Source organism: Osmerus eperlanus, chromosome 11 (genome assembly GCF_963692335.1).
Source record: "Osmerus eperlanus chromosome 11, fOsmEpe2.1, whole genome shotgun sequence".
Classification (NCBI taxonomy): Eukaryota; Metazoa; Chordata; class Actinopteri; order Osmeriformes; family Osmeridae; genus Osmerus; species Osmerus eperlanus.
Window position 1 is genome coordinate 7,423,537 of NC_085028.1, and position 60,594 is coordinate 7,484,130.

Sequence of the window (60,594 nt, forward strand, 5' to 3'; positions counted from 1 at the left end):
AGCTTGTCTTCCTCTCTCTCGATCTATCTCTCTCTCTCTCTATCTTGCTCTCTTTCAATCTCTTACTTTCGCTCCTCTCTCTTTTTCTTCCTATCACTTCCTCTCTTCCTCTCTTTCTTTATTCCTATCATTCACCCTCTCTCTCTCTCTCCCCCTCCCTCTCCCTCTCCCTCTCTCTCTCTCTCTCTCTCTCTCTCTCTCTCTCTCTCTCTCTCTCTCTCTCTCTCTCTCTCTCTCTCTCTCTCTCTCCCTCTTCTTTCTCTCTCTCTCTCTCTCTCTCTCTCTCTCTCTCTCTCTCTCTCTCTCCTCTCTCTCTCTCTCTCTCTCTCTCTCTCTCTCTCTCCTCTCTTCTCTCTCTCTCTCTCTCTCTCTCTCTCTCTCTCTCTTCTCTCTCTCTCTCTCTCTCTCTCTCTCCCTCTTCTCTTCTCTCTCTCTCTCTCTCTCCTCTCTCTCTCTCTCTCTCTCTCTCTCTCTCTCTCTCTCTCTCTCTCTCTCTCTCTCCTCTCTCTCTCTCTCTCTCTCTCTCTCTCTTCTCTCTCTCTCTCTCTCTCTCTCTCTCTCCTCTTCTCCTCTCTCTCTCTCTCTCTCTCTCCCTCTTCTCTCTCTCTCTCTCCTCTTCTCTCCTCTCTCTCTCCCTCTTTCTCTCTCTCTCTCTCTCTCTCTCTCTCTCTCTCTCTCTCCCTCCTCCCCTCCCTCCCTCCCTCCCTCCCTCCCTCCCTCCCTCCCTCCCTCCCTCCCTCCCTCCCTCCCTCCTCCCTCCCTCCTCTGCCTACTTCCTGCCTTAATTATCCACAGCTGAATGCATTGTCTGCCTGCTCCCACTTCTCATCTATTCCCTCTTCTCTTGATCTTGCTTCAAGCCTTACTCTCCTTCTCCTCCCTCCATCCAACCCAAAACACCTTCCATTGACACTGTTTTCTCTCCTCCTCTCTCTGTGTTTTCTCTCCTCCTCTCTCTGTCACTCCTCCCCCATCCTTCTTCTTTCATCCCTCTCTCCCTTCTCCCTCGGCTGGGCTCTACGGTAGTCATCGGGATGTTGTCAACGTGGGTTGTGTTGCTGTAGGTGGTAATGATAGCTGTTGGTGTCGTAGTATTCTGACTGTTTTCTCCTCCGGGAATCAGAGGAGAGCTTGAGCCTGGGACCCCTCCCCTCCCTTCATCCCTCCATCCATACATCCCTCCCTTCTCTCCGTCCATCCCTCCCTCCCCTCCCTACATCCCTCCTCTCACCAGCTGCACATACCATGACGAAGCCAAAACTCGCTCTCCCTTTCATCTCCCCGTCCTCCCTTTCTCTCTCCTCCTCTCTCTTCCGTTCACCCTCTCATCCACTCTTCCTGTCGCCTCTTCGTTTCTCCCCCTCCGACACAAGTCTGTTCTGTTCATCTCAACACTGTGGCCTTTCAGACACTGCCCTGATTGGCCAGCGAGCCAAGGAACTAGTGGCGTGTGTGTGTGTGTGTGTGAAGGCACCTGGTGAGGTTTAGACAGAGGGGTCCTTCACAGAGGAACGTTCCTGCAGACAGGAAGAGCATTTATCTGCTTGGAGACTTCGTTCTAGAGACCGGTTTGAAATGGAGATCTTTTTGGTGGTCAGAGGAGGGTTCTGACAGTTGTTGAACCCAGTTTGAAGGTCGTTGCCCCCTCTGTGAAGGTTGTGATCCAAGCCTGAACGTTGTTGACCCTAGTAGGCATGCGAAGGTCGTTGAGCAGCGCGCTCTTTTCTCTCTCTCTTCTCCTCATTCTGCTTCCTGGTTGTGTTTAGGGCTGCTCAGTGTGACTCCAGAGGAACCATGTGTCTACCCATACATTAGTGACTCAACCTCAGTGTGACTCATCACTCCTGATACTGTGCATCTGAATATTGTGAAATCTTAGACCGAATTAGAATTTGCATCTCCCTCAGAGATTGGGCGATACTAATCTCATCCTCTTCCTGCCCGCCCCTCCTCTTCCTCCCCCTCCCCTCCTTCTCCCACTCTTTCTCCTCTTCCTCTTTTACCACTCTCCCCCGCCCTTATTTGTCCTCTCCCCCGTCCCCCCCCTCCTTTCCGTCCCCCCCGTCCCCCCCAGTCCCGAGCGAGCCCCCCCAAAACGTGCGGGCCATCTCGGTGACGTCGGACGAGGCCGTCATCACGTGGGTGGAGCCTCCGCGGGTGACGCTGCATGGCGTGCTGAAGGGCTACCGCGTCGTCTTCTGGTCGCTGTTCCCCGACGGAGGTGGGTGCTGCCGGCGGTCACTACTGCTTTGACCTCTGACCTTCCTGCTTTGACCTTTGTGACGTTTCCCCTCGCATGTACTTGCATACTGACGACCTCCTACGAGAGCTGGTTAGAATAAATCACCGGGAAATAACGAAACCCTAACCTCATTCATAGCATGAATCATTCTCCCTCCCTCCCCAGAGTGGGGGGAGATGCAGAACATCACCACCAGCAGGGAGCAGGTGGAGCTGCGCGGCCTGGAGAAGTTCACCAACTACAGCGTCAGGTCCTGGCCTTCACCCAGGCTGGGGACGGGGTCCGCAGTAACGTGCTCTACATCCAGACCCGCGAAGACTGTGAGTACACACGCAGACACACACACACAGATACACAAAGTCACTTTTGGATGCTGGGGGCAGGGCAGGGCAGGGGGTGATAGGAGTGAAAATGAAGGTGGAGGAGAATGGAGGAATGTGTGCTGACTGGGTTTGGGCGGTGAGCAGTGTTGGGGTAGTTACTCAATAAAAGTAATAAATTACACATTACTAGTTCCTTTTTTTTAGTAATGCTTTACTTTACTAGATTACTCACTGCTGAAAATAACTAGTTACACAACTAGTTACATTACTTTGGATTACTCCGTAAACTCACCTGAGATGCACTTGCCAAATAACAATATATGTATATAGGGAGTCAGATGGCTGAGCGGTGAGGGAGTCGGGCTAGTAATCTGAAGGTTGCCAGTTCGATTCCCAGCTGTGCCAAATGATGTTGTGTCCTTGGGCAAGGCACTTCACCCCTACTTGCCTCGGGGGAATGTCCCTGTACTTACTGTAAGTCGCTCTGGATAAGGGCGTCTGCTAAACTAAATGTAAATATGTACCATATATATGCCCAAATCAACTCAAATTCTTATTATAATGAGGACATACACAAGATCTCTCTTTTATGCTTTTTAATACCACAAAGCTGACAAAAAAAGTTGTGAACATAAACCTTGATGATGTTCATCAAGTTGTCAAGCATAACAAGGCAACGGTACTGGCAGTAAGCAAAATGTCTCAAAATAAAATAATGCTTAAAACTTTAAATGGCAAAATGTCCTCTGTATGCTGCTACAAGCCTGTTTATCTCTGCTTTGGTAACCTGCTGTTGAAAGTCAAGTCGTGGCTGCTTGGCTGGTGTCGGCAACAATGCCAACGGCAACCTTTTATCGGCATCAGTGACACTCAGGGTCCGGGGATCTTTAGCTACTAGTCTTCAGTTAGCATGTTGCCGTTGAAGATGCTTTGACAGATAAGAGGTTGTGTTGGCGGCGGTGGAGAGGTGTTTTTGGCCTCGGCGCAATGTACATTGTACAATTAAGTTTTTGTCTTTTCGCTCGACTAATACGAAGTAATGTGCATACCTCCATCCCTCAAAAGACGTCCTAAGCGGCTCTGCCATTCTTGTTTCGTCTCTTGAACTCTGGGGCTAAGTCAAGTGACGAGTGTTACGCAAACACACGTACTGTAAAGGCAGGCTTGATTTGTAGTTTTTTCTCCTCCCGATATGCAGATTGCAGTAATGCAAGTAACACAAGACATTTTTGTATTAGTAACTGTAATGCGATTACTGAAGTTATCAACAGTAATGCGTTACATTACTGCGTTACAGACAAATGTAATCTGATTACCCCCAACACTGGCGGTGAGGCTGAGGGAGGGGTGTGGATGAAGGGAGAATGGGAGGGATGATGTAAAGACAAGGAGGGGGATGAGAATGCTAATTAAACTTCTTATGAGCCATTACCAGTTCTAATGAGCATGACAAGGCCAAAGGGTATGTGTTCAGCCACCTAAGGGTGTGTGTGTGTGTGTGGGTGTGTGTGTGTCCAACTCAGCACCCAGAGCACAAAGAGAGGGATTAATTCTTTGTGGCTTCGAGTGAATTCATTTTTTGCTAACACTGGTGGGTGTTACATACAAACCGTCGCCCCCCTCCTTCCCCCATCTCCCGGAGGCAGCAGGGCTGGGGGGCTGGTGTCTGGAGATGGAGGGGTGGAGAGGAGGAGAGGAGGGGAAGGAGAGGCTCAAATCTCAGGAGGGTTGTTATGGAGAGGGCTTTTATTCTGTCTCTCCACCTCTGTCTGCGGCCTTCCACAGGCTCTCTGAGCATGGCTGTGAGTCCCTGTGCTCTATGTGTGTGTATTTGGGTGTGGCAGTGGATGGGTGTGTGTCTGTATGGTTGTGTTTGTGTACTGTGGACTATCATCCTCTCTCTCTTTCTATCTTTCTGTCTCTCTCTTTCTGTCTCTCGTTCTCTCCCCCCCCCCCCTCTCTGCCTCTGGGACTGTCTCTAGCATATGGGGAGGTGATTGGAGTGGAATTGTGCAAACGCCTCATTCCCTCACTCTCTCTCTCTCACACACACATACACACACATACAAACACTTCAGTACCTTTATGATCTCACCCCAGGCACCCTCAATGTTGGACCTCCCATGGCCTTTGGTGCCTTTGAATATCTCTGTGTGAGTGTGTTTTTCTGAGCTTGCATGTGTGTGTGTGTTCAATGCAGTGCGTGTGTGTATGAAGTGTGTGTTTTTCATCACTATGCTTACTTGTCTCCTGCCGACATGTTTATCACCTAGCAGAATGCAATTTCAGCACACACGCACACAGACTCTCAACAACACATGTAGATGGACGAGATGGCAAATGAAATGTATGTTCCTCTCACCTTTCTCCTCTCTCTCTCTCTCTCTCTCTCTCTCTCTCTCTCTCTCTCTCTCTCTCTCTCTCTCTCTCTCTCTCTCTCTCTCTCTCTCTCTCTCTCTCTCTCTCTCTCTCTCTCTCTCTCTCCGTCTGTCTGTCTTTATCTCCCTCTCTTCCCCTCCCTCTCTCTTTCTCTTCCTCCCTTTCTCTCTCTTCCTCTCTCTCTTCCTCTCTCGTCTCAGACCCTGGACCCCCAGCTGGCATCAAAGCTGTGCCCTCCTCTGCCAGCAGTGTGGTGGTATCCTGGCTCCCCCCTCACAAGCCAAATGGTATCATCCGCAAGTACAATATCTACTGCTCCAGCCCTGGGTCGGGCCAACCGGTGAGTGACTAGGGGGGTGGGGAGTTGTGGGCAGGAAACGAGTTGGCTGAGAAGGCTTGATGGTAGAATGTTCAGGAGAATCAAGACAGCTTGTTGTTTTTGTGTGTATCTGTGTGTACTTGGTGTTGAGTTTTGTGTGGGTTTTTGTGTGGGTTGGGTGTGGTGTTGAGCGTGTGTTTATGTGTATGTGTGTATATGTGTGTCTGTGTTTGTGTGTGTGTGGTCTTCTGCAGCAGGAACAGCAGGATGTGTGTGAAATGAGCTCTGCTCATGCCGCAGTGTGTGTGCGTGCAAGCGTTCTCTCCAGCCTCATTTGCATATCTGTGTCTCATCACGTTGCCAGGACAACCTCATCTGTTCATCAACGAGAGCAGGAAACAAGCTGATAGCAAAACACACATACACGTCACATGATACAGTGCGTGTACATTAACACCAAACTAGGTAGGAAATCAGACATGTAGACCTGTTCTTCCCTCTCTCCTTCCTTCTGTCTCTCTCTCTTTTTTTCTCTCTCTCTCTTTGCTCTCTCTATCTCTCTCTCTCTTTCCTGGCCCCACACAGAGTGAGGGATGATTACTATGTAAATGAGTGCGTCTGGAGAGATGGAAGGAGGGATGAGGGGAGGGGGGGTCAGACACACCACGCGGGGGGGTACTTTTGTTCCTCTTTTCATTATCTCCTTCTATCGTTCCCCGGATCAACGCTATCTACACGCCGGAGGAATATTTTAATATCCGTAACACCATCACACTCCTTCTCCCTTCATCCCCTCTTCCTGGTTCACCGCTCATACCTGCCTCTCTCTGCAGAGGATGGGAGAGACAGAGAGAGAAAGAAAGAGAGATTGAGAAGAGAGAGAAAGATAGAGGAAAAGATAGATTTCTCCCTGGGCCTCTGTCTCTGTCTCTCTGGGCCAGATATATACCCTCCTCAGCTCTGAAGAGGGCTGCGAATCTGTGTGTGTGCATGCGTGTGTCTGCGTGCGCGTCTCTGTGTGTGTCGGTGTGTGTGTGTGTTCTAGCTCTCTCTCGGAGTGGGGACTGAGATGAGCACTCTGACAGATAGAGTAGCTTGAGGGCTGTGTTGAGTCACAGCCTCATTTGTGTGTGTGTGTCAGAGGCAGGGGGGGTAACCTCCTGTGTAAAGGGGCACCTTAGGGGTGTATGATAGGACTGACGGTAATTTGTGAGTATTTGTGAGGCGGTATAAAGACTGGAGGTGATGTTGGAGGAGTGTGTGTGCGAGTGTGTGTGTGTGTGGACAGTGATGTGGATGTGTGTTGACAGGACACACACGGCCGGGTTAAACACACCACAATTACACATCTGTCCTCAGGTCATGTCAGTGTGTGTGTGTGGGTGTGCGTGCATGTATGTGTGTGTAAAAATGTTACATTGTCTGTGTCTGTCTTATTCTGTCTCTGCTTGTCTGGATCTGTGTGTGGGTGTGTGTGCATCATTTCCTGATGCCTGCAGTAGATAGCCCTCATTAGACAGTCTAATAGTTGATGATATCTCAGACTCAGAGAGCGCGCAAGTGATTGAGGGAGGGAGGGAGGGAGGGAGGAGTGGATGGATGGAGGTGGATCGCTCCTCTATTCTTCTCCTTCTCTCAAGGGACCCCTCCCACTCTTCCAGAGAGTGTGTCTATGGTAGAACTGTATCCATCACTGTGTCTGTAGATATGATAAACACTTCTAATCAATATTCCACCTCTCGTTTTACTGACTGCACTGTGTGTGTATCGGTGTTTGTGTGTATGTGCATGCCTGCGTGTGTGGGCATCTGTGTGCGTGTGTGTGTCTGTGTGTGTATGTGTGTCTGTGTGCCTGTTTGCTCATCCCTGTGTGTGTGTGTGTGTGTGTGTGTTTGTGTGCAGGCCCCCAGTGAGTACGAAGCTAACCCAGAGTTGCTGTTCTATCGGATCACTCACCTGAACCGTGGTCAACAGTACCTCATATGGTCTGCTGCCGTGACGACCGCCGGCCGCGGCAACATAAGCGAGAAGGTCACTGTGGAGCCTGCTGGGAAGGGTGAGTCCTCCAGAGGGGAGGGGGACCAGAGGAGGAGAGAAGAGGGGGAGAGGAGGGGAGAAGAGTGGCGAAAAAGAGATGAGAAGAGAAGAGGAGAGATGGAGAGATGGATAGAGGGAGAGGATGGGAAGAAAGAGGAGAGGAGGAAGCGAGAGGAGTAGAGGAGAAGGAGGAGGAGAGGAGTGGAGGAGAAGGAGTAGGAGAGGAGTAGAGGAAAGGAGGAGAGGAGGAAAAGAGAAGGAGGAGGAGAGGAGAAGGAGGCGGAGAAGAGTAGAGAAGGAGGAGGAGAGGAGTGGAGGAGAAGGAGTAGGAGAGGAGTAGAGGAGAAGGAGGAGGAGAGGAGAAGGAGAGGAGTAGAGAAGGAGTAGGAGAGGAGTAGAGGAGAAGGAGGAGGAGAGGAGAAGGAGAGGAGTAGAGAAGGAGGAGGAGAGGAGTGGAGGAGAAGGAGTAGGAGAGGAGTAGAGGAAAGGAGGAGAGGAGTAAAGGAGAAGGAGGAGAGGAGAAGGAGGAGGAGAGGAGTAGAGGAGAAGGAGGAGGAGAGGAGTGGAAGAGAAGGAGGAGAGGAGTAGAGGATGGGAAGAGTTTAGGCAGGTGACATTCTGTGGTTGGGGTTAGAAGACGAAAGCTCTGTCTCTCTCTCTTTCCCTATTTCTCACTCTCTCCATCTTCTGGTCTCCGAGTCTGACCCTTGTCACAGACTGACAGAGGGCAGCTTGTGTTATTGAGCTGGAGATCAGAGGCCAACAGATAACCTACCACTGAGTAGAGAAGGGGAGGAGGATGGGGGCAGGAGAGGGCAGGAGAGGAGGGAGAAGGAGGGGGCAGGAGACGCAGTGAGGAGGGCAGGGACGGGGGAGAGGGGGAGCGGTTGGAGGACTGAGGGATGAGAGGATGAAGGAATGATGATGAGTACAACAGCGAGGCCGTGGAGGTAAAGAGGGACGTTCGATCAGTGAACCCTGGATTACATAGGGGGAAGGGGGGGATTGAGGAAGAGCAACCGAGGACGTTCATCCTGTTATCCGCTTTTCTTTTCTCTTTCTCTGACCTCCCGCCTCCCCCTCCCTCACCCCCCCTCCCTTCCTCCTCCACCCCCCCCCCTCTCTCTCTTTCTCTCTCTCTCTCTCTCTCTCTCTCTCTCTCTCTCTCTCTCTCTCTCTCTCTCTCTCTCTCTCTCTCTCTCTCTCTCTCTCTCTCTCTCTCTCTCTCTCTCTCTCTCTCTCTCTCTCTCTCTCCCTCTCCATCTCTCTCTGGCTACGGCCCTCTTGACGTCTTAATGCTAGAGCTCTTGTTCCCTTGTTCCCAGGCTGAATGAAGTATTGAGTGGGTCAGCCTGCGGGGAATACAGTCTTTGTTTCTGCAGACAGAGAGAGACAGGGGGAGGGGAGGGAGTGAGAGGGGGGAGGTACACCCTAGTGGCTGATGATAAGACGTCCCACACAGAGTGTGGTGTGGAAACAAATAAAACAATATGCATCCTCTAGTTCCACTCAACCATTCTTCCTTCACCTCCCCCTATCTCCTTGGCCCCTCCTCCCCCAGCCCCGGCTAAGATTCTGTCCTTTGGGGGGACCCACACCACTCCCTGGATGAAGGAGGTGCGTCTGCCCTGCAGCTCGGTGGGAGAGCCCAACCCCACCATCAAGTGGACCAAAGACAGGTGAGCCGTGTCCCGTGACCTTCTGTCCTCTCCGCCCTTCAGACGTGACCCCCGGATCTTGTTGCAGTTGGGATCTAAACCCGCAAAACCGACCCGTGAACTTTCTCTCAAGATCTGAGATGAAAACCCACCTCCAGGTTCCTTCTGCACTGACGGGATGTGAACCCACAATGTCTCCCTCTCTTTCTCTGCCTCCCTCACTCTCTTCCTTTCTCTCTCTCTGGCCTTCCCCCTCCTTCTCTCCTTTCTTCTGTCTTTCTCTCCCAACCCCCCCATTCTCTCACTCTTTTTGTCTCTCTCTCTCCCCCCTCTCATTCAGTGAGGACGCCGCCATCCCTGTCACTCTGGATGGTCAGCGTCTGATCCTAGCCAATGGGACGCTGGTCCTGCGCTCTGTGAAAGCCGAGGATTCTGGGTACTACACGTGCACGGCCACCAACACGCTGGGGTTCGACACCATCATAGTCAACCTCCTGGTGCAAGGTGAGTTCCCATCCTCCTGCCTTCACTGCAGGACATTCTGCTTCTTCTTTTTTTCAATTTAGTGGATGAATCATTTGTGAGTAGCTTTGGTGTTCAGAAACCTCTCTCTGTTTCTGCCCTGCCTCTAACGTCTCCTCCCTCTTACTTCTTCTCCCCCTCCTTCACTTCCTCCTGCTCCTCCTTCTTCCTCGTCCTCCTGTTCCAGTTCCTCCGGACCAGCCTCGTCTGACGGTGTCCACCACCTCCACTTCCTCCATCACTCTGGCCTGGATCCCTGGAGACAACGGAGGGAGCTCCATCAGAGGTGTGTGTGTGTGTGTTTGTGTGTGTGTCTTTAGTGGTGTGTGTGTGTCTGTGTTTGTAGTGATTTGTGTAAAACACTCAGTAGGATCTGCACAGGTCAACCCCAGATATAAACCTTCCTTTACCGTGCCATATGTTGGAGAGAGGGAGGGTGAGGGAGGATGAAGGGGGTTGAGGAAGGGAGAGAGAGGGAGGGAAACGGGGGAGGGAGAGGGTGGAGAGGGAGAGGGTGGGTGATGGACGGAGGGCGTCTACAGCGAGGGAGAAACCGAGTGACAGACAGAAACTGATACAGTGTGTAGTGAAAGAGAAAGAGAGACAGCGAGAGAGGGTGATAAATTGAGAGAGAGAGGGAGAAAGGGAGACACAGACAGAGGGAGATAGCTGATTATGAAAACACAGGCGCCATATTGCTGGTTCTCATTTGCATATATGCTCAGTCAGCGCCATGGCACACCCAGCTGGGGCTGCTGGGTAAATAATGAAGGGGAGGAAAGAAGATGGGAGGAGAGAAGAATAGAGGAAAGGAGAGTAGGAGGGAGGGGAGGAAGGGAGGGAGAGGAGTTACAGTTCTAGTTTAGTGACGGGCCGTATGGAGTTATACTGCCGCCTTGTGGCTCTTAGAGGAACATCCTCCCCAAATCTGACAATGATCTCCTAAAATGTCTTCAAAACACATTTATACTCAAAATTAAATCATTGTTAATGTATACTAGTTTTGAGTCGTTGAAACTCACAAAAGTGTGTGCATGTGTGTGTGTGTCCCAGGCTTCGTGCTCCAGTACTCGGTGGACAACACGGAGGAATGGCGTGACGTGTTCATCAGCTCCAGCGAGCGCTCGTTCCGCCTGGACAGTCTGCGCTGTGGCACCTGGTACAAGGTCAAGCTGGCCGCCAAGAACAGCGTGGGCGCCGGACGCATCAGTGAGATCATCGAGGCCAAGACCCACGGGCGGGGTGAGGACCAGAGGAGCAGGGGGGAGAGGTGGGGGGTGAGGACCAGAGGGGCAGGGGGGAGAGGTGGGGGGTGAGGACCAGAGGAGCAGGGGGGAGAGGTGGGGGGTGAGGAGCGGAGGGGCAGGGGGAAGTGGGGAGGGCTGGGGGGTGAGGAACGGAGGGGCAGGATGGCGAAAGGATGAAAGAGAGGAAGGAGGGCTAAGAAGTGGAGCTAAGCTGAGATGAGACATGGACATGTACACACAGACACACCCTAACTCTCTCCCACCCGGCCTGTCTCCCCAGAGCCCCAGTTCAACAAGGATCAGCCCGTTTTCACCCACATCAACTCCAGCCACGCCCGCCTCAACCTGCAGGGCTGGGCCAGCGGCGGCTGTCCAATCACATCCGTGCTCCTGGAGTTCCGGCCCAAGGGCACGTGGGCATGGCAGAGCGTCCGCACCAACGCCACGGTGGACGTGTTCCTGGCAGAGCTCCGTGAGGCCACCTGGTACGAGATGAAGATGAAGGCGTGCAACAGCGCCGGCTGTGGGAACCAGAGCTCCCAGTTCGCCACGCTCGACTACGATGGCAGTGAGTGTGTGGTTGTGCTTGGGGAACCTTGTTTCAGGGGGTTCTGTGATCGTCTTAGACGGTTCCACTACTCTTCTAATGCCTGTGCTTTTGGAGTGTGGTTCTCTCAGTCATATCTATTCTTAAATGTGTTCATACTCGCAGACACTAATTGCAAGTGTGTATTCTCTCTCTCTTTCTCTCTCTCCTCTTCCAATGAAGGTACGATCCCGCCAATCAAATCCCCTCTGGAGAAGAATGACGACGTGAAGAAGCTGTTTTCCATTGGCTGTCCCGTCATTTTGGTCACTGTGGGCGTGGCCTTGCTCTTCATCATTCGCAAGAAGCGCAAAGAGAAGAGGCTGAAGAGACTGAGAGGTGAGGAGGAGAGGAGAGAGGGGTGAGGAGGAGAGGGATGGTTTGAGTTGGATGGAGGGGAAGAGAGAGAGGGGCTCACACATTGGTGGTAACTGTTGTGCCCTGTCTTGTCCTTCAGATGCCAAGAGCCTGGCTGAAATGCTGATCAGGTAAGACCTCACACACCCACACATGTTCACCACAAACACCCACAGTATGTCTCAAACACTTCCATGATCTTCATCCTTGTTGTCATTATTATCCTTATCACCATCATCGCCTTCACCATCATCCTCACCATGTTCATCATTATCATCACGTTCACCATCATCCTTACCATCATTCTTATCATATGCATTATTGTCATAAGAGCACAGTTATTGTAAACAGTGGCTATATAGTATGTGTGTGTGTGTGCCTTGTGTCTCTGGAGCAGTAAGAACAACCGGAGCTTCGACACCCCTGTGAAGGGCCCCCCCCAGGGGCCCAGGCTGCACATAGACATCCCCAGAGTCCAACTGCTCATCGAAGACAAGGAGGGCATCAAGCAGATAGGTCGGTCTGTGTGTTTGTGTGTCTGTGTGTGTGTGAGTGACGGAGATAGAGAGTTTGGTGGAGGAAGTGTGTGTGGTGGTTAGCGAGAGACAGAAAAAGAGAGTGAAAGAGTGAGTGTCATCATTAAAAGACATTAAAACACTTTACCCCTTTCCCATCTGACAGGTGAAGACAAGGCCACAATCCCTGTGACGGACACAGAGTTTAACCAATCAGGGAACCCACAGAGCTTCTGTACGGGTGTGTCTGTGCATCACCCCGCCCTCATCCAGAACACAGGACCCTTGATTGACATGTCGGATATCAGACCAGGAACCAGTAAGATATATTTCTCATGTGGTTAGCCTACTGACACTGTGCAAACTATACTACAGAAGTATATGTAGTAGAAGTATACCACATTTCCCTTGTCCTCTACAACTCTCCTCACTCCTCTCCAGACCCTGTCTCCAGGAAGAGTGTGAAGTCGGCCCACAGCACCAGGAACCGTTACTCCAGCCAGTGGACCCTGACCAAGTGCCAGTCGTCCACGCCCGCCCGCACCCTCACGTCAGACTGGCGCACGGTGGGCAGTCAGCATGGCATCACCGTCACCGAGAGCGACAGCTACAGCGCCAGCCTGTCACAGGACACGGGTGAGGCTACACACACTCATACACAACCGCACACGCACTCATACACACGCACAGGCACACACACACACATATATACGTGCACGCACACACATTCAAATGCAAAGCATATGCTCTCACACATAAGCACACACTCCACTCCTTAGACACAGACACGCACACATACTCACACGCAAATGAACACAACATGAGCACGGTATACATCCTTGAGTTCTGTTAAATATATAAATATATATAATGAGAATAATGATAATACCAATGAGAACTAGAGAGGGGTGTGCTTGCGTCGGTTGCAGATGGGTACGTTTCCAGGCTGTGAATATCAATACAACATTCATAAATGGTTTTGTTAGTATGATACAATTATTTGGATCAAAAAATTGGCTAACGTAACTCTACCTGAAGGGAAGTTATAATCAGAATCCGGTTTATTTGCCATGTATGTTATACAAACACAGAATTGACTGTGGCAGGAAGGTACAAAACACTAAGCATATACGAATCTTAAATTAAGTAAAAATACTAAAGTTTAACTATTTCTGAGAACTAAACAATCTAAGAATAAAACAATTTAAATATAAAATATATATAAAAATAAGAATAAAGAATAAAGAATGAGCAGCATGGGTGGTCAACATAGTGCAATCAGATACTGAGATAAGGCTTATGCATAGTGTAATTTCCATTAGATGGACTTATGATAGTTAAATAGATGAATGAATGTCAGTGGGAGTCCTTGGCCTTGTTGAAGAGGCCAGTAGCAGATGGAAAGAAACTGTTCTTATGGCGTGAGGTTTTGGTCCTGATGGACTGCAGCCTTCTGCCGGAGGGGAGTAGCTGAAACAGGGAGTGGCCAGGGTGGGAGGGGTCGGCCACAATCTTCCTCGCTCGCCTCAGGGTCCTCGAGGTGTGCAGGTCCTCGAGGGTAGGCAGATTGCAGCCGATCACCTTCTCAGCAGTGCGGATGATACGCTGCAGTCTGCTCTTGTCCTTGGCAGTGGCAGCAGTGTACCAGATGGTGATGGAAGAGGTGAGGATGGGCTCAATGATGGCTGTGTAGAAGTGCACCATCATTGTCTTTGGCAGGTTGAATTTCTTCAGCTGCCGTAGGAAGTACATCCTCTGTTGTGCTTTTTTGGTGAGGGAGCTAATGTTCAGATCCCACTTGAGGTCCTGGGAGAGGATGGTGCCCAGGAAGCGGAAAGACTCCACAGTGTTGACTGGGGAGTCGCACAGGGTGATGGGGGTGAGTGGGGCTGTATTCTTCCTGAAGTTCACAACCATCTCCACTGTCTTAAGAGCATTGAGCTCTAAGTTGTTCTGGCTACACCAGGTCACCAGGTTGTCAGCTTCCCACCTATAATCAGACTCGTCCCCGTCAGAGATGAGCCCAATGAGGGTGGTGTCGTCCGCAAACTTCAGAAGTTTGACAGACGGATGACTGGAGGTGCAGCTGTTGGTGTACATGGAGAAGAGCAGAGGGGAAAGGACGCAGCCCTGAGGAGATCCGGTGCTGATGGACCGGGAGTCAGAGACTTGTGTTCCCAGCTTAACGCACTGCTTCCTGTCAGACAGGAAGTCTGTGATCCACCTGCAGGTGGAGTCGGGCACGTTCAGCTGGGAGAGCTTGTCCTGAAGCAGGGCGGGGATTATGGTGTTGAAGGCAGAGCTGAAGTCCACACACAGGATCCTACCGTAGGATGCTGGGGAGTCCAGGTGCTGTAGGGTGAAGTGGAGGGCCATGTTAACGGTGTCATCCACAGACCTGTTGGCTCTGTAGGCAAACTGCAGTGGGTCCACGAAAGGGTCTGTGATGGATTTGAGGTGTGCCAGCACAAGGCGCTCAAAAGACTTCATTACCACAGAGGTCAGGGCGACGGGTCTGTAGTCATTAAGTCCTGTTGGCCTTGGCTTTTTGGGCACAGGGATGATGGTGGAGGACTTGAGACAGGCTGGCACAAGGCATGTCTCCAGGGAGGTGTTAAAGATGTTGGTAAACACCGGAGACAGCTGGTCAGCGCAGTGCTTGAGGGTGGCAGGAGAGACAGAGTCTGGCCCCGCTGCTTTGCAGGGGTTCTGCCTCTTGAAATGTCTGTTAACTTCACCCTCCTGAATGGAGAGAGTCGTTACTGTAGAGGGGGGGTGGGGGAGGCCACATGGGTGGGAAGGGGTAGATCAGGACAGTCCAATTGTCTTTCAAATCTGCAGTAGAACTTGTTCATGTCGTTGGCCAGGCGGGAGTCGTGGAGTGGGGGGCTCTGGGCTTGTAGTTGGTAATCTGCCTGAGCCCTCTCCAGACAGAAGCAGAGTCGTTAGCAGAGAACTGGCGCTTCAGTCTCTCTGAGTACAGTCGTTTTGCCTCTCTCACCGCCTTGCTAAACCTGTTCTTCGACTCCTTGAATCTGTCTCTATCCCCACTCAATCAAATATCAATTAAAACAACATTCTAAACAAATAGAAAAGCACACATTAGAACACATCAACTACTGTCATTGAAATAGTGTCCATGAGCCATGTAGTCCTTGGGGATTGTTTTATAAATCCAGTAAAAGTTTGTTCTTAAGCTTCCCAGAATACTGGGAGCCATGTGGCCTACCTTTCTGATCCCATGCTGGGCCAGAAGCTTTGAAGCTTCTGCTGGAAGATAAGAAAATGGAAAAAAAACTTTTCTTTTGTCTGGGGTAGGAGAAAGGTGTGAATGGTACCGTGGTTTGTCTGTTGGCTCTGTGTTACAGTACCTAGCAAAAGTAGCCTAAACTTTTATCTATGGTACTAATGCTGAGGAGGGCTCGCTAATATCGCTGTCTGTCTTAGGAGAACTGCGTTGTTGCTAACGTGTGCTGACGTTGTGACGTAAGGCTAGCACTGAGGTCCCTTGGTGCACACAAGGCACTTTTTGCCACAAAAACGTAAGCTTGTAAACTGTGCAACGGAACATAAATAAAAATACAAGCAACGCAATCGCTACCAAGACGAACCTTTTGACACCGACGTTATCTATGTAGTCGAAATATTGAGGGATCCTAAGGGGTGGGAAAATAATAATATAAACTCCTCAAAAAAGGTTCGGAAACGAACGAACGAAGGAGAGAAGGGTGTAAACTGCCCTGTTATCAGGCCATCATCTGGTAAATAGGACAATAAATCATTTTGTTTCAGAACCATCCAGTCTCTTGACCCTTTACTTGCAAATGTAAATACAGAGAAGTGCGTCCATATTCTTCAACAAAGGATAAAGATCATTGCATTGGACGACAGATCATCAAATTCAAATCAAATCACCATTTTTACAAGCAATTTCACAGAGGGCTTCACATACGCCCATAGAACTGCCCCTCAACCAACCTAAACCCTCAAGGAAGACAAGGAAAATGTAAGAAACCTTGGGAGGATCAGTTCAGTGCTCCCCTCCTCCAAAGACAGTTGGTGAAAGAGAGATGCAGAACACAAGCTGTTACGTCCCTTGCCCTGTTTGCATGTGTGTTTTGTCTTGTGTTTTTGTCTAGTGTTACAGCCTTTCCCCCTAGACAAGGTTCGTAACCCTGGCTAAACAGTCTTACATCAATAAAAGTTAGACGACAAAATTGAAGAAACCATGGGAGTAGCAGTCTAACAGCAGATGATTTGGGATTTTTTAGTTGTAGGCCAGTAGTTCTTCCAGCTGTGGGTCATACAGAAGTTTTCTCAGGTGGTGACTGCTGGGACAGCTTGGCCCCAGACATCACTGCTTTGGGGTTTTTCTATTGTGGACACGCAGGTGACTCTTCAGATGGTCATTTGTTTTACCTGAATAGTCACAGAGGTTACCGCTGTAGGGCTTCTCTCCAGTGTGGATTCTGCGGTCAACTGTTAATTCCCCAGTCCGTTTAAAGGTTTGACCACAGAGGTCACAGCTGTAGGGCTTCTCTCCAGTGTGGATCCTGCAGTGAACTGTTAAACTGCTATCTTTGCTAAAGCTTTTACCACAGAGGTCATAGCTGTAGGGCTTCTCTCCAGTGTGGACGCAATCGCTACCAAGACAGACCTTTTGACACCGACGTTGCCTATATAGTCCAAATATTGAGAGATCATTAGGGGTGGGAAAATAATAATAAATAATAATAATATAAAAGTGAGAGACCAAAGGTTGTGCTCGCCGAGGGCAAGCACACCCAATAATATGCATGTAAATATGAATTACGTGAATAATATAACGTGAATAAAGAGCTGTACGTTCCTGTGTCCACAGACAAGGGTCGTAACAGCATGGTGTCGACGGAGAGCGCCTCGTCCACCTACGAGGAGCTGGCGCGGGCGTACGAGCATGCCAAGCTGGAGGAGCACCTGCAGCACGCCAAGTTCGAGATCACCGAGTGCTTCATCTCCGACAGTTCCTCCGACCACATGACCACGGGGACCAACGACAACGCCGACAGCATGACGTCCATGAGCACACCGTCGGAGCCGGGCATCTGCCGCTTCACCGCCTCGCCGCCCAAGCCCCAGGACTACGACCGCGGGAAGAACGTGGCTGTGCCCATACCACACAGAGCTAAGAGTGAGTTTTGTTTCCATTTAACTTTAATCTTTGCTTTTTGTTTTTCCTTCCCGCATCCTATCCATTTTTTTGGTTTTGTATGTTATTGGTTCATCGAATCCGTGCCAGGATTGTGTAACATGGATCACTTGAAGCAAAACACTCAAAAGATTATCTGTTAGTGTGTCTTTTTCTTTATCTACTGTATCTGTCCTCTTTCTCTCTCTTGTTTTCCCTTTATCTCTCTCTGTCTCACACACACACACACACACACACATTCTCTCCCTAACTCCTTGCTGTTCCTCTCTTCTGCACTCTCCCAGGTGATTACTGTAACCTGCCCCTTTACATGAAGTCCGACCCATTCTTCAGGAAGCAGTCGGACCACCACGAGCCGTGCCCCGTGGTTCCACCCCGGGAGACGTCCGTTCGGAGTCTGGCCCAGAGGGCCTACCACAGCCAGGGCCGGCACCAGCCCCTGGACCCGGCCAAACAGAGCCAGAACCAGCCCCAGCAGCAAGCCCTCACCCTAGGCCACGCAGGCCTGGCCAGCCTCTCCTCCTCTGGAGCCTCTGGGAGTGGTGGAGCAGCAGCAGCAGCAGGAGGAGGAGGTGCGAGTGGAGGATCTAGCACCTCCTCCTCGCTCCTCCAGAGGACTCTCACCATGCCCGGCTCCTCCTCCTCCTCGGCCCAGAATGCTGCCGCTGCAGCTGCGGCCACGGCCTCCTCCACTGCCGGCGGGGGGGCCGTGGGGGGGGGCACCCCCGGAGGGGTCTCCTCCAAGGTGGGGGGGTCCAGAGACTCTCTCATGGAGAGCAGCTCCTCAGGACTGGGCAGACTTCAGAAGGGGGGGGCCGGGGGGGCCTACTCTAAGTCCTACACTCTGGTGTAGCAGCCATGGACGTTAAGAAGATAGCTGAACACCCTCTCCTCCCCCTCTTTTCTCTCACGAGAGAGGGGACAAACAAACAGACTCCCCCATCCCCCCCAGCCTGGTAGCCTGACTGACTGGGTTGAGAGGGGTCCTTCAGCACCCCCCGGGAACGATACGGAGGGTTCAGAGCACACAGGCCTGGCCTGCCTGATTGATTTTATTCCCCGATTTGTTTCTCTCCATTTGTCTTTTTTAAGGCTTTTATTTTGTTCTGGGACTCCATTCCATCGGTTTTATGCTCTCTCTCTCTCTCTCTCTCTCTCTCTCTCTCTCTCTCTCTCTCTCTCTCTCTCTCTCTTCCACCCTTTCCTTTCTCCGTCGGACACCTGGAAGTTGCTGCTCGTGACCCGTCTGTCCCTGCGGCCCTGTTTTCCCGGGCTTAGACCAGCAGGGCCTGTGGGGGGGTCACAAGGGGGGCCAGAGGTCCGCAGGTTCTGCATGGTTGTTACTTCCTGTCACCTGACCAACGTAGACCCGGCCATTCCACACCACATTTGATCGCCACGGAGAGTTGCTTATGCATAGACCTCCCAACCCGTGTGTGTGTGCGAGTGTGTGTGTGTGCGAGTGTTAAGGCCCAGGGGGCCACTCTGCTGCGAGACTCACTGGGCGACGGTGGTCACAAACACACCATGGGGGGGCTAGACAAGGGTGGGGAGGCAAGATGGGGTGGAGGGTAGGGGGGATAGGTAGGCTGTTTTTATCCATGCAACTGATGCTGGCACAATATAGAGTGCTCCAGTAACTGACTCTTTTATAAAAACCAACTCAAAGGAGAGACATGATAAAAAAAACGAAAAAAGATTTAAATCTATCAGGAATCATCTGGGTGTGAAAGATGAATCTGAACTTTTTTTCCATGTTTGTTTTTGGGATGTTTATGTTGGTATTGGGGGATTTAAACTCATCATGTGCACTATGAAGGTCAGAATAGATCCACACCGCGTGTGTGTGTTTGTTTGTGTGTGTGTTTGTGTGTGTGTGTGTGTACATGTGTAAATATATATGTCTACATGTGTCGGGCACACACCTACAGTACATCATAGAACAGTGGACTTTTTTAATCAATATGTATGCTGTCTCCTTGGAGACGGGACATCCAACCCTCCATCCATCTCCTACTGTGGACCGTGATGATGTCACACTGGATGACATCACAATGAGACTTTGTTCTGCCTGTGTGATTGACAGCGTTGCCTAGGAGATGGGGATGGGCGGGAAGGAGAATGGGATGGGTTGAAATGAGAGTGTGACTGTCTCTCTTTCATCCTGTTCCTTTGATCCCTATCGGAGAAGGAGATAGGACTGTTTTGTTGTTGCTGTAGTTTTTTTGCTCTTGGTGCCACAAGCCCCATTATGTCAAGCTGTCCCTTATATTACCCCCACTATTGCCTAAACCATGACTCCCTTACGCCACCCACCCTTAACCCCCTAGCCCCTTATGTCCACCCACCCTTCCCAGCTATTCCCCCACACCATCATCCCTTACCCACCTTGACCCCTTGCTCCTCCCCCCCACCCTTACCCCTTACCCATCCCCCCCCCGTACCCACATTCTACCCACTTCCCTGTAACCTCACTGTGAGCCACGAGCAGACTGTCTAGGCAGACAGAAAGTGATGTTATCACACACACACAGTGATGATAGCACACTTTCACACACACAAACACTAACACAAACACACTGATAATCTGACAGATCGAGCAGAGAAACACAGATAGAGACAAGTGGAGAGAGAGAGGGAGAGGGAGAGAGAGATGGCTATTGTGTACACAGGAATAAGGAAGAGGTTGAAAGAGATGACAGTTTGTTATGAATATGTGATTATGAACCTCTGTTACCATGACAACATAGTAATCAAATGCCTTGTTCAGAGCCCTCTCCTCATCCTTCTAGAACTGATTGAAGCTTTATTCATGGTACTTCTTTACTTGGTATGTCTTTATTTTGTATTTTTTTATTCTATTCCCAAAGCTTAGCCCCATGACAAAGAACCTTCCCAAAAAGAGTTGCTCCCAAGTCCCAAAGCTTCAGGGCCGTCGCAATAGAAAAAAAAAAAGAAAAAAATATATCATGTTCGTTTTGAAAAGTATGTACATATATATTTATATCTAAATATATAGTAAATATATGAATATTGAACAAAGCAGAGAATTATAAATAGCCATTATAATTGAAACAAAATATATTAAAACGGTAATGAGACAATCGCTCAAAAAAAATCACAGGACGAAGAAAAAGAAGGGAGGAAGGAGACAATAGAGGGGGAGGAAAGACACGGGTAGCACCCAAGAACGAGCGAGCAAGGTTTAGAGGATAAAGAGAAAAAAGAAAGAGAGAGATGGAGATATTTTAGTGTTCTACCAGTAGGTTAAGTGTTCTACATGTGTGTTCCCTGATGACCTTGTGACGTCATACGTGAGTGAAGGCACTGAGGACAGTACAAGTAGGGGACATTGGTGTCCTGAATGACCAACACAAGACTCCACACATACAGTACACATGTCCCACATATATAATAGTTATAACTTCGTAGCTGTTCAAAAGTCACTCTCCCTCCTGATTGGATGGGATTCAGACCGACTGCAGAGTGAAAATCCTTATCTTTATGTTGTTATGGTTACCTGTTTTTTTTGCTCTTGCTTTCTGGGTTATGCAAATTGGTGACAGAGAAGTTAGTTTTTTCAGAAACCCAATATTGTCACAGTAAAAAAGGGCAGAAGGCCTGGTTAGACAAATGTAATAAGGGATGCCCTAGTTTTAACCAATCACAGACCAAGCTGTGAACAATGTGGGTGGAGTTTGGGATTTCTGTTCCTCCCTCCCAGTCCTCCCTTGCTCAGAAGAAGTTGCTCTGAATACCATAAGACTGATCTGAAATCGGACTCCTCCTCCTTCATCCTAACCTTTACTATTAAGAGGGGCCAGGTCCATCTGATCCCAGATCAGTTCATATGAAGACAACTTCACCTGAAGCAGCGCTCAAATCCTTCATCCTGCTTGTCCCTAACGACCTCTGACCCTACCATTTGACCAATCGGATGGCCCCTGCTCTTACCCCAATCCCGCCCTAGGTCAACTTCATATTCGCTTGGTTGACGATTACTTGTACATAGGAATAGTGTTTTTGTAAAAATGAGTACTATTTTCAACATCTCCAGGAGAAAAAAAACAGGGCACAATGTTAACTTTGAGGAAAGTTTTAACTCAAGATGAAAAATGGATTGAAAAGAAAATGTTGAGAATTAGAAGGACAAGGCTTTAACACATGTCAGAGTGGACCACGCGATGGCATTCACAACAAATTCCTTTGTTTTTTTATTTCATTTTGTTGATAATTTTTATTTACTGTTACAGATGAGTTTATTTAGATATTGTCATTTTCTTTTTCATTATTGTTTCACGTTGGGGTTTTGTTGAGGACAAAATGGCATTGCATGCTCCGACTATTTTGCTGGTTATAAATTGAAAAAATGGAAAATGAAGAATTAAAGGATGAAAAAAAGTGGGAAAAAAAATTCAAAAGCAGAAATGGGGACTTTGATCTTTTATGGAAAGTTGCTTCAATTTGCAAAATGCTTGTGTTTATCTATACCTTTTTTCTTTTCTATAAAAACAAACAAAAACAGAAAAAAGAGAAGAGTACTCCAACAACTCCTTGTGCAATAAAGCATCTTTCTATGAGTCTCTGACCCTCCTCCTTCTATGAGTCTCTGACCCTCCTCCTTCTATGAGTCTCTGACCCTCCTCCTTCTATGAGTCTCTGACCCTCCTCCTTCTATGAGTCTCTGACCCTCCTCCTTCTATGAATCTCTGACCCTCCTCTTTCCTCAGTGCTGACATGGGCTCTTCACCAAGTTTGAGTCCAAGATTAACCAGTACATTGATGACTTTTAAATGGTTTGATGGATCTGTTGCTGAAGGAATGTCACTGTTAGAAAATGTAGGTTTTTATATAAATTGTTATGAATACCAAAAATGGTATGAAGTAAATGAATTGACTAAGTTACTGTACTGTTGTGCTTCAGATGATAAATCACCAGACAGCCCACCAGGGGGCAGTAGTGACCAGTCAAAGAAATCCACAGTGAGCAGCTGTACATGGACTTTATTGGACTTAATTAGTGAATAATATGTTCATGAAAAATGTCGCAAGAACAATCAATCTATTTGATCCTAGTTATGTGATACAGATAGCAACATCAAGGCATACACACACACACACACACACACACACACATGTACACACGCACACACACACACACACACACACACACACACACACACACACACACACACACACACACACACACACACATGTACACACACACATCCAGAGAACAAAAGCATCATCACAGATAAATACATACTGTACATTAAAACAAATCACTGACTTATATTATGGATATACAATCTGCAGAGTTGGTCAGTAGTTGAAGTGTTTTATCAGTAACCTTTTATTCTGTTCAATACATAATTACACTGTAATTCAAGTTAAATGATTTGGTTGAATGTATGTGTGCGTGTGTGTGTGTGTGTGTGTGTGTGAGAGAGAGAGATAATGTGTGTGTTTCTTTCTTTACTTTCTTTTTTTTCTTGCCCACATACTGTGTCAATCCAGCTCTCCATTAATCAGCATATCCATCCTTCACCACCAACCCCCATCTCTTCCATCATTTCTTTCTCCATCCATCCATCCTTCCATCCTTTCCTCCATTCCCTCATCCTCTGTGTGTCCCCTCTCTCCCTTCCTCCTTCCCGCCATCCTTCTGTCCACACATCCATCCATCCATCAATCTGTCCATCCATCTCCCTCCAGTAGAGGGCTCCCTCCTCCTCCTCCTCCTCTTTCCCTCTACTTGGTATCTTTATGCTTCTTCTGCTGGTACTTCCTGTACTGAGTTTGGATGGTGGCGGCAGCCTTGTCGGCCTCCACGGGGCTGAGCGGGGCGGCGGCCAACGAGGCGGGGTGCCCGTTGCTGGCCGTGGAGTCTGGGCACGACAGGAGACAGGGGATTGCCAAAGAGGCAGCCATGGTGGCAGTGGAGAAGAAGTCTGTATCAATGATTGAAGTCCAAGCACATGATTGACAGGTTAGTCAGACATCGTCTGGCTGGTCTGTGTCTGGGAAACCAGCCAAGCGATTTGAATACATGTGGATTATTTATATGAATTAGTCATTTAATACTACTTTTAATGTGATTTTAATGTAAGGATGACTGTTAGAATGACATGATGTAAATGTGAATTTACATAATCTGGAATCAAAGTTGTGTTCTGCTATCAGATTATTGTATACATAGACCCTTTGGCACAGTGGGAGAGCTGTTTCTTACGGTTCCATCTGATCCTAGAAGGTTTCTACACAGAACGCTAAGAGGCTAAACAGAAGGGTATTGTATATGGATGTTTTTCTTCCATGGTTTTACAGAGAAACGTGTATCATTAATGAGAAGATATTATACTTACTCTTTCTGTAAACTCCCATGCTGTTCCTCCTCTGGCCTTCATACTGTGAAGATGGACAGAGAGTATTTTTCCACATAAAATGGATTAGCTAACATAGCTAACAGCACAGCCAGGAGTTGACACACATACTTACTCAAGTAAACACACACACCCAGACAGACATGCGCTCATGCATAAATGACATTCCTCAGAATTGTTGCACACGCCATATACCTGTTTGCAATCAGTCCATCGGTGTTGGAATGCGTGCGTGTGTATGTGTGTGTGTGCTGGTCAGATTCTTCTAATGCCAATGCAAAAACACCAATTTGTTACAGTGTGTAAGCTGGTATTCCAACACACTGGCTCTATGTTAACAAGGCAGGCACCTGATGCCTGTCACCATGGCATCCGCTGTTCTGGAACATAGCGGTGTCCATGGAAACAGCAAACGCATGCCAAGGCGGTACTGTTCAGGTATGGCTTAAGTATGGTTTAATTAAAGCTGGCGTAGATGAATTCATGCTGATTAAATAAAATGATTCACATTTTTTCCAGTAAATGTGCCACTGCAGAATGTGTGGCCAAGTGGTTCCCCTGCGAATATTACATGCACCAAAACCTGACCGCAGGCTGTCTAAATGAAGGCCAAACATGTCTTTAAATGTGGGTTACACACACACACAGAGACATTCATTCTTATAGCATGCAAAGGCTTGTTGCAAAAGAGGATGCACCATGCTAAAGTGTGCTAGTAGCCTGCTAAGGCATGTTAGCATCATGCTAGGCTACCTAGCTCCAGTCTCCTGTCCTGGGTGTCCTCTGGCTGAGCTGCTCTCCAGGCCGGCTGGTGACCTCTCTTAAGCCCTGCAGCTAGTGGGATTACCATGGCTACCAGCCAGTGCAGGTATCTCGGACCACAGAGCTTAACCTGTCTGTCTGCCTTTTTGTCTGTCTGTCTGTATGTCTGTCTTTCTTTCTGCCTATCTACATCTTTGTCTGCCTGCCTGCCTATCTTTCTGTCTGCCTGTCTTTCTGTCTGACTGTCGTCTTGGCAGAGGCAAGAACATGTGATCCAACCTCAGATTCTGAGTCACATTAGTCAGCTCTGCGGGCTCAGAGGGGACACTGTGGGATGGAGTTCAACTGTGGTAAGATTAGAACTCAATACAATATGGCAGTCAGGACTTATCTGCAGTGTGCGCGCATGTATATGTGTGTGCATGTGTATGTGTGGTTGTGTGTGTGAATGTGTGTGTGGGTATGTGTGTGAGTGTATGTGTGTGAATGTGTGCATATGTGTGCAAGTACGTGTGTGTGTCTGAGTGTGTGTGTATGTGAGTGTGTGTGTCTGAGTGTGTGTGTGTGTGTCTGAGTGTGTGTGTGTACTCACCTCCTCTGTTCTGCTGCTCCTCCTGCTGTGTGATACTGAGTGGACCTGCCAGGGGAGAGGCTGGGACACCATGAAGGGCAGTGGATCAGGCTGGCGGGCAAAACGCATCCCTAACTGGGAAGGAAACACCGGATTAGTGGAGTGTGTGTGTAGATGACTGTGTGTTTGAACAACCATTAGCTTGTGTGTGTTTGTGTTTGTGTTTATGTTTGTGTGTGTCTGTGTGTGTGTGTGTGTGTGTGTGTGTGTGTGTGTATGTGTGTTAGAAAGCATTAACCTCAGGTTAACCCACAGGTCACATCCATGTTCTGTATCATTCTCACATGTGAGTCTCTCTTTGAGGTATCTGTCTCTATGATCCTTTAACACAACACCCTGAAATAAACCCATGATCTTTAACATCGACAATCGCCATCCCATTAGGTTAACAGGAAAACAGTTGTCATGGCATCATTGGCTCAGTCACTGGTAAGCTCCTTGCTCGGTCACTGTCAATGTCATTTTTGTATGTCCAGTAGCTTAAGGACATCAAAGGACACTCAAATAGACACTGGCCTCTGACTTACAGTGAGGGAAAAAATGATTTGAGCCCCTGCTGATTTTGTATGTTTGCCCACTGACAAAGATATGATCAGTCTATAATTTTAATGGAAGGTTTATTCGAACATCAAGAGAGAGAATAACAAAATGTTGTCCCACTCCTCTTTGCAGATCTTCTCCAAGTCATCAAGGTTTCGAGGCTGAAGTTTGGCAACTCAAACCTACAGCTCCCTAAACAGATTTCCTATGGGATTAATGTCTGGAGACTGGCCACTCCAAGACCTTAATGTGCTTCTTCTTGAGCCACTCCTTTGTTGCCTTGGCCGTGTGTTTTGGGTGATTGTCATGCTGGAAGACCCATACAGGAAGGAGGTTCTCACCCAGAGAGTTGATGGTCATGGCCCCGCCCAGCGTCCCTTGATGCAGTGAAGTTGTCCTGTCCCCTTAGCATAAAAACACTCCCAAAGCATAATGTTTCCACCTCCGTGTTTGACGGTGGGGATGGTGTTCTTGGGGTCAAAGGCAGCATTCTTCCTCCTCCAAACACGGCGAGTTGAGTTGATGCCAAAGAGTTTGATCTTGGTGTCACCTGACCACAACACTTTCACCCAGTTCTCCTCTGAATCATTCATATTTTCATTGGCAAACTTCAGACGGGCCTGTGCATGTGCTTTCTTGAGCAGGGGGACCTTGCGGGCACTGCAGGATTTCAGTCCTTCACGGCGTAGTGTGTTGCCAATTGTTTTCTTGGTGATCATGGTCCCAGCTACCTTGAGATCATTGACAAGATCCTCCTGTGTAGTTATGGGCTGATTCCTCACCGTTGTCATGATCATTGCGACTCCACAAGGTGAGATCTTGCATGGAGCCCCAGACAGAGGGATATCGACAGTTATTTTGTGTTTCTTCCATTTGCGAATAATCACACCAACTGTTGTCACCTTCTCACCAAGCTGCTTGGTGATGGTCTTGTAACCCATTTCAGCCTTGTGTAGGTCTACAATCTTGTCCCTGACATCATTGGACAGCTCTTTGGTCTTGGCCATGGAGAGTTTGGAATCTGATTGATTGATTGCAAATTGAGATTAGGAGCACTCCCTTTAAGAGTGTGCTCCTAATCTCAGCCTGTTGCCTGTATAAAAGACACCTGGGAGCCAGAAATATTTCTGATTGAGAGGAGGCCAAATACTTATTTCACTCATTAAAATGCAATTCAATTTATAACAATTTTGACATGCGTTTTTCTGGATTTTTTGGTTGTTATTCTGTCTCTCACTGTTCAAATAACCCTACCATTAAAATTATAGACTGATCATTTATTTGTCAGTGGGCAAACGTACAAAATCAGCAGGGGATCAAAAAATGTTTTCCCTTTATGTAACTGAACTACATTTACAGACCAAGCATCTAAAGGACCCAAGTTTGACAATGATCTACTTGTACATATGACACCCATAGGAGCATGGTGATGATGTCATTCACCCAGTACACACACACACGCTGTAAACACACACTCTTGTAAAAGTACCAAGAAGCACTTCAATACATACTTTCATATACACACACGTGTATCTACACACACATCCTGACCTTACCGATTCAGCTACCCGGACCATCATGTACATGGCTGTCAGCATGGTGACCAGCATCTTGATGGCTGTTTATCCCCGAGGTTCAGGACCCTGCAACCCTGCCTTTTCTCTCCTGGGGCTGGAGCTGACAGTGCTTTCAGAAGTCCTGCTTCCTGCTCAGCCACGCGCCAAGGACAGAGAGAGAGAGAGCGGGAGAGAGAGAGACAGAGTCCTCAAAATGTTCACCAGGACAGACGACAGGAACGATCAAGGGATCCAACAGGAACTGGAGACTACGGGAGGTGGATCTGGAAAAAGACACACACACGTGCACAAACACACACACACGTGCACAAACACACACACACATGCACACACCTCAGTCATCCACTCCCTGACACGACAGGCTAAGATCAATTAAAGAGCTTTGCGGTACAGAAATAGAGAGGCACTAATCTTTTCCTTTGCGCACAAACACTTATCCCTTAGGTGTGTGTCTACTTCACTGGCCGAAAGGCTTCCCCTGCACAGACACACACACACACACACAGAAGGAGAGTCATATTTCCGGCATTTTCATCTTCCAAATCATACAGTAGGATATTGGTCTTAAACAACCTAAGACCTTGGTAATAAGTAGGCTTCAGTTTCTAGTTTAGGTTACTCAAACCAATCATTTTGTATTGTACATGTGTCAGACAGGTGATGAAACGTGACATGACAAGTCCAGGGCAGCAGAGTCTAATCCAGAGTAATGATGGTGGTGATGAGGATAGTGATGATGAAGATCATGAATTATAATCTAATCCAGACTGCTCCATTAATACTTGACGTCACATGTCACTTCCCTTCATCCCTGAGGACTAGTGTCAACAGTAAAGTTAGAGAGAATGTTCGATGTCAGCTAGAGTAAAGTTTGACATATAATCATTCATCCAATCTTACAATTTATTTCAGCTAACCTCCCAGATCTGAAGTAACAATCCTCCTTTGATGTATTATTTGATCTCATTGGTTCTTCTGATATCTTATATGATCTATTTGGCTGGTCTGATATCTTTGACCTCAGTGGTTCCTCTAATGTCTTCTGTGTGCTAATTGGCTTGTTTTCTGTGCTGGAGTGATCCCAATCTGTCTGACGATGATGGGGATGACGAGGGAGATGGTGAAACCGACACACAGACAGGTTTGCTACAGCTCATTAACACACCTGTGAGACTGTCAGTCACGCAAGTGTGTTGACTGTGGCCTTCTAGGGAAAGAACGCAGATACACACTGTATGATGTCACCAATAGGGGAACTATGAAAACACTGTTTCTAACAATCTGATGTAGGCTTATCTGCCAGACATCACTCACTACCTCACACCTAACTGCGTCACACACACACACGTCACACAGATCATGTTTCCAGTCACAGTCTACCTGACCCCTTTCAATCTGACCTTCTCTAATCCTTTGTGTGTGTGGGTCTGCTTATGCATGTTTATGTGTGTGTTTGTACTGTATATACTGTATTTAAATATGTATACATATGTATAGGTATATATACTGCAAATGTTTACTCCTCGACAGGTCTGCAAACGCCTTTGTAAACCGAGATTTGTTAAAACGTTTGTTAACCGAGACCGTAAACAAATCGTTTTAACAAATCGAGGCGACAAAGCCGTTTGCTGACCTGTCGAGGAGTAAACATTCGAGTAAACAGATTTATTAACTTTTGAGAACGTCTTCTGGACCAATAGGAACAGCGTATTGGTCCAATTATTACACTAGTATATAAGAAATATATATGTGTGTGTGTGTGTGTCTAATCCCAGTCTCTATTTTTATGTCCTTGTGCTAGGTGTTAGCAGGTTAAGTTAAAGGTCAACCACTTTTGGAAATTACATGTCCACCTTTTTTTTTTTATATATGTGACTTAAGCACTCAGATGAACGTGCCAGTCCATAGATCTTCAACCCTGATGATGTGGTGCATGTTTCTGACGTACGTGTGTGTGTGTGCATGTTTGTGTGTGTATATGTGCTCACATCTCATTGTGGTACATGACAATATTAGCAGGAATGCCTCTTATCATTCTCTGCACCTCCTGCACATACAGACACCTCCCACACCACACACACATACAGAGCCTGACAGACCGACAACTAAGAGACCAGACAGAACCACTTGTTTGTGGCTGGAACCACTGGTTCATATGAATGGTCAGAGAAGTTCCTGTTCCAAGATCTGACCAAGGACGGATAGACCACAGGTAAGGACGTTTGCTCAGATTACAGGCATGTTTGGTGAACACTGTTCTGTACCAATGGTGTAACAGGAGACAGATAATTCACACCTCATTGAACAGATCTGCTGACTTTGTACACTGGAAAAAGTTGATTGACCCACTCTGAGCTTTCCTTTTTTCCTCTTTTTTTCATGTTTCAATGTTTTTGAAAAGCATTTTTATAAAATAAAATGTGTCAGTATACAGAAGTTCAGTAGACCGTCATGTCTACAGAAGAGTAACAGATATATTGTCATGTGATAGTGAGACCTAAATAGGGCATCGCAGGTTTAGAGGTTATGGTGGTCATTTACATTTCTTTATTGGCTTTTCACAGTGTTATACATTTATTATTGATGTCATAAATTAGAGTTGCCAAAGTCAAAATCTACACATGCTGTGTATTTCTATAGGAGATATTCTGTACAGTATTTCTTATGAGAGGGAGGCATACAGGGAGTGTACACACCAGAGATATGTTCTGCCTTGGTCTCTTCACACCTGTTATTGTGTGAGGTCTGACACCTGTCAAAGTGTTTAGTGCAACGTCTGCTGAGCAGTGATGGGTGAGAGAAATGATGCCTCTGTATCGAGCTGTCTGTCTGGCAGCTGGTCTCAATGTCAAAGTCCCGGACCCTGGACTGCGGGTGGGGGGTGAGGGGGTTACCTTAATAACTCTGAATGCCTGTAGTCTGTTTGCCCCCCCACACACACACACATACACACTGATACACACGCACAAGCACACAGGTCACGCAGACACGCACACCCATGCAGACACACACAACTCAGTTTAAACACAAATGTGTTACGCTTGTCAGGCGGATTTACCGCTGAGGACAGTGAGATACTTCAGGTGAGATAGGTGCAGAGAGTCTGGTTCCAACGAAGCGCTCCGCAAAGAGATAAAGACTGTGGGCACATGAGATATGGAGACAAGACAGGCTTATCTCACCTAGTAGAGCCTCCAGTCACGTCTGTTCTCCTGTCACTGCTCTGTGCCTGGATAAAAAGATTTGAATAATGAGCCTGTTCTACTTCTGGTTTTTATGAAGTGTCTTCTTTTACCCTGCCCTAATGATTAAAAGGTCACCTTGAAGGTGTTTTGATGGATGAGAACACAAAATGTGTGTTTTTATTGGGTGTGCTCAAGCCTTCGGCGAGAGCACAACCTTTGTTCTCTCACATATATATTATTATTTATTATTGTTTATTTTCGCCCCCCTAAAACTCAGTCAATATTTGGCCTACATACACAACGGCGGTGTCAAAAGGTTCGTCTCGGTAGCGATTGCGTTGCTTCTATTGGAATTTACGTTCCGTTGCATGGTTTGGGCTTAAGTTAAGTTTTTGTGGCGAAAAGTGAAGCTAACGGTGGCTAATTTTACTAACGTCACTACGTCACTAACGTCACGAAAACACGCGTGACTACCTGTAGCAGAACATTCGTTTCGCATCTGTTAACTTGGGGGATAGCTAGGCTAACTATAGCTTTACTGCAAGGCAGCTGCAGGAACGCCACAAGCAAAGAGGCCAGGGTGATAACTATTTACTCATTTTACTTTGTGATATGACACACAATTGTGATGTGTAATGTACAATATAAGTTTATATTATTAAGGAAGTACATCTACTTTCGGAAACAGTAGTCTACTATTTCACTGAAATATTAGCATCATGACATTAGCCTGTGTTGCCCGGGCAACACATACTACAGTGGTCTATGATGTATCTGTTTTCAATCGTTAAAATAAACATTCCTCACATATACATTTTCGTTGTAGGATTTATTATGACATTAGATTACAAGTAAACGATTTGTGGGTGAAATTATCATTACCTGTGGTTTCAATCCAGTGTATCACTGCAACGCTGTAGCCTACGCGAGACACTACAAAAACATTTACACAGCTGTAGGAAGTCAAACGGCGACAGAACATGTTCGGCACTCCCCTTACTTAAATCAAAAGTCTATCTAACTACTAACCTGAACTTCATTGCCACAGCCTAAACTTTGTCAATCTGTTCATGAAAATAATTAATTTCAGCCTAAACCGTACAACGGAACGTTAAATCCAATTCAACCAACGCAATCGCTACCAAGACGAACACAGCAGTAGTCTAGTCTGTACTACTACTGTACCGTAGTAGTACAATTTACCGGGGCAGCTTCTCCACACAGGGCTATATCGCATTTTGCGTTGTTACTGACAATGATCGCTACCAGTGAGCTTTTTATGAATGAGCGATTTTCCACTAAATAAATGTCAAGCTTATTTACGTTTTGGGGGGCATATTTTCAGTTAGCAGATGGTACTGTTTGAATCGCGATTCCATCTTCTACTGCCGGGTAACGTTGTAGAATAATCTTCAAAGGGGGTTCTTTATTAATGAATGAATGCAATGAGTAGGCTAAATGCATGAAAATATCACGAGAAGGGAAAAAGGACGTTTAAATCATAGAGATTAGGTCAATTTGTACACCGGTCTGCCAAATGTATTCGTTTTGATTCAACGATGAGGCTGCCTCTTGCCTTTTGGGGAAATGAGAAGACATCCATTTCATTCTACACTTCACTCGTATTTTCAGTTGTAAATGAGCAGCAAAAAAAAATGTCATCTTTATAAATAATAAGTATGCATTTTTATATAAAATACAGAAAAATCAGTTTTAAAAATGTCATTAAAAAACGGACCCCTGTCCAACCGACGCAAGCAAGCACACCCTACAATTTCCCCAGAAATTGTACCCTCTCTAGTTTTTTATAATATTGTGCTAAGAGTTCCCGTCTTTCTCACTGGAAAACATCTCCCATTGGACGACAATGTGTCTAGGTTCAAATAATTAAATTCTCACAATATACTGTACTTTTCTTTTCAAAGAGCACCAGCAATCAGAAATACATCCCAGAATAAAAGAGGGTATCTGTTGGTGAGAAGAGATACTATAGCAACCCTGCCTACCTACCTGGCAGACATAAAGACACGCCCACGTTCAACATGTCTGTGAACCGCAAGACCCTGTCTATCAAAAGCTACAGCAGCAAGAAGAAGAGTAAGTAAACTTAACCATCAATAAACACAATTGATTCATTGACTGACCACATCAGAGAATACAGTTGAAAACGCATTAACTCTTTGCACATAATTGCGGTATGCAATAAATGGTTCTGAATGCTAAGTCCGAGCATGATCAGTACCAGAATTTATTGGAATAACTGACTTTCGCTTTCAAGAGACACCGGTAAAAAATAGACTATGTACGTATGCAAAGGCACAGGTTTAAGGTGTGTGAAATCACTGACTGTGATGCATACGAAACAAATACATAAAAAATTTGATTATCAACTTATGTTCCAGAGTTGCCAGTGGACAAGGCCCAAGAGGTTCTATTGAGGCTGGGCCTGCAGACCTTCTGGACCGCCCCTTTGGATCTGTCAGACATGTTGGACATCAGCACCTGGAGCCTGGAGAACCAGCCCCCTCTAGAGGCCAAACACCTGCCCCGCACCTTCCTCCAGGGACTCTGGCTGCTCAACCATCAAGCGCGTAGCCCATATTTCCTGGGTTGCTCTGATGCCCCCACAGACACCCCAGAAGGAGAGACCCTCCAAGGGCTAAGCAAAGCTGAGAGCACCTCTGTCAACCCCCTGGATCTGGTGATGGCTGTCTACATGTCAGCCAGCAGCTTACTGCAGCAGGAGATGACTGTGCGGATGGTGCAGTGCCACTTTGCATTTCCCCTGGTTCTACCTGTCATGGGCCCGGCTCGGTACCCAAAGCCTTGCTTCCTCCTCTGGCCCCTGAGGGCCGTGGTGGGGCAGTGGAAGTCCTACGTCTCCCTGGGGGAAAAGAAGCTCCAGGAGGGGGACCTGGCAAGCACAGAGATGCCCCTGGTCTCCTGTATCAAGCTGGGCCACTGCAGAGCCTCCAAGTCCCTGGTGCTGAGTCATCTTGTGCGGGGGCCCCGGGGACAGAGCGAGGTGTTCCTCCACCGGGGAATGGAGGGTGGCCTGCAGCCTAGGAGGCTGGCCAACGGGCTGGTGGAGCTGGACTGGGTCCTCCCATCTGGAGACCCATCACTGGATGTCTTCCCCGAGCCTCTGGCGGTAGCCAACCTTCGTGGGGATGCAGCCATTCACGAGATGCAGCTCACATTTCTGTGTCGTGTCTCCTCCGCTGTGGTGGTGTTCTGTGGAAACCTCGGCTTGAAGGAGAGACAGCTGCTCGCTTCCTGGAAGGGTTTGGCCAGCCAGCTCATCCTCATCAACATGGCGGACTCTGTGGAAGTTGAGGGGGACACGGTAGCTGACGTGGGATTGGCTGGTGAGAAGGTGATGGAGGGGCTAGGTCTACCTGAGGGGGCGGTGCTTTCAGGATGGGGAGTCACTGAGTCGGAGCTTGCTGACAAGTTAAGAGAGGCCCTGAATAACCTGTTGCGTGATAGGCTAAAATGCACAACCTTAGAAGCAGTGGGGCGTGTGGCAGAGGACCTGGGTATGTGTGTGGATGAGGGGGTGGTGTGTAGGAAGGCCTCGGCCCTGGCGGAAGAGGTCCTGAAAGGACTGGAGGAAGAGGGGTTAGCCCTGTATAGACAGAAGCAGCTACCTTTGCAGGGCCCTCTCTGGAAGAAGCTAGCAGGGCTGGAGAAGGAGGAGAGCAGGCAGAAGGGGGCAGGAGAGGGGATTAGTCAGCAGCTGCTGATGGAGAAGCAGGATCTTCGGAATAATCTGGGTAGCTATAAAATGACTGAAGCCATGCGGGTTTTCACTGATAGCCTGTCCACTGCTGATCAGCTTGAGAGAGCCTACTTCTTGAGCTGGATGAAACTGAGACTTGTGGCTAAGCAGAGGGGACAGCATCCTAATCTCCGCCACGTAAGCAAGCTAGAAAATCGACCAATCAGGAGGGAGGAGGGGCTTTACGAGGAAATAATGATGGGAATTAATCAAGAGTTATATAATGATGATGATGAAGATCATTTGAAGACGTACTCATCTGAGAAGAAGGTGAAACAGGAGGAGAAGATGCAGATTGAAGAAGGCCTCTCTAATGGCCAGGTCGACAAGGGGGTGTCGGAGAATGGAAGTGTAGAGGTCTCAGAGAAAATGGACAACTCAGGGAACAGACATGAAACTGAACTGAATGAAAGACGCAAAATGGATTCCTCTGAGGATGAGAATATGGACACGATACCAGAAGCCTTTCCATTCACCCTGGGCCTGGAGCATTTCCTGAGAGAGATGGGTCTGATCTTTGAACTGACCCACAGTAGTCCAAGCAGTGGGACCCACAATGTGTTGCGGCTCCCCAGCGTGGCAGCAGATCTCCTCCTCCAAGGAGTGCCCTTGGAGATCCTGGACGGAGATGCCTCCAACGTGCCTTGCCAATGGCTCAGCAGTGTTCTTGACGAGCTCAATCGCCGCCTCTCTAAAGATGGAGTACGCGTCCGAGCCTTGACCAGTCTTGGCGTCCAGGAACCCAGGAACGCAGAGGTTTTCTCTGCTGTTTTCGGAGTGAACTTTCCCCAACGACCTAAAGAGCTCCAGTGCCCCAGAGGTGTGTATCTACTGGGCCTGCGTCTCCCTGACAACCTCAGAAAGGACATGGAGTGTGACTTATTATTAATGATGGACGTGCAGGGACTGTGTGCTCCAGGATTGGCTGATGATGGTGAAAGGCTGGTCCATTACAATGAGATGGCCACATTTGTGACAGGTTTGAGTGATGTCATCCTACTCAACCTGCCCCCTGACAAGGTCGAAGGAAAGAATCCCAGCCTACTAGTAATGGTGAATGCCCTCCTCCTTAGCAAGCGCTCCGGCACCATGCCTGTATCCCAGGTCCTCACCCAGGGTGTGGGCACAGACACCAAGCAGCAGAGCCTGCAGCTGAGCCAGGTGATCCAGATCCTGGAGACGGAAGCCGAGGAGAACGGAACCTTGCCTGTGCCTGAGAAAAACGTAGAGAAGGAAAACAACAACGATACTAAACACCAGAACAAAAAGATGAACGGTCCTTCAGTCCTGCTGATTGGGTCATGGCAGAGCTCCTCCCTCACTGCCACTGTGGGTGCGGACTACAGCTCATCTGTTCTCCATCTTAAACAGAGTATTTTCCAGGCCTTGGGGAGATCTGCTAAATCCAAAGCTTTGGGTTTGCCAGAATTCAAGGCACACATGTGCACAGTGTGGAATGTGGTGAAGGCTGAGGACTTTGCCATTCGGTTTCAGAACACTGAGGTGGCTGAGGCCTTCTGCCTGCTGTGTTCTGAGCTCTCCCTGTGGGAGGGGGTCTTGCAGGAACACATGGAGGTCTGGTTCTCCGGGGCCCAACAGAGGATCCTGGCCTGCAAGGCCTCTGCTCTGGAGCAGGGAGAGTTGGATGACACACTGGGGGAACTGAAGGAGGAGGCCAGGTCAAAGGTCAAATCCGAAGTGGACAAGATCCGGACCAGATTGGAGCAGTATCTGAGGAAAGACGACCTTCACAGGGATTATATCTACACATACAGGGCCAACTTCACAATGGACCCGTTACAGGAAAAGGTGACCAACGAGATAATCATGAAGTTGGAGTCGGCACAAGAGAATCACGACTCCACTACGCAGATAATGACCTTCCAGAACATCATGGAAGTGGAGCAAGAGGCCAAGATACATTCTTTGGTGGAGAGCTGCAAGATCAACAACATTCTCCTGCAAGACAATCAGCTAGAGGAGGAGTTTGAGGGCATATGGACCAAGGCTTTGTCCAACTTTGATTTCAGGCCTTCAGAAAATAAAGACATCCCTGCCAGGGTGATTGAGCTGCTCACAAACAATCTGATCAGCAGAGGGCTTCACAAGCACTTGAAGAAGGTGGAAGCCATCTGCACAGAAAAACCAGAGACTTTCATTGTTAATGACGAATACTTTGGATACCGGTGCAGACTAAAGCATATGTTTGAGGAAAACAACAAGCTACAAAGGCTTGAGGCCAACAATCTGGCTTCCAAGATTGTTAAGGAGTACAACGACTTTGTGGCAGAGAAAAACACATTATTTTCTTACTTCTCTGTCAGCTACATCACTGAAGTACTGAATAACATTGACAAAGCCATGAAGACTAAGGCCATAGAGATCCGCTCTGCGTTTGAAGTGGACCTGAAGGTCTACCTCTGCCAGCAAGCCTGCCACGACTTCCAAGATATGCATGCAAAAGACAGAAACCTGCTGGGCCACCTGAACAGTCAGAAGGACCAGCATCTGGCAACGTTCATCTACCAATTCAGGAAGAGGGACCAGGCCTGGAGGTTGGCCCATGCATTCACCGACATGGTGTTCAGACCGGCTGCCCTGAACTACATCTACAGTCCGCTGGGGGAGTGTGTCCTGGAGGAGATGATGAGCGGGGACGATGGCCAGCAGTACAAGTCACCCCAGTCCTTCAACCTGCGCCTCCTGGAGGAGCTCCTGGAGGAAGACTGCTTTGAGAGCTTCCTGGAGTATATCCTCTCCTATGACAGCTTCTGCCTGAAGAGGCTGCAAGCCAGGGTCCAGGCCCACCTGTCCCGGTCAGCCATCTTGGAAGAATGGTGGCAGCGGCGCCTAGGTGAGGTGGTGGGAAAGATGGCATTGGCCGTGAGCCAGACGTCGGATGTTTTTGGCAGGGGGCTGAGCGACACCAAGCTGCTCCTGGAGAAGGTGTGTCTGACGCTGGAGGCAGACGGGGAAGTGGAGGTGAGCAGGGAAGGCCTAGAGGGGCCTCTTTTCCACATCACCACCAACTGGGACCGCTTTGTCACCTGTCTTATGGAGGCCGTGGCCGAGATGCGTCTGGCCCTCTCCCAGGAGTTCTCCAAGACCATCAAGGTAGTCCAGTTCCTCCAGGCACTGCCTGTCCCACCCCACGACAGACTCCTCCACCGGGTCAGAGGGTGCCAGGAGCAGTGTCCGTTCTGCAGGGCACCCTGCGAGATGGGCGTGGATGAGCACACGGTTCACAGAACTCCACTCCACAGGCCTGAAGGCCTGCTCGCTTACACCTCCAACAACTGCCTCTCCCACTCTGACTGCCCATGCAACATGGCCGGGGATAACCAGGTTCTGAACAAAGATACACAGTTCCAGACCAGGCCTTCAGAAGAGCACCAGTCCCTCTACCCTGAAGAGATCATTCCAGAAGAGGAGCCTGACATTCAGGCCCCAAGCCCCAGCACCTACTGGAGGTAAGAAGCCTTTCATGACTACTGTGGCTGTTTGTTATTGGTCTCATTGTTGTTGTTGCTGCTTTGGTTGAGAGCGAACCAAGGTAGCATCCCCTTTCAACAAGGAAACAGGTGTGTTGCCTAAGAAGCAGAAATGCATACAATACTGCAACACAATAATGATACATTCCAATCAGTGTTTCATGTTTGTGTGCTACTGCCACATGTTTGTACTCAACCTGAGACTGTACTGTGTTTTAAATTCCCAGATACGTTATGGCGAGGTTCAACAGCAGGTTTGCAGGAGAGTTCAAGAGCGAGCCAGCCCAGCTGCCCCAAGGCTGGGACAAGATCAGCCGACAGGAGGCGCTAGACAGCCTTAGAAGGATCTACCGCGCAGAGCAATGCTAAAACAAAAATCATAGGACATTAACATGCACAAATTACAACACAATGCGTGGCTGGAAAATTTGGATACGATTTATTCTTATTTGTTTACATTAGCTGTGTTTGTTTTAAGTTTGTGTTACTTGTTTTGCTGATTCAGGTTCCAGCCTGCTGATGTGTTTGATTGCAACGTGAAACGTTAGAAATATATGAGAACGCCACACAGAAACCATACAATATACTCCTTGTTATGTGGCAATTGCTACAACACATTTTGATCAATGGATGGAATATTGCACTGCTGTGGAGCCGAAAAGAATGCTTTCCATGTATCCAACCTCGCCTAAGTTTACTGTAATTGCAGAGCTGTGTTAGCTACAACTATAAACGGTATTTTAAAAACGATTATGTTTGTCTAGCACAGGAGAGTGGAACCCTGCGTGAAACGTTATTGTTGTTCATGCTTTATCCAGCCTGTTGAGTGTCAATGTCATTCTGATGTTTTCTTCATTTTATGTTAACTTCGCATATTCATAGGATGCCTGTTCTTCAAAACTATTTATACTTCTCTGCAATGGAAAATAAAGACTATAGGCTATTGATGTTGTCTCTCATTTGTTGACTTGTGTGTTCGGTGAACTGACCGCTAGAGGAGTGTGCTACTCGTTTTTAGCAGTGTACCTGAACTGAGCAGCAGTTTTTGTAATGTCAATAAATGTATAAAGGTGATTACTGATATACCTACTTGTTACGCCAAAAGTTTAAACTGTAAATTAGTTATATCATTTAGTTTGAAATGTAATTGCAAAAGTAAAGGTTGTGGAAGTAGGCCATACATTATTTGAATAATCTGGTGACATCTTGAGGTTTTATATCCATAATGAAACACATACATTTTCTAAATTGTACGGTTAGTTTTCACTCGGGAAAGAGTGACTTATGAAAAGCACGCGTGATTGCTTAAACGAGAGAAAGTCTTGGTTCAATCAATGTAGTAGGAATAAGACATGAGGTGCATGTCTGCAACTAAGAGCACACAAATACTTTATTTCATCCGTTTCAACCGCTGTAGTCAACTGTTCACATAGCCTACACGCTATGACAGTATGACACAGTATTGCTGTCATAATTTAGCCGAGAAATGTAGCATGAAAATGCTTGCAATGGACGTGGAACGTGAGATATGTAACAGTCTGCAAACATGTCTCGCTCAGGCCATATCCAGGTTTAGAAAGCAATTACATTTACAAGTCGAGCGTGAGTCTCTCCGTCTCATCGCCTTATCTTCCCCACTCATGACCGCTTGTCTGTGAAGCGGACGCGGCCGTACGTTTTATGATGACGTCACAATGCGGGCCTCCTGACAGCATAATAGGAATCTTGACGATAAAACTGCAATTTCTCACGGAATGGTTCATTTCGACTTGAAACACCCGTTGAGGAACCTAACGTGCAGGTATTTGTTTTTAATATAAAATATATTTCCTTGTGGTTCTTAAAATAGGCGAGATTTAAGTTGAACAATTTAGTCTACGTATGCAAGAAGTTAAGTTATAAGACATTATGTTACAAAATGATCTACTTGTACTCCGCACAGTCTTACATTTTCAGTTGAAACATTTTTTTTTTACCACACAGCAGTGATGTTTCTTTATTCATGTCTGTAGCCTAAGGGTCTTTATTAATAATCAATTTATTCCCTATACTCCTTAAAATGTAATCAATAAACCTGTTCCAAGTAACTCTGCACAACTCAACATTTTGTACATGGAGTAAGCAAGACTTGTATGTGTCAAGGAAGCTAAGAAGTTAATCCATACCATTAATCAATAAGCCACAGTCTCTCATGGATCAATTCATTTCTAAATTGAGACTTTCTTCCCATGTTCAGAAATTCCTTTTGGATACAAGCCAATAAGATGAAATTGCTGAAAGAAATGTGGAAGAGTGTCTCCACAAACATGGAAGGGACTTTTCCTCAACTTATTGGTGTTGCCATGGTGTTGGCGCCCAGGAACCCTCCCCAAAGTATGAGCAGCATGCCAGGTGTCGTCCCCCAAGCAGCCCCCACCAGGCTGCCCTTGACGACCCCCACCAGGCTGCCCTTGACGACCCCCACCAGGCTGCCCTTGACGACCCCCACCAGGCTGCCCTCGACGACCCCCACCAGGCTGCCCTTGACGACCCCCACCAGGCTGCCCTCGACGACCTCCACCGGGCTGCCCTTGACGACCCCCACCGGGCTGGCCTCGACGACCCCCACCGGGCTGCCCTTGACGACCCCCACTGGGCTGGCCTCGACAACCCCCACCGGGCTGCCCTCGAAGGCCCTCACCAGGCTGCCCTCAACGACCCCCACCAGGCTGCCCTCGAAGGCCCCCACCAGGCTGCCCTTGATCATCCCCCAGATGGCCTCCAAGGGGAGGTTAGGGTATGAGCCCCAGCCTCCCACCCAAGCCAAGCCTCAAGGCCACAAGCGCCGCTCCGGCCGCCGACTGAAGCTGTCAGAGATGGACCTGTCCAGGGAGACCTACCAGCACCCCATCCTGAGCTCGTTCGGTGGCACCACCCTACCAGACTGCAGCAGCAAACCCCTGACCCTTGTGGGTCAGAAGATCTTCCCCCTCCTGCCTGAGATCCAGCAGCGGGGGGACTTCAAGTAAGCCCACAGTTCAGGGCCCCCCTCCGGTCTGGGCGTCCCTCTTTCCACCCTGCAGGCCCTTATCATGGTAGGTGTTGGTTGAACAAACACACGTGCACACATACAGTACGTGTGTGTGTACATTATACGTGTGCTTTAGTTTCAAGTCCCAAACATACTTTAACTTCTTAAGTCATTTGGATCCCTCCTCTCTCCCCTCCTCTCCTCTCCACTCCTCTCCTCTCTCCCCTCCTCCTCTCCCCTCCTCTCCTCTCCTTCTCTCATCTCCCCTCCCCTCCCCTCCCCTCCCCTGCCCTCCTCTCCTCTCCTCTCCACTCCTCTCCTCTCTCCCCTCCTCCTCTCCCCTCCTCCTCTCCCCTCCTCTCCTCTCCTTCTCTCATCTCCCCTCCTCTCCCCTCCCCTCCTCTCCTCTCCTCTCCTCCCTCACCACCAGGTCTCTCTGGTCTGTCCGTCTCTCTCCAGGCCAGAGCTTAGGGACGCCCCCAGGGTCCGACCGGGGGGGAGGGAACACACGAGGAGCAGAACCCTAACATTGCATAGGTCAGTCCTTACCCCTCGCTCACCCCTCTCTCTCTCACCCTTCCCTCCCCCTCTCTCCCCATCTCTCCTCCTGGAGTTGCACTATTCTCTAACAGCTCCCCAACTCTACTTCCTGGTCCAGGAAGACTGACGACAGCCGTATCACCATGATCAATCAGTCCAATGATTGGTAGTGCTGCGGTCTGCTCACTTCCTGGTCAAGGTCGTGCCAACATTAGGCCCGTCTGACCTCAAGTGCTATGTCCGGGAGAAGCGAGTGAGACAACAGGACTCAGGCAGAACACCCCTCGAAGTCCAAAACACACACACACGTCTGAGGTGTGAAGAAATATGAGTGGGCATATTTTCATTAGCATTAAACATGAAGACTGCCTCCAGACCTATCAGCAGAGCTGAGTTCTCAGAGCGTCGCTTGGAGGAGAACCCGGACCCCTAGGGGTCCATGTTCCACCCAAAGTCAGCTTGAGAACACCAGAATCCTGACTGGTAATGGACTCAACAGTACCACTCAGCCGGTGAGGGCAGGTTTTTTTACAGTTACACTGTGTTTGTCATTTTACAGACTCCAACATCAAAAGAGACTTAATTGATGCATTTGTTTTAGAGTGAGTAAACAGACAGTACATCCCACTGATTGTGTGTAGAGCCTTAGTGACTTCATCATCCTCTTCTCTGCCTCCTCCACCTTCTCTCCTACCTCCTCTTCCTCCTCCACCTTCTCTCCTTCTTCCTCTCCTCTTCCTCCTCCACCTTCTCTCCCTCCTCTCCTCTTCCTCCTCCACCTTCTCTCCCTCCTCTCCTCTTCCTCCTCCACCTTATCTCCTTCCTCCTCTCCTCTGCCTCCTCGACCTCCTCTCCTTCCTCCTCCTCCCCTCCTGTGTATGCTCCTCCCCCATCTCTCTTCTGAGTCTCCTCTATTTCAAGTTTAATCTAGTCACTAATCCCTTGTGTGTATACATTATATGTTGTCAGGGTAGTCATTTTTGTTCTCAAGAGACCCGCCTGAATGGCATTTTCTGATTGCTCTCTACCTGTGTGTGTGTTCTTAAACAGACCCTGCTGTGTGGTGTGTGTGTATGTGTGTGTGTGTACCAGTGGGGCATGGCTTCTCAAGATCTAGGGCCATTTTGAGCCCCTGCACTGAGGTAAGTAGCTGCCATGGCAACTGCGCGGTTGTTGTCACAAGGGCCTGTCGAGGGTTCCTTTTTGTAGCAGTGAAGAGGTGGCTCTAATGTAAAGTAAGGTTACAGGTTAGTATACCCTCAGGCAGCTACACCTCCCGCCCCCCGTCCCCTCTGACCCCGTAATCACAGTGAGTGCGGTCAAGATGTTTGCAGTTGTGGTTTGCGGTCTTGCTGCTGGGAAATGGTGCAGTATATCCACCAAGGCCATAATCTGCTGTGGATGTAAGATTTCCTTCCCAAAAGCAGTTCGGGTTCCCCTCACCCCCTCCCTTCATACCCTTCTTGGGAAGCTGGAACAGGATGGCAGATGAAGAGAGACCACCCCCCCACCACCAATACCCCCCCCCCCAGGAGAACGTGGCCATGTCTGAACCCTAGAAAACAACAAGCAAGGAAATGCCTTTCTGCTTTTTGTTAAGGTGGGTAGACCCACACAGCACACACTCTTACCAGTTTATATATGCAATAAGATGTGGGGGATGTGTGTGTGTCTAATGTGTGTGTGTGTGTGTGTAGAGTCAGCACTATTGGACAACACCAGATTCAGAGCCACAGAGAAGATCCAACTCCAACTTCATCATAAATATTTGTTTAAACTCTGAAATAAATGTATTTAAATGTTGTGTGTGTTTTGTCTTTTAGAAAGTAATTTGGGGGCTTTTGTTGTGTAAGCACATATCATCTCTCACAGTTTTCTAGTAGAATGCCTTTCTGCATACTAATGAGACAACTATGGGATGTTTCATGAAGACTATTTTGCTGCAATAGCTATGTAGAGATGCCAACACTCGTCTGGCTGAAGATAAGGAGTATGTGGCTAGAATGTGCCTGGAAAAACAAATGATCAAATCAAAGTATTAACCATACTATTCAGAGGAGAGAGCAGCAGGAGAGAGCAGCGGGAGATACCAACGATGCTGCGGTTGACGTGACTGAGCTTCAGTGATCAGCCCCGTCCTGGTGAATCTCAAAATCATTCAAAAGTAATCAATATTTTGTACCTCCAAAAACCATTCATCGTATATATTCATATTGATGAATAATAATGAATTATAATACTTCCCAGGAATAGTCTGCATGTGCTTTGTTGTCTATGTCTCTCCTAGACTTCCTTGCTGTAGTGTGTGGATCATTGGTGTCTGTGTCTGGTTGACCATGACAACGTCCTCTAGGTGCGACGACAGGGTGTGCTGAAGCAAGTGTGTAGAGAAGGGTCTTCTGGGAACAGGATGTGTCTATCAGGGGCGTAGCCACGGGTTGGCCTGGGTAGGCACAGGCCTACCCAATTTGTTCTAAGGCCTACCCAAAAACGAAAATATCTTCGAAAACTGAAAAGATGCCTATCCATATTTTTCTAGGCCTACTCAAAAAGATTATTCTGGCTACGCCCCTGGTGTCTATTAGAGCGCCATTAGACACAGTACATGTTATCATGATTAAATATGGAATCCAGGACCGTCCCTTGGGAGAGAGAGCAATAAAGAGAGCAAGAGAGAGGGGGGGGGATCTGAGAAAGACAAAGGGAGAGAGAGAAAGCGAGAGGGGGAGGGCTGCCTTGGTGTGTGTGCGGTGTGTCTGTGTGTGGGTTAGAATTACCTGAAGAGGTTATATACCAACATTATGGTTGATAATGATCAGCAGAGGGCCTTTTTTAATAATGGAAATCAGTTTCCAATTATTTGATTAACCTCGAAAAATAATAAAGGACTAACATCCACTCCTGCAAGAGACTGGTAGAGTGAGATAATTGCACAGTAATAATTTCACTGCTGGTAATTAAAACCTCACTTTCCTCTCTCTATCCGTCAACCGTCTTGTGACATGGAACAGGTTACCCTGGTCTGGATCTGCCTCGGTGATCATTTGTAGAGCCTTGCCTGGGTGTGTGCGTGTGTGTGTGTGTGTCTGTCAGTATGTGTGGGGCCTCCAGTGGAACTGCTCGTGCTCTAAATGGACGGGTCTAGCACCCCCCGCCTCACCCCCCTTACCTACCTTTCTTCACCCCAAGTGGAGGAGAGAGGGGGGGGGGGTGGGGGGGTTGTAAGAGGAGGCTTTTCCTTGTCCGCTCTTTTAAGCAGAAAGCCAGTCTGACATGAAGATCACAGGATGGTAGGAGACAGATCGGCACTTTATCTTTCAGCCCACACCACTTTCACTGTCCCCTTTTTCTCTCACTCGTTACTCTATCTTTCTCTTCTCTCTATGCAGCGATGACAGACTTCCTCCCTTTCAGTCATCCTCGACCAGTAGCCAACCGTTGTTCCTGTGGATGTCCCACCCACCACGTCATCTCTCCGCAGCATGCCTCACTCCCCAATATGTGCTCCTTCCTTCTCCTAATGTATCGTATGTGTTTATCATTTTACCATTAAAACAAACATCCATCATTCCCCTACTCTCTGCTCTCTCTTATCTTTCTCGCTCGCTCTCTCTCTCTCTCTCTCTCTCTCTCTCTCTCTCTCTCTCTCTCTCTCTCTCTCTCTCTCTCTCTCTCTCTCTCTCTCTCTCTCTCTCTCTCTCTCTATCTCTCTCTATCTCTCTCTCTCTTTGTTATATTCTTTTTTTCTGTGTTTTTCATGTCCTCTCTCTCTCTCTACACTCCCAGAAATTTGCAACATCTAATGATTAATGTCACTAATTTGATGAATTTCTTAATGCTTATCACTGTAATGTAATTTATTTATAATGTAACTATTCATTAAGTGTTACCTTCTCTCTCGCTATCTCTCTCCCTGTACCTCCCTCCCTATTCCTGCAGGGTGCCATTACCTTCTACAGAATGATTTTGACAAACATAGGTCTACGGAGGAAATGGGGCGAGGGGTGTGGGGTGAGGCGGGAAGGCAGGGGAGGGTTGTGGGGGTACGGGGGGGGGGGTAATGGAGTGTGTGGAGGAGGGTTGTTGAGAGGTTAATCTGATGAGTCCTGATGGGTGTGACTCCAGTCTCGTCCCCCAGACCGGGGACAGTGTTCCCTGCAGCAGACTTCAGCCAATGGCAACCGACCCAATTAAGCTCTCAAATCACGATAGCTGTGCCTGAATCAGAGCCTCTTAGAGACCTATCTCACGGCACCGGCAAGGAAACTGGAGCGCAATCACTTCCACAGCTTCAAAACAACATTTTTATTAGAATTTCTTGAGATGGTGCCTGTCAGGGCTGGTATGAAAAGATGACATATTTGACTCTGGGTTATGTCCTGAAACTGTATAGTGTGACAGAAGTCGTGGAAGCGACACACACCACACACACACACCACACACACACACCACGCACACACACTACGCACACACACCACACACATTTACATTTACATTTACATTACATTTAGTCATTTAGCAGACGCTCTTATCCAGAGCGACTTACAGTAAGTACAGGGACATTCCCCCCGAAGCAAGTGGGGTGAAGTGCCTTGCCCAAGGACACAACGTCATTTGGCACGGCCGGGAATCGAACTGGCAACCTTCAGATTACTAGCCCGACTCCCTCACCACTCAGCCATCTGACTCCCTCTGACACACAAAAATAAGTCCATAAATCCAGCACAGCAGCCCAGGGACAGTGTACCAGCGGTGATGAACTGATGAGAGAGGTCAGCTGTGGTCCCTGACAAGTTGCTTGTGTGTCTGAGTGTATGTGTGTGTGCGTGGTGTGTGTGGCTAGGTCACAGGCAGGGCAGAGGTAGAGAGAGGGCCTGACCTTAGAGACCCTCAGACAGAAGAGAAAGACAACATTTTAGTCCCTTACCTCTTCTCATCACTAATTCAGACCTCTCACATGCACACACACACACAAACACACACACACACACTGAGGCTTGTATGCATACCGAGCTATACTCTGAAATAGTCAACCCATGCTAAGACTTGAGATGCTACAAATGTTACAATGGTACACAAATGGTAGACAAAAGTCTCACCCAGACCAATGACCTGCAGCGCATGTACACACATTCCCCCATCACATATATCATAACCCCCCCCCCACACACACATACACACACACATGCTGAAGCATGTACGTATACTAGGGGTGTAACGATACACTCAGCTCACGATTTGCTCACAATACTGGGTGTACGATACTATACGTATCACAATATTTTGAACAACATTTTTTATGAAACAAATTCAATTAACAGATTTTTTTCAAAACATTAAACATTTGCAATAATTGTCTTTGTTGTACATACAATTTAGTTCACTTAGTGCATTCTGTGAATGCAATGAATGCACGCATGACGCAGGAGTAGGTCGCATGCTGATAGCTCAACCAATAGGATCAAACGGCCGTCATATTGTAAAAATATTTCCATAACTCTACGATACATATTGTAAAAATTTTGTATTGCGAGATATTGTTCCACGATATATTGTTCCACCCCTAACGTATACACAAGCACACTCTCAAACAACATGCAAACACACTTAGTATGCCGAAGCTCCTCCTCTTTCTCTCTCTCTCTCTCTCTCTCTCTCTCTCTCTCTCTCTCTCTCTCTCTCTCTCTCTCTCTCTCTCTCTCTCTCTCTCTCTCTCTCTCATACACACACACACATGTGACTGCCTCTTGAGAAATAACAAAACATGTAAATTCCTAAATTCCTTTTCAGATAAACAGACCCACTAAATGCCCCCCACCCTCCACACACAAACACTTGACATGCAGAACAACACTGCCTTACCACACACAAAGAAACGTGTCACAAATTAATTATCTATTTATCTATTTATCTATCTATCTGTCTGTCTATCTGTTTATCAGTTTGCCTGCCTGCCTGCCTGCCTGCCTGCCTGCCTGCCTGCCTGCCTGTCTGCCTGCCTGTCTGCCTGCCTGTCTGCCTGTCTGCCTGCCTGTCTGCCTGTCTGCCTGTCTGCCTGTCTGCTTGTTTGTCTGTCTGCCATTCTTTGCTGTTGTTAAATCTATTTCTAGTCCTCTTTCTTCAGATCTCACAGAAAACAGATCACTCCGTAATAACCCCTCTCCATCTTTTCTCTCTGACTGCATACTCTGCCATTCACATTGGGAGAGAGGCACCAAGAGAGAGAGAGAGAGAGAGAATGTGGGTGAGGAGATAGGAGATTGCGGGACCATTCACAAAATTGGTCTCAAACATTCGATCTATAACCGTTTGTGAAGCCATTGCTATGGCAGTTACTACATGATGGTTGGAGCTGGCTCTCCTTCTGGGCTTCAATTCATATAGCTGTAGTGCAGGTAGAGAGTTATGGGAGAGAAGATGGGAAGGAGGTTTGGAGGGAGAGAGAGAGAGAGAGAGAGAGAGAGAGAGAGAGAGAGAGAGAGAGAGAGGGGGAGGGAGGGCGAGGGCGAGAGAGAGAGAGAGAGAGAGAGAGAGAGAGAGAGAGAGAGAGAGAGAGAGAGAGAGAGAGAGAGAGAGAGGGGGAGGGAGGGCGAGGGCGAGAGAGAGAGAGAGAGAGAGAGAGAGAGAGAGAGAGAGAGAGAGAGAGAGAGAGAGAGAGAGAGAGAGAGAGAGAGAGAGAGAGAGAGAGAGAGAGGGGGGGGGGGGGGGAGGGAGAGAGAGAGTGAGAGAGAGAGAGAGAGAGAGAGAGAGAGAGAGAGAGAGAGAGAGAGAGAGAGAGAGAGAGGAGAGAGAGAGAAGAGAGAGAGAGAGAGGGGAGGGAGAGAGAGAGAGAGAGAGAGAGAGAGAGAGGAGAGAGAGAGAGAGAGAGAGAGAGAGAGAGAGAGAGAGAGAGAGAGAGAGAGAGAGAGAGAGAGAGAGAGAGAGTGGGTGGGTGGGAGGGCCAGGGCCAGGGCCAGGACCAGGGCCAGGGCCAGGGAGAGGCGAGAGAGGGGATGAGAGTGAGAGACACTACACTTTTTAGTATTCAACAATCATAGACAATCAGGACATCTCATATTTCCTAATGACAGGAAGAAGGAATTTAGACAACATTTTTTAGACATCGGAGACATAGAAAATCTAAATCATTATTTTCTGGATCCAAATAATGAAAACACACTAAAAGGTACCAGAGTAAGTGTGTGTCATTGTCAGACAGTAATTTACTTTGAAAGACTCCAAATGGATTCATTAATATATATTTATTCCAACCTGCACCCAGAGATATTGTCTGCCTCCTTGGCCGAATGGAGGAATACACAAGCATAACCAATCATTTGTCCTGCTTTGTTAATTAAAAAAGCTATTTGGCATGAAGGTGGTTTCCTCTCTGTAATCAGAAAGTAGAGAGCCACATTAGAACCTGAACAATGTACTGTCTACAAATGAACACATACACAGTTAAACATCTTTCTGGCATATTTTTCCTGAAACCAGGATTGCTGTTTCAGTTTAAAGGTGTTACATCTAGGTTGCAAAAGTCAGGCTGATTGAATTGATAGACGGAGAGAGAAAGATAACAAGTAAGAGAGACACACACACGTGCACTCGCACAGACATGCACGTATCGGGTGTACAAGAGTACATTTGGATTTGTTGATGTGTGTGTCAGTAGCCTGACATTTTACTACAAATACTCTTTTTTATCAGCATAAGTGCAGCAATAAACCATTAGAGGTTGAAAGGTTTTCTGTTATGTGTTTTAGGGTTATTGATGGTCATACCATTTCCCTTTAAAGGCCAATTAGGAAAGCCACCATAACTATTTCAATATATGAATAAAGCCTGAAAAAGAATGATACATGATTAAGCTTTCAAGGGTTAAAGTATCAACTTCCAATGTATTTTGTATATGTGTGTGTAATTGTGTGTATAACATATCTATGTGCATGCGTGTGTGTGAGTAATTGGCAGAGAGAAAGGATTTTTTGGGGCAGAAAATAGTAGTAGTATAGCAGTATATCGCTCAAGTTGTGTGCGTGTGTTTGTGTCTGTATGAGGTGTGTGTGTGTTTTGTGTGAAAAAGTGTGTGTGTGTTTTCCAAGGAGAAAATGTGTGTGTGGTGGAAGGGGTACAGGAAGAGAAAGGGAGAGGTGTGTGGGTCAGCCTCACTCTCCATCACTGGTTCATTGCGGTTCAACGTAAGAAGCGATCTCCCTCTCTATCTGTCAATCTGCTTCCCTCCATCTCGCTCTCTCTCACTCTTTCTCCGTCTCAGCTACTTTCTCTTGCCCTCTTTCCCTTTCTCTCTCTCTCTCTCTCTCTCAACTGATATCTCTCTTCACCCTGTCACCCCATCTCTCTCTCTTTCCCCTCCCTCCCTCCCTCTCTCTCTCCTACATCCTACATCTTTCTCTCTATCACTCACTCTCCCCATCCCCCCTCTCTCTCTTTCTCCCTCTCTTTCTTTCTCTCCCCTCTCTCTCCCTCCCCCCTTTAATTTCCTCTCTCTGCTTCTCTCTGTCTCCACTCCGTCAGCTAGTGGCCACTGGAGGAGCACTGAGAGAGAGGAGGGAAGTCAGAGACAGAGAGACAGAGAGAGAGAGAGGAGGAGAGAGAGAGAGACAGAGAGAGAGAGAGAGAGAGAGAGGAGGAGAGTGAATACAGAAGAGAGAAAGGGGGAGAGAAGAAGAGTGTGAAGATGAGGACACATGCTATGAACTGAGGAGAGAACACGGAGAGGTTTTCTGACCGATGCAAGAGGACCAAGGTACGTGCATGCAACACTTTATTTTCTCTGTTGTCGCACGCTCACACACACACACATGAACAAACACACATGCACGCACAGACATACTCTCACACACACATACTTCCACACGCAGGCTCACACACACACAGACAAACCAGAAACACGCACAGTATTACACTACACACATGCTTAACTAATACAGTCATTTTATACGCAAATAATGTACAAGTTGTATTCTTATTTAAATAAGTTGTTAATATTAAACAAATAATTGTTTTATATAATGCTGATAGATAGACTGATAGATGTGACATCACAGTTGCTTAATATTCACATGTTAAACGTACCTAGCCTTTCACTCCCATATTTTATAGTATGTTCTATTGCCTGTTATGATGGTGCGTATGTGTTTGTCTCTGTGTGTGTACATTTTGTCTGCGCATGTGTGTGTGTGTGTGTGTGTCAGAGATGTGTCTTTGTAGAAAATCAACAGATGAGAATGTCTTTCAAAAGCCTTATGATTATCATACACGCTGGGAAGACATACCACCACACTTCAAAGTGACAAACACACACAAACAAACTCACTACACACACACACACACACACACACATACAGACAGACAGGTGTATGGATTCTTCAGATCTTTAAGTATATAATGTGCCATATAGGAATCCCACTGAGAGGTTCAAAGGAGAGCAGGTACTGTGCTCTAGTGCTGTTTTAGTGAACCTGCTTTTAAGTCTTGCTGTGATACTGCAACACAATGGGATCAGAGCATCCATCTGTACCACCTGCCCCCCCCCCCCCCCCACCCACCTCCACCCCTCCCCCCACAGCCCACACACAGACGACGGACCTTTGCGTCTGCCCAAATTGACCATGCAAATTCGGCAAAACAAGCCCAAAATGGCAATCATGAATCATAATTTATTCTGAAATGGTGTCTGACTGCGACAGAATAGCATGTCACTTCGGGTCGCAAATCATCAGTCTCCTAATGTCTTCCTCTAACGATCAATTAAACTCTGGGTCGCTCTTTGTAGAAGCACGTTGGTCCTCCTCAGGTTCCTCCTCTGGGAGAGACGGAAATGGAGAGAGGGGGAGGAAGACATAAACAGGAGCAGGGGCAAAGAAAGAGAGACAGAGAGACGAAGACAGGGACAGAGAAGGACAAAGAGAGAGAGAAAGAGAAACAGGGACAGAGAGAGACAGAGAGAGAGAGACAGAGAGAGAGAGACAGAGAAACAGGGACAGAGAGAGACAGAGAGAGAGAGAGACAGAGAGAGACAGAGAGCGAAAGAGAGAGAGAAAGAGAGAGAGAGAGACAGAGACAGAAACACGGAGACAGACAGCGTTCAGCGGGAGGGCAGGTGAGGAAGTCTCTGCGAGCAGCCTGGGTGTTTTGCATGCTGAAGGTTGCTTCAGAGGGTTCTCCACTCAACCCTCATCAAGGCACGCAAATGATCATGTTCTGTCTGCTGCTGGGGACATTTACCACATCCTCATACCACACTGTCACTGTCTGCTGCTGGGGACATTTACCACAGCCTCATACCACACTGTCACTGTCTGCTGCTGGGGACATTTACCACAGCCTCATACCACACTGTCACTGTCTGCTGCTGGGGACATTTACCACAGCCTCATACCACACTGTCACTGTCTGCTGCTGGGGACATTTACCACAGCCTCATACCACACTGTCACTGTCTGCTGCTGGGGACATTTACCACAGCCTCATACCACACTGTCACTGTCTGCTGCTGGGGACATTTACCACATCCTCATACCACACTGTCACTGTCTGCTGCTGGGGACATTTACCACATCCTCATACCACACTGTCACTGTCTGCTGCTGGGGACATTTACCACAGCCTCATACCACACTGTCACTGTCCGCTGCTGGGGACATTTACCACAGCCTCATACCACACTGTCAAATGATGAAGGGAAACGGTGTGGGTGGCTGAGTGTCATAATGACATGAGTTGCAGTTGGTCACACCTCATAATTACCGTGCTTATCAGGGAGGACGGAGAGGGTACTTTGGGTTCTGTCCTCGTCCATCGAGTCAGGTGTCAGGTGGCTGAGCGGTTAGGGAATCGGGCTTGTAATCTGCATCCCTGCCGTGCCAAATGACGTTGTGTCCTTGGGCAAGGCACTTCACCCTACTTGCCTCGGGGGAATGTCCCTGTACTTACTGTAAGTCGCTCTGGATAAGGGCGTCTGCTAAATGACTAAATGTAAATGTCCATCCTCAGGAGAGCCTCTGGTCTCTGGAGCGCTCCGAGCAGGAGATACCTGCACCATCAAGACAGCACGGCTCAAGAAGCACGCTGTTGATTGTCTCTTCTTCCCTCACTGTCGTCATTGTGATCTTCCTCGTTCGTGTTGTGTGGAGCTCTCTGGTATCAATAGACACATTATGAGTTCAGTGATGATGGCTCCCCAAAGTCTTATTACATTAAAGCTCTTTGTTTTCTTTAGCTCCCCCATCTGTGCAGCTTCTGTGATCAATAAGGAGTCTGCCATGAAAGTCAATACAGCCTCCCAGCTCTTCAGCCACACCCCCAGCACTCTTACACTCCTGAAGGAGGGCGACGTGTTTCAGGGGCATGCACAGTTAAAGATTTAAGTGATTCACTTTTGGCAATTGTCATGGTAACAACAATGTGTGTCCCACCTCGAAATAAAAATAAATACAAAATAAACTAGAGAGGATACAATTTCTGGAGAAATTGTAGGGTGTGCTTGCTTGGGTCGGTTGCACAGGGGTCCGTTTTTTAATGACATTTTTACAACTGATATTTCTGTATATTTTATATAAAAATGCATACTTATTATTTATAAAGATTACATAGATTTAAAAGCATTTTTTGTGCTGCTCGTTTACAACTGAAAATACGAGTGAAGTGTAGAATTAAATATGATGTCTTCTCATTTCCCCTGCAAGAGGCAGCCTCATAGCTGAATCAAAACGAATAAATTTGGCAGACCGGTGTAAAAATGGACCTAATCTCTATGACTTAAACGTCCTTTTAAGTTTTCCCTTCTCGTGATATTTTCAGGCATTTAGCCTACTCATATTGCATTCATTAATAAAGAACCCCCTTTGAAGATTATTCTACGACGTTACCCGGCAGTAGAAGATGGAATCTTGATTCAAACAGTACCATCTGCTAACTGAAAATATGCCCCCAAAAACATAAATAAGCTTGACATTTATTTAGTGAAAAATCGCTCATTCATAAAAAGTTCACTGGTAGCGATCAGTCAGTAACAACGCAAAATGCGATATAGCCCTGTGTGGAGAAGCTGCCCCGGTAAATTCTACTACTACGGTACAGTACTAGACTACAGTACTGCTGTGTTCGTCTTGGTAGCGATTGTGTTGGTTGAATTCGATTTAACGTTCCGTTGTACGGTTTAGGCTGAAATTAATTATTTTCATGAACAGATTGACAAAGTTTAGGCTGTGGCAATGAAGTTAAGGTTAGTAGTTAGATACACTTTTGATTTAAGTAAGGGGAGTGCCAACATGTTCTGTCGCCGTTTGACTTCCTACAGCTGTGTAGATGTTTTTGTAGTGTCTCGCGTAGGCTACAGCGTTGCAGTGATACACTGGATTGAAACCACAGGTAATGATAATTTCACCCACAAATCGTTTACTTGTAATGTAATGTCATAATAAATCCTACAACGAAAATGTATTTGTGAGGAATGTTTATTTTAACGATTGAAAACAGATGCATCATAGACCACTGTAGTATGTGTTGCCCGGGCAACAGAGGCTAATGTCATGATGCTAATACTTCAGTGACATAGTAGACTACTGTTTCCGAAAGTAGATGTACTTCCTTAATAAAATCAGCTTATATTGTACATTACACGTCACAATTGTGTGTCATATCACAAAGTAAAATTAGTAAATAGTTATCACCCTGGCCTCTTTGCTTGTGGCGTTTCTGCAGCTGCCTTGCAGTAAAGCAGTTAGCTTAGCTATCTCCCAGAAGTTAACGAGCTGCTAAACTAATGTTCTGCTAGAGGTAGTCACGCGAGTTTTCGTGACGTTAGTGACGTAAGTAGCGTCATTGACTCTGGCTAGCAAGTTAGCCACCGTTAGCTTCACTTTTCGCCACAAAAACTTAATTTCCACTTAAACCATGCAACGGAACGTAAATCCCAATAGAAGCAACTCAATCGCTACCAAGACGAAACTTTTGACACCTAGGTTGTCTATGTAGGCCAAATATTGACTGAGTTTTAGGGGGGCAAAAAGAATAATAAAAATAATAAAAATAATATATATGTGAGAGAACAAAGGTTGTGCCCTTGCCGAAGGCAAAGCACATCCAATGATTGTACGGTGACTCGTGTAAGGAATCCAACAGAGCAGAACTAAAGGGATAATTTAGTCACTGGTTGGTTAGTTGATTGGTTGTTTGACTAATGGATTAACTGGTTGATTGTTCAACCTGGTTGACTGATCTGTTGATTTCTTCAGCAGTGGAGTCTACGATCAAAAATGGAGGTGTTTCTGGAAGAGGACCTGATTGGGTCTAATGGCACTCATGCTGGCACCGCCCAGAACCAAAGTGGCCCATTAGACATGTTCTCTGGGATGGAGCTACTCCTTAGGTTCAAGCCCCTGTTCCTGCCTCTCTACTGCCTCCTGGTGGCCGTGGCTGGCGTGGGCAACTGCTTCCTGCTGGCCTGCATCATGGCAGACAAAAAACTCCACAACGCCACCAACTTCTTCATAGGTGAGTTAGAAGTTAGTTGTGATCAGGTAGGGGGTTGGAGCGAGGAGTTACAAGTTTGTTTTCCATTTGTAAGTGGCATGGGGGGGGGGCAGGTAGGAGGCAGGAACAAACAAGAATGAACAGGAATATTATTGATTGCTGAATGGATCAATTGATTGGTTTATTTATTCATCAGGTAACCTTGCAGCCGGGGATCTGCTGATGTGTCTGAGCTGCGTGCCGCTGACCGCCTCCTACGCCTTCGACAGCCGTGGCTGGGCCTTCGGACGCCCCCTCTGCCACTTTGTGCCCCTCATCCAGGCCGCCACCGTCTTTGCCTCCGTCCTCTCCCTCACCGCCATCGCCGTGGATCGATACGTGGTCGTCGCCCACCCGGTACGCCGCCGGATCTCTGTGTGGGGCTGCGGAGGCGTGGCGTTGGGGGTGTGGCTCCTGTCCCTGGCCCTGGCGGCCCCACCCTCCCTCCACATGCGCTACCTGGACCTGCGTCGCAGTGGGATGGACCTGGTGGTGTGTGAGGAGTTCTGGCCCGGCTCGGCCCGCCTCAGGCTGGTGTACTCCTGCTTCATCCTGGTGGCGTCGTACATGATCCCCCTGCTGTCCGTCACCGTGTCCTACTGCGCCATCACTGTGCACCTGCGGCGCCACGCGCTGCCCGGGGAGCCCTCGCAGTGCCAGCAGCGCTGGAGCCAGAGGAGGAGGAAGACCTTTTCTCTGCTGGTGGCCTCTGTGCTCGCCTTTGCCCTCTGCTGGCTCCCCCTGCAGGTGAGGAGGGGGACCACGGGTGGAAACAAAAATACCTTGCATTTTATGCATGATTCATTGTCTCTCGGGCCATATTCTCATACTTCTTTATTCATTGTCAGATGGCCATTGGCATATTGGGAAGTGTGTTTTACCATGCCTTCTGACTGTGTCTAACTCGTACAGCCCCCAGACCAGCCATTCTGTGTTTCCAAATCCATCCAGCTGCTCACATCCTCTTTCCTGTTCCATGCAGGTTCTGAACCTCTTGTTGGACCTGGACCCGGACTTCCACATCGTGGGGAAGCGCTACGTGAACGTGCTGCAGGTGTGCTGTCACCTGGTGGCCATGAGCTCTGCCTGCTACAACCCTTTCATCTACGCCTCGCTGCACAGCAAGGTGCGCCTGCACCTGCAAGGCTACCTCTGCCCCTGCCGCCACGCCGTGGGGGGCGTCCCCAGGGGGGTCACCCTCCTTTCCCACTGCGCCTCCCGCAACCCTGCCACCTGCCTCAGCCTGCTCTCCGAGGCCACCCCGGCCGCTGCCAAGGAGACGGGCCCCCACCCCCACCACACACACACACGCCTGGACAGCAGCTGCGTCTGAGAGAGGTCGGGGAAGGATGGGGGAGGGGGTGGGGAGAGGGGGCGAAAGGGGGCGAAAGGAGTGGAGAGGGATAACCATGGCAACCGTGGAGGCCGGGCGAGAGAGGTTGCGGTCACAGCCATTGTAGATTCCTGCCTGTGTCCGGCATGTTTCTGGGGGAGGGGGGATTGGAGGGGGGAGAGATGGATGAGGGAGGGAGGGATCAAGGGAGGGGGGGTGACCGGGGAGCAGGGACAGGGGCAGGACATGGGATGGCACCTATCATCTACCCTACATACCCCCCCATCCAACCCATCCACCCACCACCACACCCCCCCACCCACAACCCCCAGTCTGGTTCCTCCTGGATACCAACCCAAGCCCCTGAACCCTGTGACGGATCCGTTCCTCTCCACAACCCCGGGTCTTGGAGCCATGGATACTCTGGCTCTGACCTTGCCAGCGCCTGATGCTGTCCTGTGGACAGGAGCGGCATGGCACTTGGGGGAGCAAGGGGCCAGCAACGGCTGACCCGGGGCCCTGGGGAGCTGACCTTCCTCTGAACTTCCTGTGAACTTCCTCTCCAGCCATATGGATTACTGACTACAGAGGATATGCTGAAGAGGCAGGGGACAGGGGCCGTCGCTCTCAATCGCTCTTTCTCTCTCTTTCTCTCGCTTTCTCTCTCTTTCTCCCTCTTTCTCTCTCGATCTCTCTCGATCTCGCTCTCTCTCTCCATTCGTCCCTCCAGCTGTTCTCTTGGGTGGATCTTTGCCCCCTGTCTGCTAGACATGCTCCAGATGGCCTCTGTCTCTTTGTTTTTGTCTTTTTGTGTGCTTGTGTGTTTGTTTGTTTGTGTGCGTGGGTGGGTGCATCTGTGTGTGTTAAAGTGTGCGTGTGTTATGTAATGTGTGTTCTTTTACTGACCCCCCCACCCCTCTCTTTCTCTCACTCTCTTTCTCAGTTTCTGCCCTCAAGCATTTCATAATGACACTCATCAACGGGCACACACACTGGCTGGCTAAACCCGGAGTCAGGTGGCTGAGCGGTGAGGGAGTCGGGCTAGTAATCCGAAGGTTGACAGTTCGATTCCCGGTCATGCCAACTGACGTTGTGTCCTTGGGCAAGGCACTTCACCCTACTTGCCTCGGGGGAATGTCCCTGTACTTACTGTAAGTCGCTCTGGATAAGAGCGTCTGCTAAATGACTAAATGTAAATGTAAACCCACTTAGCGCTATACACTGCCTGTCTGTCTGTCTGTCTGTCTGACAGCCAGCCTTTCTGTCCATCTACACTTCAGAGGAAGTGTGTGTGTGTTTATAACATTGATAGGTGTCGCTGCCCATCCCCCCATGGTACCACCAGTGTCATCTGGTCAGGGTTGAGTCGTGTGTGGGGTTGGGGGGGCTGTGGACGTGGATTTGGCCTCGTTGTGACAGCCCCGGTGTAGGTGTGAGACAGTAAGGTTTGTTAGGCTGAGTTAGTCAGACCCCCCCCCTCCTTGCAAAGCCTATTTATATCTCACGTCTGGAAATCTCACCTTCCACTATTAGCCATGCTCAGACAAAGAGAGAGGGAGAAACAGGTGCTGTGATGGTGGTCTGTGTGGATGTGAACCCCAGGCTGACTGCTGCTGTCAGTGTCTGGAGAGGGGAACCTTTCTTTTCTGGTCTGCCTGACCGCCAGGATGGACTGCACATTGATATGGTATCTGATAACTGATCAACTGAACTCTATGGTGATGTGCAGAACCACATGCATGAACATGCACAAGTCAGAGGTTTTTAGTTACTCTTATTCTCTTTCTTTCTCTCTATCTACCTTGCTCTTTCTTCCTCTCTCTCTCTCTTTTACCTTTTCTTATATTTTCAGGCCTCTCTTACTGTTGTGTCCCTTTTCTCTTGCTCACACACACAGACATACACACCTTTGCATGTGTCTCTCCCTGCGTGGAGAAGGCTGGCCTGGTTGGCAGAATTACGCATTTGTGTCAGCTGCTAACACCATGCTCTCTGCTTATTTGTTTGTGAATTAAAAACTGTGAAAACCAATTATTCACTAGCATTTTGCTTCATTTGGCACACGCATGCACATACATGCACACATATGTACATACACACACACACACACACATATACACACACTATTGGGAACTAGTTCCACAGTCTGTGTGTGTGTGTGTGGGGGGGGGGTGTTATTGTGTGAGCGAGTGTGTACATTTTAATTGATTCATTAATTTGATGAGGCTGCATTGACGATGATGCAGTTAGATAGCGAGCCAAACCCTGAGGCCACACACACACACTTTGTGTGCGATCAGGTTGAAGGGGATTTGTCCAGGTAACCCAACAATCCAATAGAAAGTTAATAAGTGGGGCTGTGTGTGTGTGTGTGTGTGTGTGTGTGTTTGTATGTTTCACTGTAAAGAGTTTCACATCATTTCTTATGCAATGTCTATAACAAAGTCTTAAATCTCTCTAATAATGCCAGGAATCTTTGTGCATCTGTGTATGTGTGTTTGTTCGAATTAGAATGGGTTTAGTTTCCAACAAGTATCTCAAGAATCGGCCACTCTATAAAGTTCATATTTCATGTCCTTTTTATAATCCCACAGAGTGCAGATTCATGTTGTGATTTAGAGCTCAACTCTTGCCATGTTGAGTTGACTGAGCTGCACTAAGCTATCTCTTGCTATCCGAAACTATTATATGGATATAGCAATCCGGAAACAGGCATCCGACAGAAACAATATTATTAGTCAATGCGATTTAAATAAATCCAATACTATTTTACTGATGAAACTTTGCAAATATGCACAAAACTCTTACAGTAACACCAAAATCAACTACAACATTACGGACACCACAGACTATTCCTATCACTTTAGCCTCCTTGGTTGATGTCTTAAGACATGGATATAGCGTCAGGAACAATGTTCGTACGAATTTAGTGTCCTCAGTCAGTTGTCGTGTCATATTTATGAAAATGCAATACAGAAAATGCAAGACTATTTTACAGCATTGCATTGCACAAAGAAAAAAATACAAACTCTTTATTGGCACTGTGCACAGTATATACAAGTGCAGTAGGGATATCTTTGCCTTTTTTCGAACACTGGTCTGAGTATTGAGGATGTGTCTGACGTGTGTTCAGAGCATGTGCGTTGGGGTGTCTGTCAAGGGTGTTTGTTGGGATGTGTGTGTCGGGGGTGTGTGCTGTTGTGACTGGCTCATGTACAGTGTGGAGTGTCAGGTGGCTGTACAGGATTCATTTTGTACAGGACAGTATATGATATCACTGGGGTCTCACGGAGAAACCTGCACCGCTTCTGTCTGAATACATTACTCTCCTCTACCCACCTGGGAACAGATACACACACACACACTCCTGCCTTTCACAGGTCCAGCAGACACACATCCACACACACACACCTGCACACACACACACTTTATTAAAGGCTGGAATAATTCCCTGTGGAAGATGTGATGCATACATCTGGAATTTGAAACAGATGAGCCTGTCATGTAGTAACAGTGTGTGTGTATGTGTGCGTGTGTGCGTGTGTGCGTGTGCCTGTGTGTTTTATCTCAATTAACAACACCTAGGAGTTTGCAGGTGCTGTGAGGGTGATGCATCACTGTTTTGTAACAGGGGGCAAGGGACAGCGAGGGCCGCAGGCATAGTGCAATGTTGACACAGACAGACATGGATGCTCTCTCTCTCACACACACACACACACACACACACACACACAAACACGCGCGCAACACAAACACACACACATGCACAGACGTCAGACACATCATCAACATTACTATTAGGGTGTTTGAAACGTAAAATCTCCTTGACAGAATTTCCATTGTTGGTCAAGTGGCTGTTGTTGTCCCTAAATCCCTTCCTGTTTACGTAAATCCCATCCCACGATAGGTGCTAGGTGTTAGGTGTTGTTTATCTACCTGGCTGGGTTGTCTCCAGGGGTTTGAGACCTGGTAAACATGTGCGTTAGACAGTCTGACTAAAGTGCAGAACGTGTGTGGTCAGAGTGTTTTATATTGGTTTAGAAAATGCTCACTGTTGGAAATGTGTTTTTATGAAGCTCAAAGCATAAGGCCTCTCTGATTGTACAAAAACAGTTGCCGAACACAGTGAGATAAGCAGCACCTCAGGATGAAGGATTATCATACAGCGCAGAGCCCTGTTTCTTGACAACAACTTAATGTGCTTCACTTCAATAAAGTCCCAACATTTATGCATCAGCAGATGCGTTAATGTATATGCATGGAGTTATTATCTGGTTATGCACAGTAAACATTAACATATATAGGCATGAATCTCAGTACTAGAAGGAACATGTCTTCAGGACAGGATTGGAGGACAGGACTTGAAGCTATGAAGGAAGTCTGCGGTATGTCAGGGCCAGGTACATGGGTAACACCCTTGTACACCCAGGTCACCATGTGTTTAGGCTATGAATATGTGTGTGTGTTTTT

General features: G+C 47.8%; 5 protein-coding genes across 6 annotated transcripts in view; 4 read left to right on the forward strand and 1 right to left on the reverse strand.

The window, feature by feature from the left end:
• dscaml1 (Down syndrome cell adhesion molecule like 1) overlaps window positions 1-18,522 on the forward strand; it is a 33,598-nt gene extending 15,076 nt beyond the window's left edge. The window contains 17 exon segments of the mRNA XM_062473444.1: window positions 2,075-2,221; window positions 2,408-2,485; window positions 2,488-2,562; window positions 5,145-5,284; window positions 7,166-7,319; window positions 8,862-8,979; window positions 9,299-9,462; window positions 9,668-9,766; window positions 10,534-10,722; window positions 11,008-11,295; window positions 11,497-11,652; window positions 11,771-11,801; window positions 12,068-12,186; window positions 12,352-12,504; window positions 12,627-12,821; window positions 17,047-17,355; window positions 17,658-18,522. Of these exon segments, the coding sequence (XP_062329428.1) occupies window positions 2,075-2,221; window positions 2,408-2,485; window positions 2,488-2,562; window positions 5,145-5,284; window positions 7,166-7,319; window positions 8,862-8,979; window positions 9,299-9,462; window positions 9,668-9,766; window positions 10,534-10,722; window positions 11,008-11,295; window positions 11,497-11,652; window positions 11,771-11,801; window positions 12,068-12,186; window positions 12,352-12,504; window positions 12,627-12,821; window positions 17,047-17,355; window positions 17,658-18,226 (2,984 nt within the window). The 3' untranslated portion in view covers window positions 18,227-18,522.
• Window positions 18,523-22,361: 3,839 nt separating this feature from the next.
• On the reverse strand, window positions 22,362-27,554 carry LOC134029175 (uncharacterized). 2 transcript variants are annotated; one of them, XM_062473199.1, is made up of 4 exons: window positions 27,246-27,554; window positions 25,111-25,224; window positions 23,739-23,781; window positions 22,362-23,261 (listed from the first exon to the last, which is right to left on the reverse strand). In XM_062473199.1, the coding sequence occupies exons 1-4, from the start codon at window positions 27,297-27,299 to the stop codon at window positions 23,125-23,127; spliced, it is 348 nt and encodes a 115-aa protein (XP_062329183.1). In that variant the 5' UTR covers window positions 27,300-27,554; the 3' UTR covers window positions 22,362-23,124. The 2 variants fall into 2 exon arrangements, with proteins under 2 accessions (XP_062329183.1, XP_062329182.1); XM_062473198.1 differs by having other exon boundaries at window positions 22,362-23,324; window positions 27,246-27,549.
• A 1,784-nt stretch (window positions 27,555-29,338) lies between these two features.
• On the forward strand, window positions 29,339-38,629 carry si:dkey-202l22.6 (interferon-induced very large GTPase 1). Its single transcript, XM_062473161.1, has 4 exons — window positions 29,339-29,478; window positions 32,377-32,548; window positions 32,854-37,702; window positions 37,951-38,629. Exons 2-4 carry the CDS (start codon window positions 32,494-32,496, stop codon window positions 38,090-38,092), a joined length of 5,046 nt encoding a protein of 1,681 aa, XP_062329145.1. The 5' UTR covers window positions 29,339-29,478; window positions 32,377-32,493; the 3' UTR covers window positions 38,093-38,629.
• An 819-nt stretch (window positions 38,630-39,448) lies between these two features.
• LOC134029296 (putative uncharacterized protein DDB_G0290521) lies at window positions 39,449-43,075 on the forward strand. Its single transcript, XM_062473378.1, has 6 exons — window positions 39,449-39,524; window positions 39,960-40,797; window positions 41,164-41,270; window positions 41,392-41,785; window positions 42,324-42,873; window positions 42,971-43,075. The coding sequence occupies exons 1-2, from the start codon at window positions 39,478-39,480 to the stop codon at window positions 40,729-40,731; spliced, it is 819 nt and encodes a 272-aa protein (XP_062329362.1). The 5' UTR covers window positions 39,449-39,477; the 3' UTR covers window positions 40,732-40,797; window positions 41,164-41,270; window positions 41,392-41,785; window positions 42,324-42,873; window positions 42,971-43,075.
• Window positions 43,076-49,834: 6,759 nt separating this feature from the next.
• si:dkey-202l22.3 (7 transmembrane receptor domain-containing protein) lies at window positions 49,835-56,124 on the forward strand. The gene is made up of 4 exons (XM_062473217.1): window positions 49,835-50,022; window positions 54,515-54,773; window positions 54,949-55,538; window positions 55,774-56,124. The coding sequence occupies exons 2-4, from the start codon at window positions 54,536-54,538 to the stop codon at window positions 56,122-56,124; spliced, it is 1,179 nt and encodes a 392-aa protein (XP_062329201.1). The 5' UTR covers window positions 49,835-50,022; window positions 54,515-54,535.
• The last annotated feature ends 4,470 nt before the right edge of the window (window positions 56,125-60,594 follow it).

Bases quoted from the DNA above. Each gene is read 5' to 3' on its own strand.
- LOC134029296 (XM_062473378.1), top strand. From the start codon at position 39,478: ATGGTTCATTTCGACTTGAAACACCCGTTGAGGAACCTAACGTGCAG. The intron at 39,525-39,959 runs GTATTTGTTTTT...TCCCATGTTCAG, and splicing joins TTGAGGAACCTAACGTGCAG to AAATTCCTTTTGGATACAAG.
- LOC134029175 (XM_062473198.1), bottom strand. From the start codon at position 27,299: ATGCTGGTCACCATGCTGACAGCCATGTACATGATGGTCCGGGTAGCT. The intron at 25,225-27,245 runs GTAAGGTCAGGA...TTTCCTTCCCAG, and splicing joins TGGTCCGGGTAGCTGAATCG to TTAGGGATGCGTTTTGCCCG. The intron at 23,782-25,110 runs GTGAGTACACAC...CCATCTTCACAG, and splicing joins GGAGCAGCAGAACAGAGGAG to TATGAAGGCCAGAGGAGGAA.
- si:dkey-202l22.3 (XM_062473217.1), top strand. From the start codon at position 54,536: ATGGAGGTGTTTCTGGAAGAGGACCTGATTGGGTCTAATGGCACTCAT. The intron at 54,774-54,948 runs GTGAGTTAGAAG...TTTATTCATCAG, and splicing joins CGCCACCAACTTCTTCATAG to GTAACCTTGCAGCCGGGGAT. The intron at 55,539-55,773 runs GTGAGGAGGGGG...TGTTCCATGCAG, and splicing joins TCTGCTGGCTCCCCCTGCAG to GTTCTGAACCTCTTGTTGGA.
- si:dkey-202l22.6 (XM_062473161.1), top strand. From the start codon at position 32,494: ATGTCTGTGAACCGCAAGACCCTGTCTATCAAAAGCTACAGCAGCAAG. The intron at 32,549-32,853 runs GTAAGTAAACTT...CTTATGTTCCAG, and splicing joins CTACAGCAGCAAGAAGAAGA to AGTTGCCAGTGGACAAGGCC. The intron at 37,703-37,950 runs GTAAGAAGCCTT...TTAAATTCCCAG, and splicing joins AGCCCCAGCACCTACTGGAG to ATACGTTATGGCGAGGTTCA.